Here is a 70,272-nt window from a genome sequence, read left to right as displayed (position 1 = left end):
GCTTTCGCTGATATCCGCAATGGAGCTGACGTCTTCAGATCAGGCCAAATGTAGAAGAAGTCCATAGTCAGGGAAATACGATCACTGGATCTGTGGAATTTAGGTACGGCTGGCAACGTTTGCCTTGAGGAAAATGAAAGGCTGTCCTCATGCACCACCTAGTGTTTTTTACTATGTCACTACACCTTTTGACTATATGTAACAACGGACGTGTGTTGGCTACAACCAGTATTAGGCATGAACATTACCAGTTTGTGACGGATTGGTTACACAACGTTATCTTCAATTTCCTCGTATTCATGTCAATTTTATTATAATTTTTTTTCCATGTTAATTTTACCGTTAAACTTTTGACTTGACTATGTTGTATTCCTGCAATTTCAAACTGTATTAAGTCCCACAGAACACTAGAGCGCACCATTGCATTGTAACATACTGATCTGCCCGGTCTCACTTCACACTAGTTTCCGTGGCAGATACTGCAATAAGGAGTGTTTTTGGGCTGTTGAGAAATTAACGCTATTATTTTTTTTTCTACATCTAGGCCTACTTTAAAATGTCCCACGGTAGACTTAAATTAGAATGTCTTGCAACTAACATCTAACTCCTGATCACTGCTTCGCACGTCAGTATGCGGTGCACTCCGAACGTTTAGCTGTTATTAAGAAAGAGCGCAGGATCTTGAGTAGCAGAGAGCATTGTTGCCGTGAAGGGCCGAGAGCCTATTGTAGAGTTCTCTTGTAGAGTGTATAAGTCTCTGATCTAGTTGGATAAGTATCTGTCCTAGTCTACTTGGACTTTGCTTCAAGTGATAAAAGCAAATAACGCTTCGTTGTTTCCAACAAGGACGGGGCGAGATATTTACAGGACAGTACAATATACGAGTCTACTAATGTCAGCCTTTCCATATCAAAGAACCGAATAGGGTGTAGTCGGCGTGCTGTTATTTATCTCATTTCTTTTTATTTATTTTTTTATTGCCTAAGAGTAGATCCACTCTCAAGATCTAAGCTACCAGCTGATGATATTTGTCTGTTTTAATGGATTCCACTGTTAGTTTTATATTAGTTTATAGTTTTAAACGGGAGCAAAACCATATAACGGCAGAATGACATCCTTGCTCTTGTAACACTGTTGTTCCTAACAATGGGTAGGCCTGTGTAATGATAAGATAGCGGTTAGCTGTATACTTCGTGTTTTTGATATTTTGGACATGCCACATATAAAACTTTCTTGTGAAAATCAGGAAATGGTACAGGCTGTGGTAGTCGTTCGCGTTTACAATACTTTACTTGGCCACCAGGAAGCGCGCGCACTGAAAAGTAAGCTACGTATGTTCTCCTCCGGGAGTGGTTGCTATTTCCACTCTAGATCAAGAGTTTCGGGTTCTTTAAAGATGGGGATATTATAAATGAGAAATATTCTATTTGCGTATGAGATCATTTTTTTTGCCATGCAGTGCAATTAATATCTAATAATGACACAGATAGAGAAATATAGAGTTATAAATAAAGTTATAAGCCAGCTTAGCTCTCCTCGCCATTAAATTGGGAATTTGAGTTCCATAATGTGAGACGGGAGTTAGGAATTACAGTTTCAGTTGATGCAAATGAAGAATCAGTGCTTCTGATGTCTCATAGATCATATTCCATGAAATACAAATCATGGATACTTTTAGCAATGTTTTACTTAATTTACTGTAAAACATTCGGAGCGTTTGGCAAAGCTAAGAATTTTCACGTGAATTAATAAATGTAACTGCCGAACTGTGCCAATTTCAAAATGGAGCACACGTATTTTTCTGAAATGTGCTTTTTGCACGGTATTTGTGGTGATTTTGTGGTAATTAAACCACTTTTGTTTGATAGTTTTAATTTATTTGGAGTATATCCTAACCTTTTGCTTTTGCTTAGATCCACACGCCTTTGTAAGAACAGTCGTTGAACGCTATCTGAAAACACTGCTTAAATTAATAAGCCCGGTGTGTGGTCGAATTCTTATTTTATGAAACTATTTCCCTTATTTCGCTTACAGTTTGCATCGACATTTTCACATAATATTAACCAGGGACTAAAGAAGGCTAATTTCCTTACAGAATTAGCGCAAATATTTACCGAAGAGCAAAACAAAGCTTTCTGTTATGACAGAATTCTGAACTAAGTCACCTCATTACATAATTATATCACATATAATTACAGCTTAATTACATATATCTAGCAAATATAATTATGTCTTGAAAGGCATTTCCGCCTCTGACTGGGTTTCATCCCCAAACTCTGAATGAAATAAGTAAAAGCTATCCACAACTTTTCGAAGTGTCAAGTCAGAAGAACTGAGGTATGTTCGGCTTTCCTTGCGTCTGCATTCTCCAGTTTTCAGATCATTTGCAAGCAACACGTTCAAAACATTTCATAAGATCGTTTTAAAAACAGTACACCGAATTTGTTAAGTGCGTCTTAGCGCACTCACAGAGCGGATCTTCAAGTACGTCTTCGACTTTTTTTTAGGGGAAAATGTCATAGATCGGACCTCTTACTATTAGTACGTTACCATCTTTACCATGCCTCATAAGCACCGGGTAGCAAGGTGACAGTTCGTCATTGCAAATTTATCGGAATTTCTAGAGCAACAGACCCGGCCTGCAAGAGGAGAAGGACTGTGCAGTACGATCAAAAGCATTGACATACGAATATTTTTTATACTTTATGTTAAAGTGACATTAGTAATTAATACTGTTTCCTCAAAATAGCTCATTGATTAAGCTCTTCACAATCATTGCCAGTTTTGAGTGTTACAGCGACGGCAATTTTACTTATTACAACAATTAAACAATTCGGTAGGGGGTCGTTTCTATATTAACATGGTGTCACTGCAGTATTACAAGTCTATCTCAGAAGAATTTATCCCCTGCAGCTATTCACGCACGGTTGAGTCGTTACGGCTCCTTTAAGAAGTCAGAGGTAGCCCCCCCCCGCCTCCTCACCCCCCTCCACCCATCCAACCACCACCTCGATCCTTAGATCTCATTGAGACCATGTTGCATTAAGAAAATGCAAGTCCAGTGATCAAAGACAGCGAGTGGTTTGTGTTTTGAAGTTAACTAATCTGTTTGCCAGCGTTTCGACCGGGAGTAAACATACAAAGTTATCTTCAATGTAGGATTTTCTTTAAACAGTATTGATTGACACTTGGAATAGCGTAAAAGACTGGGGCAGAGTTGGCAAGACGCATACGCAACATTGGTTTTCAGCTGAGAGATTTGTTGTATTCCCGATCAAGAACGCTTATTTTGGAGATAGCTAACGATCTGTCTCACTCTGTGGATCATAATGTCATTGTTTACCGACTGCACTTGATACAGATGGTCAAAAGACATCCCGTTTTGGGGAGTTATATTCTGGAGTTCCTCATGCAGTGTTTGGAACTGCGTTCTTGGTTTACTGTAGCCGTGGCCCTGTAGCAGAAAACTGGATTCATTTGAAGCAGCGACTGGGTTCCAAACTCATGGCACAACGGGTGCGTACCTAAACGGACTTGAATAGGGAATTTCACTGGAATTTAAAAAAAAAAAAGGGAGACCAAACTGGCAGATTCTTTTTGGATATTCTTTTTGTTCTACGTGAATTTGACAGCAATACAACACTAGGTTCTAATTCTTGGAAACCAGCTTTCTTATCTATAAGTTAATATTTCTGTTGGCTAGTTTACATGTTTGTATTTCATGCTCATTTAGCTACATGACGTGCCAAATAGCTTTGTTTGAAATGCTTAAAACAAACATCCGCACTCTTGGTCTCATAACGCACTGACCTTAGTTCTTTAATTGATAAGAATTAGAACAATTAAGTATCATGTTTTTGACAAAAAATAATAATAACTCACCACAATTGACGTACAAACCATGTCCAACTATACATAGTAAGCCTACAGTGATACAAGTATGTTCATTAGGAAATTATAATACCTGTAATAATGGGAGATATATTCGGGGGAAAGGGCGTGATAAACCTGCAGCAAGTTTTTGTTTACATGTTCCAGGGCACTTTGCTTTTTGTTGATTTAGTTTGCGCTTTAAACTTTTAGGAATAAATGTTTGAATGCAAAAATGTAATGAGTAAATGTCGATTCGGTTTTGGAGCGTGCATCAAAACATCAAAATGCTCCTCTGGTGCTGTTGTAGATAAACAGATAGCCTTAAATTAGATTTGATGTGAATTTTTATCTGCGTATTGGCATTTTAAATATACAATACAAATAAATTAATTGAAGTTGAACGAGATACACGGTTTCTAAATAATACTATGTGTTTATCCTACAATTTTTCAGAGGGTCCCCGGGCATTTTGAGATTCATTTCATCCTTAATATATCTCAATTCCTAAATAAAGCAAAAAGGACATTTAAAAGTTTGCAAAAGTAGCAAATCAGGTCCTCCCCGAGTCAAACTCGAGATAGTGGGCTATTCGGACTGAAATAAATATTGCTTTGATCACTCTCTTCTTAATAACATTTGTTTTGATGCCATAATCATAGTAATAATAATAACAATTCTTGATATGCTCTAATGGGATTCTAATGGCATCTGTGCCGATACATCAAACATCCCGTGTGCTTTTGTGTACATACAGTACGAAGATTTGGTCCATTACGGAATGGATGGGCTCGGAATTCCACCCTCGATGTACGGAGATCCTCACGCGGCCAGGAGCATGCAGGCGGTTCACATAAACCATGGCCCGGCGTTTCATGCGCATCAGTACCCGCATCCAGCTCCGGGTGTGGGCTCCCCGGTTAACGACACACTAAAACGCGATAAAGATGCCATTTACGGGTTGGTATTTTTTTTTCCCGCGAATTTCCTTTAACACAAAAATAACACGGTGGTTAGTTGTCCTACAAAACAACTCTTTTTTTTTCCAAAAATATTTTGCATGTCTTTGAAGAAAACGATTTTTTAAAATGTGGAATTACATAGATACCACTATGTTCGATTATTGGTTTTTATGGTCGTAAGTGTCAAAACATAACATGAGAAATCATTAATTAAAAATTAGAAATGCAACAGATAAGGCCTATAGGCTACGTTAGCTCCACACAAACGTTGCAGAACATAATAAAATGTTTATTATATCATCATGTAAATCAACTGGAAAACAAAACATAAACAGTGTATACATGACAGTAATACAATTAATTTAATATGTTCAGCACTAATCACTCTTTGCTGCATATACCGTTATTCACATTAGTCAGTAGGCCGTTACTGAACTGAATTCATTTCAAAACCTTAAAAATTCATTTAATTCCTTATTCCATATGATCCAGCAATGTTTTCCTTCGAAGTGAACATGAATCAAAAACGGTCTTTATCCTACACGCAGGAGGAAACATACTTTACCTTTATGTGCATTCATTTTTCTTGAACATTTGCAGGGCTAATATGTTGACTGAGTTTTTTTTTTCCCCCTGGTGTCCCATGGGCTTTGTGAAGCTTATTCATTTCTACAATTGTGCTTTCTCTTAGACACCCACTTTTCCCCCTGCTCGCGCTGGTTTTTGAGAAATGTGAGTTAGCAACTTGTACACCGAGGGAAAACGGATTTTCAGGCGGCGACGTGTGTTCGTCGCAATCTTTCAATGAAGACATAGCAGTTTTCTCAAAACAGGTCAGACAAAGGCCTCTTATAAATCCTGTACGAGGCAATATGTAAAACTGATTTTTTTTGGTGAAATTGATCCATGAAATGTTGTATTGTAGCTTGGTTAAGAGAATGACAATTTTTATTTCTCATATATGTGTTTAGAATGTTTCTTGAAAATTCGAAGACATTTCCGTTGTCCTTAAGGTTTTTCCTACTATTTCAGATAAGAACAGAAAAACCGTTATTTTCGTCAAATCCAGACTTGGATAGTTTGGTAAGCTATTGGGCCTTATAGCCTGTTGCTGTCCTAAGAATATATTTTGCGATTGCTGTAGCCTAATATAATGTCGGATATTTTCTCACCATATTGCCATTTTGTAAGGCATATAACTAACTTTTGAGCGCGGGTTAATCAACAGTCTGAATGATCACTGGTAAACTATAGCGTAACTTTGCACCGTTATATTGATCCAGTAAAATATTCCGTAAAACAGTTGTTTTCTGTACTTTATTTCAGATGATCCAAGCCATTCAAGTATTACGCTTTCACCTACTTGAATTGGAGAAGGTACCTACCATAAACTCATAATCTAGCTATTCATAGCCCAAGGTTAGCTGGGCAAAAAAGGCGTTACCATATTTTATCGAGTAATTGCGTAAGGTTACTGGCCATTATTATTATCATTTATTAATTTATTGCTTTTATTATCATTGTTGTTGTTGTCGTCAAATAATTAATATTGTGATATCTCAGGGGCTTATCTCAATATTATGGATAATTCAGAATAGGCCTTCATTGTGCTCTCTGTGACCTTATCATAATGTTTAATGTTTCTGTAGGTCCACGAGCTTTGTGATAATTTCTGCCATCGCTACATTAGCTGCTTGAAGGGTTCCATGCCCATTGACCTGGTTATCGACGACAGGGATGGAGGATCTAAGTCTGACAACGACGAATTCTCTCGAACGTCAGGAACTAACGATCAAGTGGGTCTAGAAATATTTTCCCAGGCCTTGTTTAAGGTCAAAAAACATTCTGACTTGAATGAAACTTTACAGCCATTAACTCTTGATTTTTTTTTTTTTTTTTTTTATGTTCTCTCATTCTGAAGATTGGGGTTTCGGCTCTTTCTAAGACAAGGGCTAACACTGTATCGACACTGAACTTGTCCTCCTGGTTTTTTTAGTCCTATTCAGCATGTAGAAAATCATATTTCTGTGTTCAGACACCTGTCATTGAATACTGTACTCTCACACCCCCGAGGAAATGATCTGTTACCTGCACCATTTAATACTCAATACAGTCTACCTTAGACTCCGACCAGAAGGATGTAAAATATCACTTAAAGGGCGTGTCTAGTGGAAGAGAAAAAGCTAGAACTTTCTCTGTCCTCCCCACAGCAACAGCTGGTGACTAGACGATGTTATGGTTAATTTGTAGAGCAAAATCTTAAAATGTAGCCTGTGCGCCATTCTTTTTCTGCTCATACCAACGAAGGCCAAGAAACTCCAAAATGGTGATGCTTAACTGTTTTTTTGTTTTTTTTTTTTCGCAGGACTCATCCTTTAGTGTTCAAAAGATTAGCCGCTTGGTTTCATGTATTGGAATGGGTGAAGTCCAAGCATGTTGATTAGTCGTACGGTGGTCTTAACGTGCGTCGGGCGATTAATTATTATGAATAGGCGGCACCTGAGGCTTGTTACTTGGCTATGTGTTTACCATGGCAACCGCCTGATTTACCCTGATGGCCAATTAACTCTGAACACGCAGCGATGTCACAGCTCTAGTGTTCTTTTTTTTTTTTTTTTTTTTCCTTTAATGACTGTTCCAGGATCAGCTCAGGACCCGGTTGGCATGTTCTTACAAGCAATGTAACAGTACTGCGTCTGCCCCATCTAATTAAGAATTCATCAGGGACCGAGATGTGATGTTTGGAAAAACATCCAGAACCTTTGTAAGACTAGGAGACACTGCAGCAGCTGGATTGTAGCTCAGGCTAGCTTTATAGCTTTATTCAAGGTGTAATGGCATTCTTTTTTTAAAAACAAAGCCTGCAAAACAAACTCCACCCCCGTGTGCACATGTGTTTGTATGTGTGTATGTGAATGCGCGCGCGTGTGTGTGTGTGTGCGTGCGTGCATGCATGTGTACATGCACGCATATGTCTGTGTGCATTAGTGTGTCTGTGCATGTGTGTACATGTGTGTTTGAATCTGTGTGTGTGTGGGTCAGTGGGTATGTTTGTGTGTGTGTGGGTCAGTGGGTATGTTTGTGTGTGTGTGTGTGTGTGTGTGTGTGCACACGTATCTGAGCATGTGTTCCACATTACCTCTTACAGCATTTGTTTGGTATGCATGCAGTATCCCTATGTAATAATCATATTCTACTACTCCGCAGTACTTTAGAAAAAAGAACTCCTGGACCTATTGGTACCCAGAGACTATAATTAATTTCCTTAATCTCTCTCTCTCTCTCTCTCTCTCTCTCTCTCCCTCTCTCCCTCTCCCCCCTCTACCCCTCCCTTTCTCTTTCTTCCTCTCTCTCCCTCTCCCTCTTTAGGTGTGTTGGAGTAAAGATCAAGATGACTGTGTGTCTATTCGCTCTGCTGGGACTCCAGGACCCTGCAGTGGAAGCCAACTCTCTCACAATGGAGACAACAGCAGTGAGCCAGGTAATACACACACACACACACACACACACACACACACTGGCTCACATATGTGAATAGTCCTCAGTGTGCCAAGAGAAACACAGTTGTAGTGATTTAGTCATCCTCTATGTATTTCTTTACACTGTAGCACCACTATAGGGAGTCCTCATCTGAAAACCGGCCAAAACCTAAATCCACGCTTGTCTGTGACTACGGCATACGAGCACGCTTTGGGCTGATTAGCCAAAAGCCTTGTATTTTCCTCTCTCTGGTCAGTAGGTCTGTAGGAGGTTTTAGCAGAATGCAGTAGATGGTAGATGTCGGGTAGAGGAGTAAAGAAAGCCTCTCTCCGCTCCTCAGGCATGTGCACCAAGGCTATGGCCAATAAAAACCAGAGCAAACACTTCTCTGAAGTATTGTACGTGTGCTCTCGAACAGCTGTGCGCTGAGGCTCTGACAGTATGACTTACAATAGCTGGTTGGAAAAGAAGGAGCGAAAAAGAAACGGGAGAGAGTGTTTGGAGAACGACGAAACAGAGAGAGAGAGAGAGAGAGAGAGAGAGAGAGAGAGAGACGGAAAGAGACAGAAAGACAGAGAGAGATGTGAATTTTACTTTCAGGCTTTTAAAAAGGAAACACACGCGTGCGCACACACACATGTGTGCTGCGTGCATGCATACGCGTGCACGTCCCGGCTCACACACACACACACACACACACACACACACACACACACACACACGTACGCACAACATCTAAATTTCATGAACCTCTGGAGATAGACAGGTCATAGATACAGTCACTTGAAGTCCGGCGACGTTCATTCGAAATGAGTTTCGGGTTCATAACTGCATCGGAAGGTTCTGGAATAAGACCTGTGGGAGAGAATCAGGAGGGCCAAAGTGAATGAGGTGTTTAGGGAGGCAGAATGAGTTTCCTTATGGAAAAAACGGGGATATTGGATCAGTTTCCCTCAGCAGTGCAGAAGGAAGCTGAGCAAACATATCTCGCTGCAAAAACAAGCAGCAGAACAAAACTGGGCTTTAAGGCAGAAAACTGGACCTGTGCAAAGCTAATGACACTACGCTAATTTATACAGTACCGAGAGAGCGTTCTGCTACCGAAGGAATTCGGCTGACCACATTCTTCTTCTTCTTCTTCTTTTTATTTTTTTCTTTTTTTTTTCTTGGAAGCGTGCAGTGGTAATAGATTGATTTGTCATATAGTGAGTCCGAAGAGCATTCTGAAGTCGTCGACGCTTTATACCTTCAGGGACAGGGAAGTACTTTTAGTGTTGGAATATGTTCTCCCAATACCCAATATTTCTCTGAGGTAAATCTTTGTCACCGTTTGCCTGAGATCACTTGAACGTTTTGTTGTGAATCGAGGTTATAATGTTTGACGATATTTTGGGTTTATTTTTTTGTTTTTGTGAATGGTGAGTGAGATGGTACAATGTAATTTATGAACCGGTTATTGTCATGACTCATAACGCACAGACGCTGAGGGGAAAAAAAACAAAAACCAAAAAACCAAAAATAGATCTGTCTTTGGTCTTGACAGGTGATGTTTTGGACAACAGCATTGCCTCTCCTAGCACAGGAGACGACGAGGATCCAGACAAGGAGAGACGGAACAGCAAAAAAAGAGGGATTTTCCCCAAAATGGCAACCAACATCATGAGAGCATGGCTCTTCCAGCATTTGACAGTAAGCCAGAGTTCTATTCTGCCGAAAAAAAACAAAAAAACACAGGCCATACTGCATTAGATACACTAAAAAGCTAATCAATTTACATCATATTGGGCGTTCACTATTCAAAACTTACAAATCACCAGTCAGTGCGTGAGTAATTATCTTTCTGAATAGTTTTGTTATTATATTTTCCATAAGGAAAAGCAGGCTTGGATGCAGTGATATGGTTGATTTAGTAATGGGACGGACTTATGATTTTACAGGCTAAACTGGCAAACCCGGTGAACTCTATCAATACCGTGTTTTAACATTTCTCTCACCTCTCACCAAACACAAGAAGCTCTCCATCTACAAAAAAAAAAATGGTTACTCTAACCAAAAATGTCTCTTTCTGCTCTAACCAAAGAGTTTCTTCACCATGTCTGCCCACCTGTAGAAAGGCATTCGGCATTAACAAGGTTACAGGGGTAACACGTGCATGAGTACGTGCACGCACACACACGCACGCACGCGCACACACACACACACACACACACACACACACACTCATACTCACAGGAGGGACGACAGTGTGAACGACTCCATAAAGTGGTGCTGCACCATTACAGTGTCAAATGAGTGCTATTATTAGGCAGTGTTGGCTCTGGTAGTTGTGTTGGTGGAGTGTGTGTTTGTGCTAACATGTCCAGATTATATTGAGTACAGTGGCAAATAAGTTCAAAGTACAAATAGCTACATACCACTCTCTCTCTCGCTCTCTCTCTCTCTCTCTCTCTCTCTCTCTCGTTCTCTCTCCCTCTCTCGCTCTCTCTTTCAGCCTGTTCTTTTTGTTGCTTCATGCAGACCCCCCCCCCCCCCATTTAGCGAGGCCACCTAATGAAAAGCTAATATCGCAGTAAAGCAATAGCATGGAACCCCAGGCAAGTTTCTAGATGGTTGTCATACTCATATTCCACGTTCCTGTGAGAGTTCACTGGGATTGGTTTAGCTCTTACCATGACAAAGTAGGTGGGCTCAGAGTTCCGTTCCTCCCTTTGTACAGCGAAAATATGTAACATCGCTATTATGGTGCTGCTCCTGGAATGGTTCTGTTGTCGTGAAGGTGTCTTGCTGGTGAGAGAGGAAGGAGGTGCTTTTTTTTAGGGGACATTCTAATATAAGGGTGTTGACAGACTTTTTTTTTTTTTTTTTTTACTGCATACTGTTTCTTAAGAGAGCTTCGAACATTTTTTTTCTGTAAATCGCGATAGAACGTCCGCGCCTTTAATGTAACTCAGCGTGCTTTACGCAGATTACACGAAGTTTAGTTTGGTGCATAAATTGGTTTGAAATACAAATACAAATGACATCGAACAATTGTAGAACACTGGGCTGGGATTTTCAAATTTATTTAAACGTAAAAGATGTAACAAGCCGCCTTTAACCTTGCTTGACGACTTGCCTGTGCATGACAGAGATGGTGCGTCAAATTAATTCTGGCGCATCGCGAAGAGCTGTTTAGTGTAGAAGGCTATTGAAAAACTAAAGAAAATTGTTTTAAAATACGTGCAGACAAAAATATGACTATGGTAACTTTTTAAAGACTTTCTACGTTGGCCCAGCTATATCTACTTTTTATATATAACTTCTATTTCATTTTCAATTCTTTATAACTGTTTTTTTGCTCTCGAGGCAATTATCTTTTAGCCACGGCAAATCGTTTCTAGTGGAAATACAACGTTATCATGGACTGTGAATGGATAAAGTCACAGGGCAAAATCTCTCTCTCTCTCTCTCTTTCTCTCTCTCTCTCTCTCTCTCTCTCTCTCTCCCCAAAACTCAGACATAACATAGCATAGAGTAAAACCCACTTAAAGGAATAAAGGGTGTCAACATATTTAGAGAGCAATTTACCACCCTTGTGTTAACGTATGTGCTTTAACTGTATGCTCAAAACCACAGTTCCTTGAAGTGCCTTTCCAAAAATCATGATCGAAAACAGGTGTGAGATTCTTTCTCAAAATGGTGCTCCAAATGTACATATATGTGACCGTTGAAGTTTGAACTCTCACCAAATATATGTATTCGATCACCTTTATCTGTTTTAGTACCCCGAGTGAAACATTTCAATTACTAAACTGCTTGGGATCTTTCAGGGTTCATGGCGGAGGGGGGGGGGGTTTAAAACAAACAAATTAACAATCAAACAAATCATTTTTGTTTGTTGTACACCCTTGATTTCAGTTGCGAATAGCAAACAAGTGTCACACCCCTCTGCCAAGATCATGGCGTCCTTCAGAACATTAAAAAACATTCGAACAGTTATCTTAGGCAGTCCCTTGATGTTATCAGGCGTGACATGTGAAAGAAAATCACCCGGAAAGTAAGCATATGACCCCGTCAAGTCCTTAAAATCTCCTTGGCCTTCCTCACAGTTCTTCTGTGTACTTTTTATATTCATATTGATGTTTGAAAATTGAATTTAGCCACCCTACGCTTACTGATTACTCCTTAATTCTGTCTCTGTAGCCCTCAGAATCATAGGCGCCATGGAAATTAACAGATTGAGAATATTACACATGATACTGAACTCTCGCCAGGGCTCTCATCTCAAAGCCATCAAGAGCTGGAAAAATAGACTTCTGTATTAATCCTCAGATGAATATTGCTCTTTGTCTGTTGCTATATTTACGTCTTAGTGGGGAAATCTCTTGTCGTTCTCTCTCTCTCTCTCTCTCTCTCTCTCTCTCTCTAGTGTGTGTCTCTTTCTCTGTCTGTCTCTTTGCTCTGGTCTATTTTTTATTCTTTGAAGTATGTGAGCATTTGGAAGTAATAAGCATATCACTATTAGTGTCAGTGGTAAAAATGAGAACTGGGGTTAGGGGTTACGGAGCTTTTAGTTGACCGGTGGGGCACATGCATTCATTTATGCGATCTGGAGGTATGTTGTGCAGGGAAGGATCTACTAGTGTCCCAACCCCCCCCCCCCCCCCCCCCCCCCCCGAATCTCCCTAGAGTCGGCCACCAAGTTAGAAAAACATCATCCATTACAAACCTGACAGCTCCGGAGGGGTCCGGGGCTCTGTTAACCCGTGGGGAACTTCTGCCACTACTGAAAAAAAAAAAAAAAACCCCAGAGGAGAAAAGCAAAAGAGAAAGAAAGAAAAAAAAAAAGTCGATTTATCATTACTAAGCTTTGGGTTTGACAGAGTGAATAGAGATTGTTAGGGTCATGGAGATAAAGGGGAGATGGAGCGGGTCCCTGGAATTATTCTCACTGGGAGAGAGACGGATCCATTTCAAACAACGATCACACGCGTATATACAATCAGGATATTTTAGATTTGGTGGAAATTAGTCTGAAATAAGATATGCTTTTTGTGTCTTTAACTCCGCGTTTGACTGATTTGAAACATTATGACGAGTAGGCTGTTGATGTATTTGACTCTAAAGTGTAGCTGGTTTGTGACTTTGTTACAGTTGATTTATAATGAAATGAGTCGCGTGTCTTTTAGCAGTCCTGTCCCGGTTTAGAGGGTCTCTAATCTCTGGAAACTAAAGCCATTGATTTCCCCAATAAGCAGGATGACGACCGACAGCCACACACCCCTTTTTTCACTTATAAGAACACACGACCACTTACACACACTCACCCATCTACCCCAGCACACACACACACACACACACACACACACACACACACACACACACACACACTGATAAAGTAACGGCTGCTCAATCATAAAAAAGTGAAATCTGTCCATCGCTTGCTCCAGCGGTGCCGTAATGCAACAGGTGCCGATTGACCAGAGATTGTTTACGGGGCATGAGGCGTTAACAGTGTCTGATATTTCTCAGCTCCGGGCCCTATTGAACGGCACGTTTGAGCTGATTCACATGTTCAGCTAATCACCAAGCCCTTAGTGGACTGATTCAGCAGCGTTGGTAGCACTGGGCTTAAAACAGTGTTACCTCAGGGCTCCACAAGGAGCGTGGAGTTTGTTGGTTTTTCGATCCCTGACCTCAGGCCAGCCGTGAAGACCAGGGATGTCATTATCGGGTCAGTTCTCCTGTGTCATTATGTCCATATATCCTCTGAGTTTATGGTTAGGGCTCTAAGGTGGTGAGAGGCGTTGCCCTTGGTTACAGATTATAACTTGTAATGAGTGGTCGGTCTGGGATTGAATATTCCCAAAGAGGAACTCTCAAATTAGGCCCGAGGTTTCCTGTAGTGCCATTTTTTTTCTCCCCTCTCATTCTCATTTTTGTGGATTTCTCGTTAACGGGTGTCGTCCGTTCGCTCAGCTGTTTCGTCTGAAGTTTGACACCGTTTGGTTATTTGTCGAGACGAGGTTACGATTTTTTCCCCGTCAACCAGCGTAAGATCAGAGTCACTGTGTATTAATGAATGCAGTCAGGCTGAATTGTTTTTATAGGAGGAAACTGTGTCTGGTAAAAAAAAAAACAACTGAAAATAGACTGTGAATTTCGTGTAAATAGAAAATATACTGCAGAAGATATAGCATGAATTTGCTGTAAATCCAGTTCCTAGCCACAGAAAGAGTATGAAAAGTACAGTTCACAACTCAGAATGTAAAGAGGTATGTATTTGAATATGTTTTAATTAAACGCCCTTTTCATTCTCATATCAGTCTCAAATCAGTCTCTTGGGAAAATTGTTCTCTTGAAGCTAAAATCCCCTTAATCACTGCTCACCTTCCGTTGCTAGGAAGCGGGTTTAGAATTCCCACATTCCTCATTATTCCTCTTTTTATGGACATTCCTCATTTTAACGATGTAAGGACTTCACCACCTAATCAGCCGGCGTTAATTAGCCAATTTACAACGCGATAAATAAAACGCCAGAACACACAAACTCTCATTTTTAGGCTAATTTACCGCGGGTTTCTTTAGGGTTAAGGCGGAGAAATGTTTATGTCTGACTCGTTATGTAGTAATAAACTCTGTTTGTTGATGCAGAATCATATTTTTTTGTTTTTGTTAGCACCCTTATCCGTCAGAGGAACAGAAGAAGCAGTTGGCACAGGATACGGGCCTCACCATTCTACAGGTGAACAACTGGTGAGTGACCGCAACTAACTAAGTCTGCTCTCCCACTCACGGCAAGTCTCTGTACGGTTTAAGGTATCTCAGTCCCAGTTTCCAGCAAGTCAGCGTGCGTAACTTGTGTCTGTGCATATAAGCACACGCAAGTTAGCCTATGGGACATCTTATATGTCAACATGTCTTATATTTCAATTGCACTCATCTGTTAAAGGAAACAGCACGTTTATTTTTGTTTAAAAAAAGAAAAAAAAAGATGACATGAATTGAGACTCATGAACGAACTCAGTGTTCGTCCTTGACAAGAAATGCATGATCTGCGATGATTAATCTTCATTACCCATCCATTTATATACTCCAGCTAATGTTGGCAGGACTTCCATCATGCAGCGTTGCCAGAGCATTTTAGGCTCAGCTATAGAAAGAAAGACAGGCTGAGGCAGATTTTAGACACCAGGGTAGCAACGGAGAACATGCACTCTATGTATTAATCAACATTAGAATGCTAAAAATGTTGTTCTTTCCAATTTATGACAGCGTAAGTACGCATGTAGTATTTGGCCTTGTTCCGACCTTGGAGAGATACATAAACACACAGACACAGAGACACACACACACACACACACATGAAACCAAACAAACACTCCCAGTCAATGCTCCAATATTGTAAAATGTGTCTCTGGGGAATAGTGATGTCATACAAGGAAAATCAAATAAAAAAGAAGAAAGTGATGTCATAAAGAGAAACTCTGGAACTTCGGCATGGGGAGCCAAACATTCTAACATTCTATCCGTCTTTGTTATCACTGGTATTACACGACCCGAAATGTGTTATCATGTCTCCAGGCTATTTTGAACCCGACCCCAACCACAAATGAACAACCAGCAAATTTTTAATTCGCTTTCCATTTGTCAATCAACCTGTAAACATACCAGCTGACTTCCCCTAAAAAGGCTGTCCTTTCTGTGTATGTGAGGGGGCTGTAGATGTTTTTGTGGATGTGTTAGAGAGAGAGAGAGAGAGAGAGAGAGAGAGAGGTTGTTCTTTCTGCTCCTACATTATGGGAGGGGGAACAGGTGAGGAGGGGGAGGAGGGGTGAAAATGAGGGGTTGTCAGGCTAAATGGAATTTTCACTGCCAGCAGCTGGACTGGTTTATTTAAACACACTCAGAGACAGAGCACATTGGCCTTACAGTGACACCAGCACTATGGTGAGGCCAGAGGGACATTTTACGATTCTGGACTGCAGACTTCGGAGTGTTGTAATGTGCGTGTGTGTGTGTGTTTGTGTGTGTGTGTGTGTGTGTAAGGCCATGTGATTGCACAAGGTCAGACCTGGGCCAAACATTCCATGCTTCCTCATATTCTTACAAACTGACATGAACAACATTTTTTTTTCCATCTGGTTGTTAATTTGTCTTTTTTTTTAATACATACAGTACTTTTTTTTTCAGCTTGCTATTCCAACGTTTAAACTCCATCCAATAATTTAAATCCAGAATCGAACGAACTTGTAAGGCAAAAAAATCCAAACGTCTCAACGGCTTGTTTGAACACACAACGTGTATCAGTAATTTAGTGTCGCTCCAGGACCCAGACTGAAAAGATGAGGCCCTACTTTTTTTTTTTTTTTTAATCATATTTCTTCACGTGCGAGATAAAAGCTCTTCGGCCTCTTGTATGGGTTTGGCCCAGATACGCTGAGAACAAGGAGTCTGTGGCAGGAGGCTCGTAAACACAGATTCATGGTGTGAGGAGGGGGTCACTGGGGGGTCAACTTTTAACTCCTTAAAATAAAAGGAGGGTGTGTGTGTGTGTGTGTGTGGGGGGGGGGGGGGTTCCACCCCATGCCACATGGCTCGCTTCTCTTCTCTCTGGTTGGTCGTTTAGCTGGCGGAGTCGGGAGAAGTTGCGGTGCCTGAACGCAAGAAGAAGAAGAAAAAAAAAAAAAAGAGGGGGGAAAAAAAATCGGACAGTTATTTCTTTTTTTTTCTTTTATCACACCTGGCTTTTGTCTCTCTTTCGTGCTCTTTATTTTTTTACTCTAACCCCCCCAACCCCCGACGGCTCCCCACAGCCACCCCCACCCCCACCCCACCCCCCCCACTCCCGTTTTTCCTTTCACCATTAACTCTTCTTGGCTCATGCTTTTTAAATCAACATAGGCAACATCGCGCACGCGGCTCTAAATGACCGTTTCAACAGTCCTTTTCCCATTTTTCTGTCTGCTGTCTCTCCTCTCACGAACCTTCTTTTTCATTTCATGTTACAACTTCTCTCTCCTCTCTGGTGTGTGTGTGTGTGCGTGTGTGTTTTTTTTTCTTTAGTTCTTTCTTGCTCTGGAATGGAGGAGTGTAGCTTTTGTTTCCTGCAAAGGAAACCTGGTCCTCCTTTTTTTTTTTTTTTACTTTTTTTTTTTTTTCAAAGATGAAATGGAACTATTCTGCCCGGGGTGAAACGTGGGGGACATAAATCAAGCCAGGACCAACGTGTTGGCACTCCCATGGGTCACTAGAGGTCACAGGGGAGGTTTTAGGCTGAGCTATACCAGAACCGCACCTCTGGTGCGGGTGCGAGGTCAAAGGGTTACAGGGTCAAAAGGTCAAAGGCCAGGCATACCACAAGAATGAATGCTGAAAGCACTAATAGGCTCTGAGGTGTGTGTATATATATACACAGTGAGGACCTGGGTCAGTGTATATAGGACAGAGTGTGCTCTGAATCCAAACTGGTAGCAGCGGAGCCCCAGGGTCGCTAACAGGCAGCAAGAAAAGTCACTTTCCCTCCCTCTCTCTCTCTCTCTCTCTCTCTCTCTCTCTCTCTCTCTCTCCCTCCTTTGTCTCAGACTGGGTGAAACACTTCTATGTCTTGCTTTTTTTGCTCTTTCTGTCCTCTCTTCCCTCTTTAACATTGTCCGTCTCATTTCAGGTTTATCAACGCCAGAAGAAGAATCGTGCAGCCCATGATCGATCAGTCCAACCGTGCAGGCAAGTCCTGTCAGCGCCGGCGCTGCGCTCTGACTAAAACACGGGAACGAGACACGGGTGAAGAGACTGTTACTGTAGCCAGAGCCCGTGCAGAAGAACACTTTTCAAAACCATCAGAACCAATGCTCTCATATTTTACCTCCTAAACTTTCTCTTTCTTTCTTTCTTTCTTTCTTTCTTTCTTTCTTTCTTTCTTTCTTTCTTTCTTTTTCTCTTTCTCTCTATCACTCCCTGACTCTCTCTCTCTCTCTCCCTCCTGCTCAGCCTGTCTCTGAGTCCGTGGCTTGTTGCAGAAGGAACTGCTGTTAAATTTATGGCCTGTGATGGGGTGGAGGGGTCAGGCATGAACTCTAAGGGAGTCCTGCTTAAGCTCAAAGACGTGGGGCTGAGCCTGAACTGTTGCCCTCGCTCAAATAACCACAGTCTGCTTAGACCCTATGGCTGGCTTAGTTTTAATGGGGTACTGCGGGGGTGATGGTGGAGGGGAGGGGAGGATGGGGGGGGTGGTTGCATGGGGGCGGGGGGGGGCAGACAGAAAACAGAACGGCATCATAATTCTCTCTCTCTAATGATGCCGAGCGTTTTCGTCAGTTACTGCCTTTGCATTCCAACACACCTTGATATTTAGACATATTTAGACACTCTCTGTGGCTGCCAGGGTTATGCCTGATAGGACGAAAACAGGTCAGGGAAATCCTTGTTCTCAGTAATAATAATAATAATAATAATAATAATAACAACAACGATGATGACAACAATAATAATAATGATAATACTGGTAGTAAATAATAATAATAATAATGATAATAGTTATTATTATCATTGTTATTGGCCGTTGATGTTGTTACTATTATTAGTAGTAATAGTAGTAGTAGTAGTAGTATTATTACTGTTATTGGTAGTAGTAGTAGTATTATCACACATGTTGGTTTTGTGCTCCGTTTCTGTAAGTGTTTTGAACTGTTTGCTTTATCAGTACGATTTCATCAACCTGAATTACAGCTGGGTTTTTTTGTTTTTCTTTTTCTTTTTCCTTGCAGTGAATTATTGAATTAGATATCAAAACAAATGTGCATTTGCGTGACGCTCTGATTTGTCCTGTCTGCACCAGGTCATGCAGGGCCGTATCCTCCAGACGGTCACGGTATGGGTGGCTTTGTTATGGATGGGCAGACTCATCTGGTAATCAGAGGACCCGGTAAGGGCCACCTGCCTGTCTCCTATCCTTCATTCAGCAGTAAGAGTATGTGTCAGGAGATGTTTACAACTGCTTTACATGAAACCAGAGAAGCCCCGTCTTTATGCGGCTACATAATTCATTAGAAAAATAACCAACGAGCCAGTCATCTGAGACTTTCCACCAGAACATGGAGGCAACCTAATTACCACGTTAGGCCACAGCTGTGTATATTTATATGGCTAATAACTGAAAAACGCGACGGTAACAACTAGATGTAGAAAAAATAAGATATTGCCGACTTTTATACCGGCTATCAAAACTATGGCGTTTTCAAACGGGTCTAAAGTTGCAGAAGCTGCAGTTTATGTTAATGAAATAAGTTTATCTTAATGAGGGTGCGGTATTTTTTTTTTCTCTCTCTCTAATCCACTCCCCCAACACCCCCCCACCCCCCACCCCCCACTCGGCTTTTCTCTCAGGTCCACTGGGTGGTATGGGAATGAATATGGGAGTGGAAGGGCAGTGGCACTACATGTAAACACACTGTATTAACGCTGCATTACACAGCCCCAGTGGGAAAGGTAAGCACCACTCCGAGGCGGGGAGGGGTGAGTTTTTGGTTTCAGGGGAGAAGCGGTGGTGATGTGTCCATGGTAACAGTCATCCACGCCTGACGCTCCCTCTCTTGCTTAATGTGATAGAGGATTTCTGTATGCTAGTCAGATCCAAATTATAACTTAAAAAAGAAAACACATTAATTACCGTTAACATTTTTTCATATGTGTTTTTTTTTTTTTTTACTTTATTATGAGGACGGAATATGGGCATGCATGAGAGTTTTGTTGGTGTGAGACAGGGATTGAGAGAAAGAGAGATAGAAAGAAAGAAAGAAAGAAAGACTGTTAAAGAAGTGTGAAGGGACAAAAGAGCACGATGAAGAAGAAGGAGGAGAAGAACATGAAGCAAGAGGAGAGGGAGAGAGAGAGAGAGAGAGAAAAAGAGAGAGAGAGAGAGAGAGAGGTCTTTAAAGTGTAAAGGGATTAACGAGAGAGAGAAAGAGGAAGAAGAAGAAGACAGAGAGCGGGGAGTGGGAGAGAGAGTTTTCTTAAGCGGTCATTGGGCAGCGTTAATCTGACCCCGGAGCTTATGAAATCCTCCACAGGAGTTGTGCTGTGCCGTGCTCTCAGTGTGATGAAAGAGATTAGGCATCTTAAGGAACAAAACCGCTGTCACCTTCCATAAACGCCACCGCCATTCATGCAGAAAACTCCCATTCTGTTGGCACGGAAATGGCTAAGTCATCCTCGCTTAACCTTGGTTCTCTCTTTTCTGTGCAATAAGCAACATTAGCTAATTTGAGTGATTTTTTTCTCTCTCTTAATTCCTAGACAAGGGCGTTAACAGACTTTGTGAGAGAATTTGGAGTCACAGAACGTCACGTGTGCTGTCAGGCCGTTTAGTATATCTAAAGAAGAACGATTAGCTTAATGGTGCTACAACTTAATCATCAGCAAGATACCTATGTAACTATAGCTCATATAATGATTAATTATTTCATTTAAAATGAATGTATTGTGAGTGAATGTAGTCCTAAGACAACATGCTTAGTGGGGAGAGATAAGTTCATATTAGTGTAACATGATGATTTAATAAAATTTTCGTTTTTGTGCGTTTTTTGTTTTTTTTTTTCCCCCCTCCACAGTGTCAGTTGGTTTAGGATAAGGAGTCTCTCAGCACATCCGTGCTTCCTACAGATACAGATTTTTAGGACGGACCACGGGAGTACCGCTGATACAAACTCTACCAGTATGACAAGCCCTGACTGTATTTACCTCATCACACACTGCGGGACGCTCTGAAACACGCACGCACACCCCCGGTCGACCGCGAGGAGCAGATCTTTACCCCCTCTGACCCCTTGAGAACTTAAAGGTTAAAATGTACAGAAGAAAGACAGAAACAGTATCGATACGCGGCCCGATTTCAACGATTTTCGTCCGCCTCTCGTGACTCTGGAGACGTTTTAAAAATGCTGAATAAAAACGGATGGATTCTTCCGCACTTGCCTTAAACAAACAAACAAACAAACAAACAAACAAAAAAGTTGAGAGAGACAATTTCTTTTTTCCCTTCCTGCAGATGGAATGACTCTATCAGTGACTAGACTGAAGGACAGAAAGGCTTCATGTTCTCACTGATGAATGTTTTTCTGTCTGGTTTTTTTTTTTTTTTTTGATCAGACTAGAGCATGTATTTCTTTAACTGTCAAGGCATTCTGTTGAGTGAGGTGCAGATTTTTTGCTGTTCTTTTTGTTTTTTGGAAATGTTGATATAATGGTCGTATTTCCTTTTTGGGTGATGATTTGTGGGCGTCGGACGCTCACCAGTCTCTGATAACAAATTAAAGTTCTCTCTTTGTGATGGAGGGCATAATCTGTTGGCATTTTATAAATATGTGTAAAGCTTTAAGAAACTGTTTGATGAAACCATTGAATAAGTTTACAAGCACTCCGTTATTTTCCTATAAATATACCTGAAATGAGGTATAACCATTATCGGCCTGTGTGCGTGTGTGTATGTGAGTGGGTGAGAGTGTACTGACTGAGGGATATTGTGAACTTGGGCTTCTGAGAAATTGGAGGAAGAAGATGGCTAATTGTAAGTGCTATTTTTTTTTTTTGTTTTGGAATCTCTTGCTGTGACTCTCAAAGGACTTGAGACACTTATATTTCCACACTGTGTGTGTTGATGTATGTCAGTCTCATAAAACTTTATATCTCCTCATTCAACTGACGCAAAAGTTTATTGTCTGTGGGGCCTATTTTGTTTGGGGAATGTTGAGTCTCCTTAGTTGAAACTGAAACAGACTGCCCCCTTCAGGTTGTGCGGGGAACTGCGTGGAAGGAGATTCTTGCGCTGTCTGTTGGGCTCCATTGTGTTTGTTTTCATATATGCCCTCAACATATGTGTTTTAAAACCTGGAGTAAGGAAAGAGAGAGAGAACGAGAGAGAGAGACGGAGACAGACAGACAGACAGACAGACAGACAAAGAAGAATTTCTCCTTGCTTGTATGTTTTGGAATTTTCAGAGTTAAAAAAATATTCAGGTTTCGCCACTGTGTAATGAGGGGTGAAATGAGCCTTCTAGATGAATACACTGTGAGTCCAGTTACATGTGACACACAAAGGATGCTTAATACTTACAATGAATATAAGGCATACACGGTTAACTAGAGGAGGAAGTCAATCTATTTGATGGTAAACAGTCTGGCAAAACAGTAAGTCTTGGATCAGTAATACCTGTGTGTGTGAGTGTGTGTGTGTGTGTGAGAGAGAGAGAGACAGAGTCTGTGAGGACAGAGATTATGATTACTCAGTGACGTATTGGAGTTGGCAGCAAGTTGCCCTTATTTGAGAAGTAATTCACGTTATTTAACCAAGAAACGAAAACAAGTCAAGGACGACAGTTTAACTCAACAGCTGGAGACTAGGGACACACTAAGTGAGGGACAGGACACATTTGTTGTGAAGGAAATAACCACAGCACAGTCCTGTACAGTACAGTGTGTTCCACTGAAACACACCGGTGTGCTGTCTCCCATGTAATGTACCATTGCTTTCTTCATGACATCACTGTCCTCTCTCTCATCTATCATTGCCCAGTCTGACCAAACAGTTCTCAGAGAGATGGGAGTTTACATTAAGGCCTTCATACTCATAAGCAGTCCCTTGTGGACACACACACACACACACACACATCATCTGCAGAATTGTACCTTTCAAAAAAAAAAAAAAAGTCCTTGACATCCGTAACAGAAGTCTTTTGGTAAGACAGAAAACCAAGGAGATCCATAACAAATCAAGGTTAGAGGGTTTTTTTTATGTCCCAAATGGTACTAATTAGCATTCCCAGTCACCGCCATTCCTCCTAGTTAATGATTCCCGTTCTGTTTGCTCATCCGACTGGACTTGGGTCTTTATTTGCACATTGTCGGTACATCTGATGATAAAGAGTGATTGGTAATCGATAGATGACAGGTTAATTGCTTGTGCGGAGACAGATATGTGTGTCTGTGTGTCTGGACATGGGTGTCGATGGCGACGCTAATCAAACCAGGGAAGAGGGAGTGAACCCAACAGAGGACAAGAGGCCATAATATGAACCACGCACGGTACACAATGAAGATCTGCCTAAAGAGATGAATTACGTCCATTATTAATAACAATAAAACACAGGTCTATGCCCACTACACGACAGAGCTGAAACCAACATGACTGATGACATCATGGCGCAATAGAACTTAGATCATGGAACTGAAGGACCGGTGGCTCGTACAAGGGGGAGAGTAAATTAAAGCTACAGCTATATTTTTTGCCTGTTTAACAGTCGTTTCGTCATGGGACGGGGAGGAGGGAGGGTCGCCATAGTGACCGGGGATCCGTCTGTGCCAAGCAGAGACATAAACAATAATAATAAGCTGAAGTAGGACTAGTTTAGCAGGCAGGACAAGGTTGCAATATGACCTCTGTGTCTATATGTCAACCAGACAGCTAACCCAGTTCAACTCAAGATTTATTGGCCACGGGTCAGTGTAAGTAATACGTCTTAAAACATAGGCTGATTAAAACTGACTGCCATGTTAACTGGACAAAAGAGCTGTTAGTGGGAGTATGGACTTAGGTTACTTTAATACAGCTACAGTTACGTTTTGGCTTAGTATGAGAGGAAGGATGACATAACCCAAACTGTCTTGGGCTGAGAGAGACTCAACAGAGACAGAATGATAAAAATTATGCTTTTTTTCTTTTTTTTTTTGCCCTCTTAGGAACTGACTGCACAAAAGCATGACAATAAATGACAGTTATGGTTAAACAGTCTATGATTTATGAGAACGTGCACTTAAAAGATATATTGGAGGCAATGACACAGTTGCTTGCGTTATTCGTTCACTTTGAGTAAAAGCCACATGGACTGTTAAAAGATGATATCTTGTGTGTGGCAACTATAAAATGGTATTTCTCTGCCTGGGAGACAAATATGAATATGCTAATCGTCTAGGTCTCGAGCCAGCGCGTGAAATTTAGCCATCCACACAGAACACAAAACACATTTCTTTCAGTTAAAACGCTCTTCGCTGGTTGAAAAAAAGACAATAACTTCAGAAGTGTTTTGTTCCATAATTTTAGATCAAAGGCTCAGACCAATAGAGTGAAACCTAAATCATCTAGCCTAATGAAGAAAACACTGTCATTTTTAAATGAAGAAGTCTTTATTCACAATGGATGACACATTTCTGGCTAAAAGTTTCTTCTTAAATATTACCAGACGTCAGACCGCAGACATTAGACGCAAACTGTAAAAAACAGAATGCAACATTTCTGCGCACTGTGGAATCCCTTGAACATACAATCAAACTGGCTCATGGGACATTCTTTGGCGGAAAGCTTGAACTGTGAAAACAGAACATGGCTGTCAAGCATCTACATTTTGGGTATATCACCTGCAAAACTGTAACTTTTAAGTTACTTCGCTAGAAAAAATGCACAGAGCACATATGTACTCAGCAAGTGATGAGACTGATCGACAAACCTGTGTTGATTCGCCGCTTGGAGTCTGTGGACAAAGTAAAATGTTACAACCCACTCAAAGCAAACCGAAAATAAACAGACTGAAAAGAAGCCCGAGATCAACACAACAACAACGAGTTAATGATTCTTCAAAAACCGTTACGGAAGGTATAAGAAAAGTTTAATATTATTACCGGCTTGTGGATTTGCTTGCAGATTTTAAGCGCAAGATCCCTAGTAGCTTGCTACTGTTTCGTTAGCAAATGGCTAGTGATGTAACCAAGTTTTAGACTGAGCTGAATTGCTATAATGGAGGTTTCGTTAGCCCTAAAGTGATGACATTTAAACGCTAAAACTGTTTTTGTCTGAACAGTTTTTAAAACACCCACGCGACCCACCAAACCCAGGTTCAAAAGTTGTATGCCTGACCAATCTCCCAGTAACGATTATGAATTCCAGCAAGATATCGTCTGGGACCCTGCTACGCCTTCCCCTATTCGCCGTGGTAAGTATTTGCTTTACTGTCCGGAGAAATAAAGAATTACATAGAATACAAGTCCAGATAAAATTAATAAGTGCGTAAACACATAAATAAAACTAAGCGATTATTTTTCCAGGCAGAGGACGCAGAAAAACACCCAATATTGGAACGATGGACATATCTGATATTGTTAAACGGATCGCTCCGAAGGTTGTAATCTTTGATGACATATAAAACCTTTGTGACGTGCCAAATGTGTTATCTGGATTGCTAATGGTGGGTTTTTGTGTCCTCTGCAGAATGGGAGACCTGAGAGGTCAGAGTCGTCCTTGCTACAGTGGATTGGAGACAGTGCCATTCCTTGCACTCCAGAGGCATCACAGCCCAGGAGAAAGACTAAACCAACCCGGTATGCCTTTCAGTAAAAACTTAGCTGGCCATGAAAGTCTGCTGTACTCAACCACCCTTAGCAGTTTCATTCTGTACATCTGAGGGGAAATGTCTCTCTTATTTAAGTCATTTGCTAAATACCTATGGACTTGGTGACTGACAATAGTGTTACAAACTGAATTGTTTTTTTTGTTTTTTTTAAATTGATGCCTGTCATAGGAGCCTGCTGAAATCCCAAAAGTGCCTTCTGAAAATGTAGCTTTTCTGGTTGCAAGTCTTTGAAAATAGTATCGATTAAGCAGTGTTAATTGAAACCTTAACTTTTTTTTGGCATTGTTACAGACAGAACACTGTGGATGACCTTTTGAAGTTGGCGAAGCAGTTTGACTTTAACATGATTCGACAGGATGAATTACGGGACCCGGAGACTGATAGGGGGATTTCAGTAGAGGCCTCAGATGAAGAGCCAGAACTGTTTGATGATGAGAATCAGTGTCCGCCTCCGTTGACTAATACAAACCCTAAAAATGCATCTCTTGATTTGAAACATGTACAAGTTAATGATGATCAGCGTCGGGGGAGTCCTCTTCGAGAGGTCAACGATGACTTGGAGTTTCTCTTTGACAGGTCAACCCAGCAAATCAGTGGTCGTCTTAGCCAGGCCTCATCTGTGGGCATTTCTCAGGATGCTCCCAAAGCCGCACCGGTTCCTCCCAACTCTAGCGCCATCCCCAATGGAAAAAGCTGTGATTCGAAACCACCGAGTCATGCCTCCTCCATCACGACTGCACCCAGCAACAGTCGTCAAGCAAACATCGAGTTTACAGATGCCGACTGGAACAGCGACGATCTGATGGATGACTCGCTGGTTTTTGAGTTGACTCAAAATCCGGACCTCTTTGCACCCCCACAGCATTCCTCCACCCAGAAGCCCTTTTATGGAACCCAAATGAGCAGCTTTAGCAATAACATGTCCAACAATGCAACAGTAAACAAACACACAAAACAGGCCCGTGAGAACAAATTTAGCCCAGTTCGAGGACAAAATCAGACAGTCAAAAACAGGCAGACGTTTCAGCTGGAAGCACCTTCAGGTAACCAGGTTACTGGAAAGCCCTCTAGATGTTTTTCAGGAGATGTGACGAACGCACTGCAGAGTCAGTCGAAGAGCATTGCCCCACTATGCACGATTTCAGTAGTACCTTCAAGCCCCAGAGTCCACTCAAATCAGGATCATCAATATCCACACCTTCAAATGGATGCTAAGTCTTTAATGGCACATCCAGGGCAAAATTCAGCAAAATCTTCCAACCTTTCTTCCAATGGCTGTTTCCAGACCAATGTCAAACCTTCACTGTCCTCTGCATTACCCTCCAATAGCACTTACGCAGCAAAGCGTGTCGAGTCCAAAACATCTGGTTTCTGCCACATTGTAAACGCTGTTGAGAATGAAGCAAGAAGCGAAGTTCCAGAAGCGTTCAAGGATGGTTTTAGCGACATTCCAGATGAGGAGCTGGACTCCATCTTCGCGTCGGATGACATTTGGGAAGACGGGGCGGATGACGACGATCTTTTTCGCGAAGCTTGTGAGAATTTGGACGAGATTGTCTCCACCACGACCTCCGGCACGAAGCACGCATCTTTGACTACCGCAGCCCAAAATAATCCAGTGACTTCAACCATGACGAGAGGCCAAAACACCATGATTAGACAGAACGGTCTTAGAGAGGACCCTGTATTTGCACAGCCTCATCCTCCAAGCTTTTTGCCTCACAACAAAACTACACCAAACAATGCCCCTGCTTTTACTAAAAACACTCACATGCACCCTCCCAATCAAAGGCCAAAGACAGAGCTTTGTGGTCCTAATTCACTTAACTGTAATCTGCTAAATGGAAGTGGCATGCTCAACCATACAGTTAAAACCACCAGCACCTCATATAAAGGGCAGTTTAGATTCACGCAGTTAAAAAGCAGCTCTCTGTTGGGGAGCGCAACACATACTGCTTCTGCTAGCCAGCAGGTTTGTGAGAGAGCTATACTGACTTCCCTTCAACCAAGCCAGAAGGTTCCGGAAAGCCGAAGACCGTATGGCTTTGCGTCGAACTCAGCGGCTTTTGGTGGGAAAGGTGAAGCTCTAAATGTTTTAAGAACTCTCTTAAGAACTCTTATAACTCTCTCCGATGATATTGTTTGCTGGAAATCTGCGAAACTCTACTTTTCGCTCTTTGAATAATGGTGCATTGTGGCTAAGTGAAAAATTTTAGACTTCCACACTCCAGTCACACGCGTGAAATAACGCTATGTCGTGTCCTTTTCCTGTTCCACAGATTATGTTGCTAACTCCACAGTGACGGTGAGATGCAGCGAGGCGGAGATTGAGAGGAAAAAACAAGAGGCTATGGAGAGGAGGAGACTCAGAATGTTGGCCAGTCAGAACCTCAGGGGTCCTGTCTGAGTTCCACTACCATGGCAACGAAAGAGCCGAGCGGTGGAATTCCGGAGGCACACGCTCGTCCTGTAGGTGACAGATTGGCTGACTGGAATTCCGAGTTGTCCTGCTGTAAGACTCTGTTTGACTCGGATGCATAAATTCGGAAAATCCACCGATCCCCCCCCCCCCCCCCCCCCCCCCCCCCCCTTGTCGTTTAGATAGGGTCTCATTTCTTACTTGGGAAGCAGGTTTGTGTATTTTTGAGTCGAGTTCTAGTGGTCGGAATAAAGTGAAAAATAGCAGTACATCTGAACTTGAGGGCTAGGTTTAGGAGCCTCATTTTACAAGCTGACAGAATAGGTTTGCTGGCTGCTTAGACCCTCCAGCTGAAGACTTTGTTTATGTGACTGTACCTGAGTTCCCATGGTAACAGCATGGTTGCGCTCATATAAGTTACATTTGGTCGTGAAACTGCAGCTTCCATATATAGTTGTGGGTCATTATACAAGGACCCGAGAAACAGCATTCCATCTCTTTTCAGAAGAAAAGAAGAAACTTTGTGGAAAAAATGGCAGGTTGTGCCATTGATTAAGGCTCTTGATCTGTCATTGAGTGAACTGTGCTTACTCAAAAAATGTTCGTTCCTAACGAAGAAGAAAAGTAACAAGTAACAAAAAAGTAACATATATAACATTATGCTGTACCATTAAGGCCGCGCTTGCACCGTAAAAACGGTAGTTTGAAATGATGATAAATCAGATTATAATCCCTACTATCAGTGGAAGCATAATATGGTTTTATCATTCATCACTGTCCCCCCCCCCCCCCACCTTTTTTTAAGTGTTCAACTTTGCTTTGTTGGATTTTTCATAATAATAATAATAATAATAATAATAATAATAAATAAAAAACAGGTGCAAAAATAGGTTTCGGGGGACCTCTTCATTGGTACCCACATTACAATTTCATTTAGTTGTACTGTAAAATCTCTACGGTGGTTTTGTTTCCAAAAATAAGCCTGTCCCTGGAGAAGACTCTGCATTCATGAGAACATTTTCTGCGTTTGTTTATTGTGTTTCAAACTGTTTGTGTCTAAGTGTTGTTCTGTAGCATTTGGTGATATATTTATTTAATTTGAATTATTGCTCTTTTATTGAATGTTTTATAATTAAAAAAAAACAAAAACAAAACTCAAACGTGATGTCAGTGCCTGCCTTTTCTATTTTACAAGCATCACACTAACCTCTAGTGTGAGATACAGTGTCTCTTATCATGGTCCTGTGGAGTCAACAATGCTGCAAAATACAAATGGATTGTGAAAGATTCTGATATTTAGCTCTGTTCTCCCAAAGGAAATTTCAACACAGTCATTGTTGCAAACCAACCACAGAGAATTACCAACATAGATATTTAGACCATGACAATGACAGTGAACAGCGATAGCCTATGACTTGGGTGAGTTACTCAGATGAAGTAGCTATGCCTGCCAATACAAGCTGCTGTCTAAACACCTGGTATTAGACAGAGAAGACATAGAGGGCTAGTGTGTGTGTGTGCCTGCACGCGTGTGTGTTCCACATGCTTCCTTGGTCCCGGCTGGCCAATCTCCCCTCATTAAGGTTCTGACCCCCTGTCTGATTTGGAGATAGCTGGCTCGCCCAGTGGTGCACTTGAGCACACCTGAAAGGTGAGTCTCGTTATCAGCGGACAGGTGTGTAACCGGAGCCAGCACGCATAGCTGCGCCCCCCCCCCCCCACCCCCCGCCCCTGCTCCGGGCCTCAGGTGGTGTTTCACAACCATTACCTCAGACAGGAGCGCATAGTCAGTACAGTTATGCAAGCTAGTGTGTTGTCGCTACCGAAGGCTGGAACAATGGCTGTAGAACGTTTATATTCTTGAAGTACGAGTGTAGAACACACTCCGAGACCATGCGTTGCAGCCTGGATTCCAGATTTTTGGGTGTTTATTGTAGTTCTACTACATAATACAGCTTGAGGGAAGTAGAACCATCTGGAACACAATACCCAAGCTAATTACATGTCAAAACAGCCCAGATTAAACGGGAAACTGGGATTCAATGGTAACCTGTCAGTAGTGAGCGGTCGAAGACTCGACATCCTTTTTTTCTCCCTTCCCCCAAACTTCATTAGAGGAGTGACAGTTAAGTGAGAGCAGAGACAGATTTGCGCCACTTAAAAAAGTCGGAGAGTCTGAAAGTGTTGCCATGTATTCGATTTCCTTTTCGACGCAGATTACGATCGTTATCCGTCGCTTGTGTGGTAAAACGAAGTCACCTGAGAATCCTTGTGAACTTCGAGTGAACCTCCCGTCCCTTCCGACTTCGACCATCTGATTCACCGACTTTCATTAATTATTCTTTTACCAATCAGACGGGACCCTGATACCGATCACTATCGTATACTGTACCACACACCAAGCCAAAACCTGGCCCATTTAAACCAAGCGGTTTCCCCTGCCAGAGTAAGGATTTTTGGAGAAGGAACACACGCTCTCAATATCCTGTACCCAGGATGTCTGTCAAGAGAAGTTCCAATTTGTCTTTTGTTACTGCTCTGATACTGACTGATAGTACCTCATCTTGTTTCTACTGAGCGGAGGAAGAGATCCTATGCAAAGCTACTATGTCTGCCAAGACACATAAGATGTGTGTGTCACAGCATCTGTTAACCCTTCTCTGTTCACACGACAAAGCTTGGCGTTACTTCAGAATGAATCTGTACTCTTTAATGTTGTGCGAGAGTATGTTTTTACGCTGTGTTTTGTGATTTTTCTTTCTTTCTGTCTTTTTCATTTTTGCTGGATATTTTACATCGGTTTGTTTTTTTCAAATTAATATCGTATTTGAGGTCAAGTCAGAGGAAATACAGGTCTGGAATGTTCTTAGGACACCTCACAGCACACTGAGAGCCACGTGAAAACATTAGGGTATTCTGGGTTTCTTTCACTTTGGTCTATAGGTGGTTCTGGAACCCATTAGAACAGCTGTTCTTTGTTGGAAAGATTCTGTGTCCCCATTCTGTAACTCTAGAAAGTTCCATAGAACAAGATTACCCGTTGAACGCTTCTTTCACTGTAAACGGCCTATGTTCACATTCGCCTCGAAAGTACTGAAATTAATTTAAACTCATAAAAAAATCTGGAGAATACTTGAGACAGCCGGTCTTTCTTTCATTAAGATCAACACATCATAATTTACCTCACCAATATATTTACCTAACTTAACCCAACCATGGCCTATTCAACTAAAAAAGTTCCCTAACCACAACCCAACCAAGCATTTTAGTGCACTCAATTTTTTGACCATACCTTTTTTTGAATTCACTGATAATATTTTAAAAAAGACATTAGTCTGAGTATTTTTGCTATCAGCAAAACAGTTATTTTTGAGGTCTTCTTCCGAGAGCTGTTGAGTTATGAGGGATCTGTACAGCTCTTTAAATCGCGACCAGATGAAGTCGGTCCTGTGAAAATCGCCCTCCCTGGAGGTCCATGTGTTACTGCCCGGGATACAAATGGGGTCTTTAATTTTCAGTGACAGGTCCAAAAGACCACACTCTGCATGACTTCAATTAAGAGAATTCCGGAAACACTGACAGATTATCCAGGGAAAGAAGTCTTGGTACAGTGTATGTGTATAGGACATGTGGATGCTTGAAGTTGAAATGTGGTCTCCATGCAAGAAAACTGAGTATTGGATTACAGTACAATAGCTGAACTTTTCTTTGAACTGTTTAATGATAAATCTCCTTTCACATAGCTACAGGATGTTTAATTTGTTTATTTTTCCGTTGTCTTAATTTCAGTGAGTAAAATGAGATCATAGTTAATCAAACTGCCACTATTAAAAAAAAAAAAAACAAAACTTAAAAAGAAAAATAATATAATTGCTCCCTTTTTCATCACAGTATTGTCTGTTAGTTGTAACACAATAGGCTTTACAGATTCTTTACTGTACTCATTCTCTCCACTTTGTAACAACCATACTTTAAGACTTATTTGCTCCAGTGTGAAGGATCTGGTTTTGGCAATAGCGGAATTACCCTCTCCACATTGCGGTACTGACCCCTGTCCCCTGTTGTTCTGCAGATTGTGAGTGGCTTTCTCATAAAAACTGTTCTCTGGTGTAGATAATTCAAAATTGTTTAGCACATATAAAAATATCTTTTCTTAGACATCATGTGGCTGAGATAGCCACAGCCAACGGACAAAACCGTGACACAAAATCATCTACAGACACAAAAATATCTATATAAAATCTTTAACCATTTCTTTCAAAGCCACAAATACATTTCATTGGTTTTGACTCGCATGGAAATTCTTTATTCTATTTTGTCTTCGTTTCCTAGGACTACGGAGCAGCTATTTTAATAACGTTATATTTTCAGTAGATGGCGATTACTCTGATACTCACTGACACCTAGTGTTCAAATGTGGACATCACACAAGGCTTTGTCCAAGGTTAATAGCAACCCTGACCATCTTAGAATCCATCGTGACAAAAACACAGCTAAAGCTTTACAAGTTTCAAATTGTTTATTTTCATTTTCATGTATGACATTTTAATGGTTCTCACGGCATATGACTCAGCATGCAGAGATGACGAAAAAAAGAAAGAAAGAGAGAAAGAAAGAAACAAAGAACGAAAAAGTAAAACCTAAGACTGAAACCGCTTCTTATTTTGGCCCAGACCCACCTCCCTCTCACAAATAGCACACCTTAGCTAGAGATTACAGTCGAAACCCCAGAAACTGAGGAAATAACATATCATTGACCAACATAACCGACAGGAGGGAGAACTAGTATACTACACTAGTATACTAACAAACAGTCTGTACAAAAATGTTAACCAAATCATTAACATAACGAAAAGGAAAAAAAAAACTTTCACCCTCTGACAACAGCTGGTGTTGACAGGGGTTGACGTTAAGCTTCTGTTGAAAATTAAGTGACACGGATCCAGAATATTATATTTATAATTATAAGAAATATGGATACATGTAGTGGAGCAACTTTTTAAATCATTTCCATATTTTAACATTTACCAAAAGTTTGGCAACATCCATATATTTAAATGTAACTGTCATTCATATTATATTAACATTACGATTCATATGTAAACAAGAGGAGCCTTTTTTTCTCTCCAAAAATCAGATCTACATGCACTAAGAAAAAAGGGAGAGAGACACCCGTCCGTATCATGCAAGCACATCACAAGACCCCGCGCAGGTCTTTCGGAAAGACAGAAAACAGAGTCACCGTCGTGCAGCACTCGTTTAGAAGACACAGCTGGTGTGTGCGGTGGCGTGCGCCAGAGGCGGGAAATCTAAGAGCAGAGCGTCCGCCCCTGCGTTCGAATGTTCGAGCAACCGTTAAAAGGACTGGGGCGAAAAGCAGAGCGACTAAACAGCAGTTTACGTGTTTCTTCAGTCGTTTATTTAAAACACTTAGTTTCACCTCTCTGTTCCCCTAGCTACTGCCTTACGACCGAAGTTTTCATACACATTTTAAATGGTCGCACCGTCCTAGCGTGAATTCTCATGAACGAGACGAAATCGGTTGTAGAAGAAAAGAAAGGGGTGAGTAAGCTGATAATCTTTTTCTTTTCGAATCAACAAAGAATCATCAAAAACTTTCACATCACTCTCTAATGGCCCAGCGTAATGTGGCCTGACCGACTAAAACCTTGCTAAAGCTAACCTTTCAACGTTAAATGTGCTCACGTTTCGATGCTGAATCCCTCTTGTTCCTCAATCTCGAATCCCTCATGCTTCTAATATACAAATACGAGTCATTATCATCTTTATAATGCTGCCTGCAGTCAAGTTGGAAAATAAAGCTGATAGATAATTTACCAAACAAAATATTTTAATCATAATTGTGGACTGACATTTTGCATTGTCATATACTGACTGGAAAAAGAACATCTAAATATTTACTTTAGTCTAATGTCAAAAAAGTAATAAATGCAAAATACACCAAAAAAACAAAAACAAAAAACAAAACTGTTACTGATGGCACTATTCCATCCTAGAACATTGCATGTGGTGATTTAATTAGTGAGGACCATTCATAAAAAGCGGCCAATCGAATCCAAGACCATGTCATGCCAGTAAACCATTAGTCTGTGAATGTGCACAAATTCAAATCAACCTGCATTTATTTTTTGCTCTATGTACATCGGAAAGCAAGACTCTATATATGATCTCCCTGACAATACAAACACAGCACACAAATCCCCCTCGTTACAAAATATTAATGGACTATATATATATATATATTTATATATATGGTTTTGTTACGTGATTCTAAATCAAAATCTGTCAATTCTGCCTATCAAAAGTGAGATATGGATGGGAAAAAAAGAGCTTGAATGAATGAAATTTGTGTGGTGTTGTCAGATGAAGCAGATCTCCCAAGAAATTTCAAACAAATAACAAATCAAATATTTTCAGCTATTTTTTTCCTCATGTGTATATGTTTGGATTGGCACATCATGCTCTATGTGTGTGATGCTGTGAATCAAGTACATCAAGTAACCTCCTAAAACTCAACAACACATATTCCCTGGAGATATACTTCCTCTTTTAAAAAAGACAAGATCAAAATAAATATAAAAAATCCCCCCCTTCAAAACAACAACAAAAAAGAAGAAAACAAAACAAAAAACAACCCAACAAGAAACACGCACGCACATACACACACACACACACACTAACACATACACATACACATACACACACACACTAACCCTCTCCTCCTTTTCCTCCTCCACCAAACTGAAATGCTCACTCAGCGATTAATTATCTGTCCCTCCAACTGTCGTTAAACACCACCGTTATTGATTACTGATAGAACACGTCGCGATCAGTAACACTTAGCAGAGCTGGCGTCACGAGGCTCACAGAGGGTGAGGGGGGGTGGGGGTGGGGGGACAGAGACGTGACAGGAAAAAAAAAAATTCTTGTAAAAAAAACACACACAGAGAGAGAGATAGAGAGAGAATATGAGAGAGAGAAGAGAAGAGAGAAAAAAGCGATTGCCGGACATCTTGAGCTGATCTTCAGAAATGGAGAAGAAAGCAGAGAGAAAAAGGAGTTTGGTGAGGGGGGGCCACTGGAGTCTATCACACATCCACAACCATCTTTTTGTGAATGTCTAAGCCGCCAACCACCTACAGGAGCCAAACACAGTAACAGACAGACAAAAAAAAAAAATCATTAGTATTTAAACAGCGAATCGTTCACAATCTGTTCCTGTTTTAGGCCACACGGGTAACGTCAGCATGCCAAGTGAGGATTCACGACTACAAATGTCAAATATCATCTTTGGTCTGACAGCTACATTACACAATGACTTAAAACCTCTTATCTTTCAGAACCCTTTTCTCCAAAACATCAGTACTGACATTGCAATAACTGTTGTAATTGCACAAAATTCCTGATACAGGCATTATTTTTTGTCATGTAAACCCCCCCCTCCCCCTTTTTTTTTTTATATAAAAAGGCGATTCTTAATGACTGTCTACAGCCTCTATTTCACTGTTTCTATTTAGTGCTTTGCTGAACCAGTCCCATGTGGGGTTTAGAAATAGACCAGAACTTTCATTCTTTCATTCTCTGGCCTGGAAAAAAAAAAAAACGAAAAACGTTCCCATGTGGATATTTGGGTCAAAGTCAAAAAAGTAAAAAGTAAAGATTTTCGTCAAAACTCACCGCACAGAACTCCTCAAAAGATATCCTCCCGTCTCCGTCCTTGTCTGCGTTGATGATGGTTTTGTCAACGATTTGCTGAAGCTGCGTGTCTTTCAGGTTATTCCCCACCATCATCTTCAGGACCTGGAACAGCTCCCCGTTGGATATGTAGCCATCCTTATCCATGTCGTAGATACGGAAAGCGACTTCGGGGGGTGACCCAAAAAAAAAAAAAAAAAGCAAGAAAAAAGAAAATGATTGTTAGAGGAGAAGCCCATTTAAAGATGTTCTTTTTCTTGTGGCGACCAAGTGACGTGATGAGACGTTTAGTGAACACGATGGCATTCTTGAGAGATTGTGACAATTCAGGTAGCGCGTGTTAATTAAGAAGATTTACAGAGCAGGAATTCTAGAACATTCCAGCGATGGAATTAGTAAAGAAAGGGTTCAGAATTAGAAGGTTGGACTGAATTGGCTGTTTGTCCTCAGAACAGGACTGATTATGGTGACGTGTGACTCAAGACTCACTGTTTAACACACAGGACTGAGAAAATCAAATGTGCTCACTCTTTAATCAGTCACCAAAGAAAAAATAATTCACAATATTTTACTCACAGCGTAGTTTCTGTTCCTTGTCTCCCTTAACACTAAACTGAGAGACTCCTTCAATGAATTCTGGGAAGAAAAAAGGAAAGGGAAAAAAAAAATAGAGTTGTGAAATCAGAATATAGAAATAAACTTAATCTTGTTTTAATACATTTTGAACTTCATACTACATGCTGTCGAAGAGAACATACTTTAGTGTTTTGTCTGCAAGTCAGGGGCTAATAGTGTTTTATTCTCCTTCAATACAATGTGCATGCTACAGTCTTTCTAAGAGTTATCAAAAAGACTAGAGATCAAGGGCAGTTTACCCAGGAAATCTTTGGTCATTTAACATCTCATAATAGGAATAACATGACATCTAACATTTTAATTCAACATCAAAAACCAAAGAATATTCAGAGTCGAACAGTGTTTTACACTACAGGAAACTGAACTCAAACAAAGGTAATAAACAGGTGCACGTACTATCCACAAATGGATCACAACTCTGAATACGCCAATCAACCAGATCCCCTGACGAATAGAGAAGGCCCCCCAAAAAGGGCAAATTTCCAGCTTACCTTTAAAGTCCACCTCTCCATTTCCATCCGTGTCGAATATATCAATAACTCGCTGTACCAGTGGATTCTGCTGTAACTCTGGCAAGGACATAAACTCTTCCACGCTAAGAGAGCCAGAGTTATCCAGGTCGAGTTTCTTAAATCTTTTCCCTAGTCTCTTAATCTCATCAGCATCAACTGAAACAGATAGATAGATAGATAGATAGATAGATAGATAGATAGATAGATAGATAGATAGATGGATAGATAGAAAAAGCGAGAGAGTGAGAAAGAGAGAGAGAGCGAGAGAGAGATAAAGAGGTTAGACAAGAGTAATTCTCAGGCAGCGAACTGATGTTACTCTTCTCCCTCCAGGGTTTGCTATGGCTACCATGCACGGCTAGCTCTCGCCAAACACCTTCTAAGACAACTTTAGCGAGCCCTGTCAGGTCGCAAAACAAAGAAGTCTGACTTTTTCAAGCTGGTTTCTTACGACAACTCAGGAGTCTCTCAACCAGTATATGAAGAGTGCTACGCGACCCAAACATAGGCTTACCAGCTTTCTTGTGCCTGGTTGCCATAGCCATCTCCCAGCTGGTTGGCAGAGGACTAATGCAGTGCTGGAGGTGAGCCCTGGAGCTACAGGGTTGCCCAGTCACCCATGGGGGGGTTTTAAAGCTAAGCTTATTCCCACGACCACGTGACACCTCAAGTCTGTCCCACACAGTGTTAATCACCAAGCAAATTAACCACGCTTAACTGTAACAAGGATCTATTCAGGAAGATGGGACTTGTGTGAAAATAACGGTTGAGTGTGTGTGCCTCAGTGAGGTAGGACTCAGTAGTCAGTCAGAGAGACTATTTCAGCCAAAAGATCCCTCTGAAAATTTTTTTTACAGTGCTTTAGATTTGTAAGATCTACAAACTGAGAGGTGCTACTTGACACCAAGAAGGAAAAGATAAATATCTCCTAAGCAGTTCAATTTTATTCATAAGAGAACTGGACAGCTACGTGTTTCTCTTTTTCTACAAATTTATAAATACAACCTTGGTTTAAAAAAAAAAAAAAAAAAAAAAAAAAAGGCTTAAGCACCTTCTTGCTATAGCACAAAGTGACCACTAGATGGACCAATGACCAAAACATTTAAAAACATCACGGCTCTTTTTTGTGTACCTCTGTACGGTGTGTGCGCTGGCGTGTGCGTGTCAGTGGTGCGTGTGCGTGAGCTGGTGAGCTCACCTCTTCACGACATCAAGTGCGTATCCATTCTCTTGTGAAGTGGACGTCTGTGGCGTACATGTGAGCGTGTGAATTCACACTCGCTCACGCCTGTGCTGTTAACACAGCCAGTAAACACATTCCCCATTCTCCTTCCCCCTCGCCCCCCCCCCCCCCCCCCCCCCGTTCCTCACACACGGCACGCTACAGACTGAGCTCATTCTCTGTCAAGACCCCTTACATCCAACATCCTCCTCCACCATAGAGCCATCAGCTGGGTCAACGCTACCGATAAAGCCAGCGCGGTTAAAGCCGGGCGGGCCGGCGTGAGAACTCTTTTTATCTTAATGACTACTAATCACGGTTAGATCTCTTTGTATAATTACGTCAACGTTGTGAGTGAGATGAAAAGTAAACTATCATTTTACAACAAGATAAATGTTTGAGAATTACCGAGACATTGCACAGCGCATCATCCAGTGGGTAACTTTCAAATAAGGAAATTCTTCAAAGAGACTTTACCTTAAACAAATCAGTTCTCTCACCAGTTCTAAGAAGGAGCATTATGATAATGGTTAGATTACTCTGGGGAACATGATGTAACCCTTTATTCTCACTTTTTATTAATATACATGGGAATAACCCATGAGATAGTCAGGCTTATGTATACTGTAAAAACAGGAAACTGAAACTTTCACCTGCCATTTTGGATCTACGCTCCACTGACTCAGCAGGTGCGCACAGTTACAGTACAGTATGCCAAATGCCATCTGAAACCAAGTGTTAAATAGATGTGACTATCTCATTTCTACGTTCTCTTTTAACTGAGCTTTGGACTTGCCAAAGATAGTGAAGTGCTCTTATATTGTACAAGACAAAGGGTTTCTCATTGCTAATGCTCTGGCTTTTACCACTCTTTACTAGTCACTGAACAATGGAGAACATGGAGTCTGGAAGCCTGTATCGTTGCACAAAGTGTGATTGACTTCTAATTACTCAAGTTAAATGCAATAGTCCAGTGAGAGATTCTGTTTGGCCCACTACATCAGGGATAACAGACCTGCATAACAATCAGACTAAATATGAGAGAGAGAGAGAGAGAGAGAGAGAAGTAGGTAGTATTAATAGAAACAAGGCAGACACTCAAATCTGCTCTCTCTCCCTATCTCTCTCTTACACAAACACACGCACATGAACGCATGCACACACACACACACACACACACACACACACACACAGAGTTCACAGGCTAGTGCTTGTCCCTTGGGGATACCCCTTCGTAACACGGAAATGCAGAGAAGACATCCGTAGGAGTTTGAGGAAGAGGAGATGGTTCTGAGAGCCTTTTCGTGATGTGCAGGGCTTTCCAACAGATGCTTCTTTCACAGGTTTCATTTCCGCTCATCTGTTTATCTTCCTCTCCCCCAAATAACAGGGCCTTATTCTGTCCCCTGCTGTCATTTCAATTCAGACAAAAGCTATCACAGGGGCATTAACAAAGCCTCTCGACAAACAATAATACGATACAGCAATTACTCTAATATCTCAAAGATGACAACAGGCTCCGCAATTTCCTATTAAAACGTGCACTGAATATGCACAAAGGCAATCTTAACAGAGGATAAACTACTCTTTTAACAAACAAATACTGTTTTGCTCAAACTTCCACAACTTACTATAACAACTCATTCTGAGAGCTCACCTAACACTATAATATGAGATACTTCACACATGCTTCGGATTCTTAAATAACCCATTCAGACACTAATTTGTGTGCTTAATCTAAATGTGGAACTGAACTGACCCTGCTTTGGTCACACTGATACACTATAGCTCAGTGCCATCAGCATTCTTAATGAACGCATGACATCTCTCAGGCAGCCAGGATGATGTCAGAATCAGATTCTATTACCACGGTTGCTAATTGGGTGGGTGGGGGAAGGGATTATGATGTCATCACTGTTGCTAAGCACGCTGCAGACAAACAGGTGTCAGTGTTTCACACTGTTATGGTCATAATCACCTGATTAGAGCTAATAGTGACTTAATTGCTTTTGGCTGGCATGGAAAAGTCAGCAGAATGCTGAATACTAAGCTGGTTTTTATCCCTGGTAAAGCCCACTGAACAAAACTGGATCGAATTACTTGTTGACAACTTTGTCTTCGTTTCAAATCATTCTTGCGAGCGAGTCAATCTAATTAAGCTATTTTAAGTATAACATCTGATTACACATGAAAATCCAAATGCAAAAATACGACAGGAAATTTCATGACCCAGAGTCTGTTGCTACGGACTACTCCCATCTTCAGCCTTTCCCCATCCTTTCATTCTCTCTCGATCCACATCTCTCTGTCCTGCCTTTTCTCTTTGCTTTTCCCTATTCCTCGTTCTCTGTCTCTCTAATTTACTGCTGCAGAAACACAACACCTCCCACATGTTGGGCTGGTTGCTGTGTGCGCGCGTGTGTGCTTGTGTGTGTGTGTGTGTGTGTTGGCTGGAAAAGGCAGTAGCAGTATTACACAAGCACATCAAAGCAGAGCTCATCTCCCAAACGCACATATACTAACGCCCATGCCTCACTCTCCTGATCCTCAAACCATTTTCTTTCCCCGAGTAACCACTGCATTTACCAGCGCAACTCAGCACAAACCAGACCACTGATAGGAATCCATATTTAGGCACATCTTCAGTGTGCAAGCAAGGTGTGTGTGTGTGTGTGTATGTGTGTGTAAAAAGAGTTAACATGGTAATGGTCAGTCACATGTTTGATTATGTGTCTGTGTGGGTGTGTATTATTAGTGTGTGCTGACTTTTAAGCACTAATGCTCTCCTACATAAGCATCCCACAGTCATCCCTGTGAAATTGTGTGTATGTGTGCGTGTGACCATGTGTAGTGGCAGCCCCGCCGTATCACGCAGCACAAAACCACGCTCGACTGAAACTCCACACGACACGAACAGAGCATAATTTTAAATCTCTAATGCTCTGAAGTGTTTTCCATAGATTCGCAAGACCATACGAGTCACGCCCACACAGATAATTCCAGAACATTTGGACACAGAGGTGAAGTTTTGTATTTAGCTGAATTAATGTGGGGAAAGCAGTCGTCCAATCACGTAATCACATGAGGGTGTGCCTTAATGATGCCCATTATTCAAAATCAAGCAACTTTGTCTGCCAATCCTTGTCAACTTCAGAAGACTGTAGATGGTTCAGTCGTGTTCTGTCAATAGTTACACTTGCTTGGGCTGCAAATGCATGTTAATAGACAGGATCTACAGTGGCATGCCTACTTTTGGCTCTTGCACAGAGAGAACCTAATCAGTTCAGTGCAGTAGTATGATTTATGGGAGCTGTGTCATTTAAGCTGGAGACCTTTTCTGCAGGAATCCCCAGAGAGGCTGAACGAGAACAGCATCGCACAGCAGTGGATATAAAATCAGAGCTGTTGCCTTGAGCTAACACTGTACTTTCAGGAGGTTAAGTGACAGCTGAGTTGCCATGACGATGGAAACAGAGCAGGGCAGAGGACATCTAGTTAACAGAGTCCTACATTGCTTAGGGAGCGATTCCAAAATACTTCCCCACGAAGGGGGAAGTCCCAAAAGTGGCACAGCACGGAAAGAAACTGAGAGAGAGAGAGAGAGAGAGGGAGGGAGCGAGGGAGGGAGGGAGGGAGGGAGGGAGGGAGGGAGGGAGGTAGAGAGAGAGGGAGGGAGGGAGGGAGAGAGAGAGAGATGTCTACGCACTGTTGTCTGATAGTTCTGCAGGTGTCTATAAGTGACAGATCTGTATAGGTTTAGGAGAATTTGGTGTTCACACCCAAATGGTCCAATCAAGATCAAAAAACAAACTGAATTTCATGGAATACAAACACTATGGTCCTTACTGCCTAAAACTCTGACCAGTCCACCGGTTTGTCATGTCTTAAAGCAGTTTCAGATATATTAACAATAATATGAATCTCTAATATAAGGCCCAGAAAAGACCACCGTGGTCCCAAAAGACACAAGGTTAAAAGCACTGAGTGTGCTACACTAATAAGGCTAGATTTCCTGCTAGACTTACTGCCAGTCTGTCAATGTGAGTAGGTGGGTTACAGGTACGAGGGAATCTGAGAAGTGTTTGTGTGTGTGTGTGTGTGTGTTTTCATAAGATCACAGTGATGGATGTTGTTCCGTTCTGCTGCGTTTAACTGTGATTCTGAGATCTACACAATTTTCGCTCAAACATACACGCTAACATATACACACACATAGCACACCCATGCATTTAAACACCTCCAGAAATATCACACCAACATATTATACACATAAATAAACAATGCATTTTCACTAAACAAACCTTCAGCCACAAGACACTCAAAACGTTTGATTTAACACACACATATGTTACTATCTATACTTGTAACCATATGACACAATGTTCTCTTACAAATCACACAAAGCCATCAAAACAGGAACAACTAATAACAAATCAGAATCGACCTACAGTAGGGCCATTATGACCTCATAATTAGAGAGGACTTCAGTGTTCAAAAAGTCTAGATCAGTTATGACACATCGAGGCAAGACTCCGGACCAGTTCAAAATGGAATATCCTTTCTTCGCCTTCTAAAAATAAACCAGGCTCCCCCTGCAGCCCTGACGCTGACCTTTCAGAGACAGAAGGGGGAGGGGGGGGGGGTTAGCTCCCCCCCGTCTCCCTGTCAACGCTCCTATGTGTGCCAGGGGAGAGTCTACACTTCAGCTTCAGTGACTGTCTGTAGGTCTTGAATCAGCTATCCAAATACCCAGTGTAGTTCTTGCTTTGTATATTTCGCGTAAAGGGCAGTATTTGTGCTCTTGTACTGCTTGTCTGAAAAAGACATTTTGCCTATCAATTTTTAGTTTCTCACGACTGCCATTCTAACCCACCTGCACAGTCGCTGCTGTGGCCGACCTGGATTAGAGCATCCTCTAAATGAATGAACATTAATCCATTCCCTAAGGTCAGCTGTCACCCATTTAAAAAGTAAATAAATAAATAAAACTAAAATTTAAAAACAATTATTAAAACAAAAAAATAACCTCTGTCCCTGAACTGGGCCACAGTGAACATTTGAAGTGTTGTCTCTTCTGTGGGGAGGGGCCAAGGCTGCCCCTGCATGCATGAGATATGTTACTCCATCAATGTGCCGGTGTACATTACACATGCTCCCCCCATGGTCTGAGGCCGTACCCCACCGAGATGTGTTTACTCTACTTTAAACCGTCATGGTCTAGGTAAGTACTGGGCTCTGCTCTGGAGCCTCTCTGACGACACGACCGGATGACCGGTCGGCTCTTTCAGTGTCGGACTAAATGTTGAATACATTTGAGCAGAGATTGGAGATAAACACCTGGGTTCGAAACTGAGAAGTTAGAAAGCTGGGGTGGTTATTTGAAAGTTAGAGAAGTGGTTTACCTCTTGCTAACAACACTGAGCAAACAAACTAACCAGTGGTCCTTCACTTACAACCAAATACCAGATGGGTCAACTTCAGAGACACCTCTGATCTAAGCACTGCACATGGGAGTGTCTAACTTGCACCAGTGCTAATGCCAGTTTTAACCCTCTAAAGTTACGTTTGACCTAAAAAAAAAAAAATAAAGCCAGTCATTTCAAGAAAATCTTACTGTTCTTAAGCCCTGATTCAACGAGCAATCACACAAAAAGCTAATTACATTTTGTCCTTCATGTGATGAATGGTTATTGCGTTTTACTGTCAGAGGGATATTATAATGTTCCAGTGCTCATTTCGTTCTTTTCAATGATTTAGAATCATTCATTTTTTATGAGTTTAATATTGGCCAAACCAAATGGGAGGATACTCAATCACACACACAGACACAAAATGAGCGCTGGAGGTTTGATAAAGAGAAGGGGGGGGGGGGGGGGGGGGGGAAGAAGAGAGATGAAGAAGAGGTGATGAATCAGCATGTAGAATGTACATATTTATTCTAAGTTAAACAGAACAGACAGGAAGCCCGAGTCTCTATACAGACGCTACTGGTGAGCTACACAAAACACTATTCACATAGAGGCTGCTTGTGATGTGATGGGAGCTTGGATACTTACAGTGCGAGCACATTTCCAGCGGATAGCTTGCTTCATTTCCCTAAAGAAGGAGAGAGAGAGAGAGAGGGAAAAAAAAAACATTCAGGTCCAGATTAGTCATAGGTCATGTCTATGAAAAAGACAAACAAACCGGGCTTTCATCTTTGTCCTCACAAAAGGACAAACTAAGGGGGGGAAAAAAGTTTACTGTGTGGAAAAAAAAACAAACAAACTATACTCTGTCAAAACACGACTGTATAGCCAAGTGGTATACATGATTACATAAAGCACTTGGACTAATTGCCCTAGTGTACTCCACACCCCTTTTCCCCCTCTAATGCCAGCATCAAAGGTAACATTCTTATATTTGGGAACAAAAATCTTATCTGTCATGAGATTGGGGGTATAATATGTGGAGCAACACAGTCTAAGATCCTCCAGGAAGTTGCCGTAGCAATGGGAGACCATGCTTGGCTTAATTCAAATGAGGCTGAACGCTGTAACTGCCTTCCAGGTGAGGTTCCATTCCTCCTATTATGACATCACAGGCTGTGTGATCACTGTATTCTCACAGTCACGAGGCAGGAAGTCCCTATGTCCTACCAATACAGCACCTTATGTGCCTTGGCTGACTGGCTAATCAGATTTAATGGAGTACTATTCACGGCTTCTGGAAGGAGAGGGGACATCACATGGTGTCTATAAACACATGACGCTGTTTTACAACAAATTATCAGCGACTGTAAAAGGCAATGTTAGATTCCAGTGTGGCATAAGCAATATTCGTTCGTGATTACAGCCCTTATCTTCATCAAATGCTATGACAGACTTAGACAGACTGAAGTTGTGATGAAAAGGAGAGAGTTTAGTCCAAATGAATTTTCTCTCAATTAAATGTTAAAACATATTTGTCAACCTGTCAGCTACCCAATGGACAACTTAGATCATTTCTGACGTCGCTGTCGACATAATAACGGATCGTTTCTAAACGAGGGGGAAAAAAAGTGAGGAAATGATGACAACCATAATCCAATAATTTAATGAATAAAAATGAGATGTCATTCTTATGTTTCTCAAAGTGACAGGATGGTAGGATCAGAAAAGCGTTTCTTCCTCCCTGTTGTCGTGGAAGCGTGTGTTTGTGCAAAGAAGTGGCGTCCTTCATTATGCATGAGACTAACAGAAAGAACCGGATTCTACCAGAGAGCAGAATTAGGACAAGCCGTTGCCTCACAGCATCTCTCTGGGACATGCAGGAATTGGAAAAGACAGAGAGAGAGAGAGAGAGAGAGAGAGAGAGAGAGAGGAGGTGGGGACTGAAGTAGGGAGAAGAAAGAGAAAAAAAAGATACAAAGAAAAGAAAAAAAAAGAATGGAGAAAAACACAAAGAGATCTCTCACATTCTTCCCCTGTTTTAAGAGAGCTGCTACTAGACTCTGATGTAGCGAAATGACAGGGAGCACGGACTGGCTTAGCTGCACTCTGGATAACCCACATTAATACAAGTCCTTTACAGTGGCTCCATCTCTTCAATCCAGTATTGTGTTTGGATTCGTCCTGTCTATTCTTTCCCCTTATTATACAGTCACTTATCTGGCTTCATCTCCTTCTCTCTCAACAGTCTCTCTTTTGACAAAAACACACACACACACACACACTCTCTCTCTCTCTCACACACACACACACACACACTCTCTCTCTCTCACACACACGCGCACACACACACACACACTACCCTCTCCCTGTCTGAACTCTCTCTGGCATGTTCAAAGCTCTCATGACCTCTGTTAACAGATGCCACCTTCATTCTCCTGCTTCACCTTTGACCTCCACCTCTGCTACAGTTAAGTTTCCAACAGTGTGAACAGAGAAAAAAGGGGGGGGGGGGGACCCAGACCAGACAGGGTGCAAATCAGCATTACAACTGAGTATCCTCATACAAAACTTTACTGACCAATAGCTGAAAATAAACACTGATTCCAATTCCATCAGCGATTGGTGTAAACGAAAAAGCGAATTCCGCCCCTCGAATTTGACTAACAGGGTGGTGAGCGTTAATTATTCATGAGCCTGCTTCATTATTGCCACGCCTGAATGGAACGTGTTGACAGGACACTGCAATAAGATAAAGGAAATTAGGCCTAGGTGATAACTGTACCTTGGAAGGACAGTACCAGTGCCTTACACGTAACTAATTAAGCCACACGTATGCATTGCTTTAAGCCTGTGCAGGTATCTGGGAAGCTACGCTGATGATACTATCGCCTGTTAAACACTCATCCCAGTGGAAAGTGGGAAGCTATCAACTCCAAAATTTCCACATTCACAGTGGAGACATCTAATCTGTGATAAATGAAAGCTTTGAACATAGATCTATGAATATCTTCCTATTGGGATGGGGGGAAGAAAAAAAAACCACTCTAAGTATCCTCCACAGGGAAATAATCAAATCTGTTTGCGTGAATTTACAACAAATACTTCTAGAAAATACATTTGGTTTTCTCCCTCTAGGGAGACAAAAAAAAAAGGCTTTCAAGGCTCAGGCTTTCAGATCATCGAATCTGTTTTAGATGAAAGATAAGTAACACCAGTTTGCTGTGGATAACCCCCCCCTCCCGCCCCCCTCCCTCGTTTTGATTGAATACAATAGACTGTGAAGAACACAGGGGACTTGTCCCGACCTGCTGTAAAGTGAGTTGTTACAGCCCAGGAGTTCATTTTTAAAACTGGGACACTGCGTATGGCACGGAGGCTTCCGGAATCTGTCACCGAGAGCTGTCATATGAATATCGACCAAGCTTCAAGTTCTGGCAGAGACTGGAAACCCTCCCTTATGACCAATATTTTTATTTTTTTTTGTGCATGTGTGTGCGCGCGTGTGTCTAAAATTGCAGGAACTCTAATTTTGGAATGAAAAGAATTAGCCGTGCATAGGAAAAAAAAAAACATGCATGAACATAAAAACTGTTTTTTTTTAATCTTGTTTCTAATCAGGAGACCGTGCACCATGCAGGCAGACATTTCATTTTTCTGATTGTTATGTAGTAATTAAGTTGATAGTAATGCTAAATAATGTTTCAACTCACTGGATTGACTTTCAGGGGCGGTATTTGCAAGTAGATTTAAGAGGAATTACACCTGTCATAATTTGGGACTACCGTCACTTCAGACACATAATCCAGAAAAAATACAAGACAAATATATTGTATCGGGTTAGAGGAAAGCTATTTTCTCTTTTTTTTTTTCCTAACTACGACCTTTTGGCATTTCAGGGTTTTTTTTTTTTTTTGGCACTGTATATACAAGAAGAGCATACAGCAGCAGAGCTAACAGCCAAGTGCCTTGTGCTATTTTGACTTTAAGTTATACAGACGGCGAATTAACGTAAAGTGGCTTGGGGGGGGTTTAGGATTACTGGATCTAGACATAAGGTCACGTCACGGCGCAGACCAGCAAAGTGACACTCAAACACCGCCCATTCTACAAAAGAAAAACATCCTGATGCATGTGTTACCGTCCACCGAGCTCGTTTAGGAGATACAACAGTTATTTTTATTTTTTTCAAATCCAAAAAAAGAGAACCGCGTACCGCTGTATCTGAGGGCAGGCCGCGGCCTAAATGGACTGGCTAATGTTCTAAGAGATGTGAGCGTTAAGGTTGAATACTCATCAGCTAACAACATACACGACGCTAAATACTTCATCACAATGACATACTTGTCCTTTTTTTGTTTACAAACAATGTGATGATATGATCCCTTGCAAAACACACAGCTATATATATATATATCTATATCTGGCTTGTTGCTAGTCTGTTCCTTGCTAATTTCAGACTGAGTAAAATTTAGCACCCTCTCGAATACATCACGTCTTTTCTTTGACAAACCATCCCTCATTACTACAATGTAATGTAGTACTGGAATAGGAAATACTAATGACACTGCACAAGGAGTTAATGCATGCATATTGACTATATGCATATGCAAATTACCCAGCTATGACCCCCCCCTCTCCCCATCACAACAAGAGATAATGCCTGATCTATGGTCTCCATGGAGATCACTCTCAGAATCAGAGCACGAGCTTTCAGTTCCATGTAAATAGCTCTCAAAGCCTGTGGGTTCTTAGGTTAAAAGATTCCTGCTTGACCTATCAGGGTAGGGCTATTGCATACAGCCTATGAGAGTTAGCTCTACATGAACCAATAGTTAAAAAATAAATAAATAAAGGGGAGAGGTGTTGGCGTTGTGGCTTAAATTCAGCGCTGCAGATGCATGCATCACTTGAAGACCCAGAGCACGAGAAAACAAACAAACACTCTTTCTTTACTTGGAAGAATTACACAACTGGCATCCTATTGAGTAAACACAATTCAGCGCAGAGATCATTTTTGTGGTCTTAGTCCGGTCAGACACTGGAATAGATCACTAAATGAGTATTCTCATTTGAAATTCACTACATCACCTTTCCTGAATCCCAAAACCCACTTAAAACTCTCCTTACTTAACACAGTGGTCGGAAATGAAAGATGGGTGACCATTCCCTGCTATACCATCATCTACTTTACAAAAGCAGAGAGAATGACAATGTTTCACATCAGTGTGGTTGTAATTTCAGTCCATATGCACCTAATCTAACATTCTGGACGCAAACATAACTGCCTATTGTATGAAACAGTAAAAGGTGCAGGTCACGATGCGTAACACTTCTGGTCGGTATTCTAATGACCAGCAGCGGAGAATCCTCTGACAGTTCTATAATCCCTTAGAGGCTTAAGAGGGTAAAACCAATATTTTACGAGCAAGAACCAAAGGGTCAGGCTGAGATATGAAACCTTAAGACTCTAGTCTTTATAGCTGTGGTACATTCGTCGCTTTTAACAGAGCCACGTAAACACAGAACTGTTGTTTTTCACAATAGAAGTACTAGTTTGGCCATTTCTACTCTCCTTTACCGCAACGCGCCAAGAAGTTAAAAGAATAAAGGCTATTTACAGCGAGACGGTTTCGTCCTAAGCAGGATTCGGTCAATATAGCTTGTCAAGAACGTGAAATTTAAACGCAAATTGGCTCTCAGGTAGTCTTGACAGCACATCGATAGCTAATGGTACAACGGAGACCACTAGCACTAAGCTAACCATACAGTGTCACTTTTCCTCTTTCTAGTCCCCGCCAACACACAACGCATGGTTGATATTATTGTAAACCGCAGACCTAGTTTGTCATGAAGAGTAGTGGCTATAAATTGCCGATACCTTCTCTAAAATGTATACGCATATGTAGGTTATATATACATACATACGAGCATTGCTTACTCGGGCAAGTCGTCATTAGCGTGGGCCACACTGACATGTCATGGTTGTGTTTAATCAACATGGGCTTGAACACGACATGAATGTGAGCGCGACAACAAGGTTTTCCTGCCATTCTTTACAACTAACACCCTGTCTAAATGAGAGGTAAAAGAGATAAAATGTTAAATAAGACCATGTACGGTGGTTCATTTGGTTTGACACAAGCACGGCAAAAGACTGGCGATGGCTATTTCCAATCCTTACCATTTTGTCGGTTTGGCTGTCTTCGTCTTCGGCGAAATATTACTGAAATATATCGTGGCGACGTCGTACAGTAGACGCAGAGTGTATGCAGGCCGATATTGTGGATCGTAATATAGTATTACTGGACTTGGTGTAGGTCTTTCTGTCGACGGATGACGGATTCGCTGCAGTGGCTTCGGTAGATCCGCAGCGAGGTGGGGAAGAGGCAAAGTGGGTTGTGTTGGTGGAGAACGAGAGAGGGGGAGCGAGAGAGAAAGAGAGAGAGAGAGAGAGAGAGAGCGAGCGAGCGAGCGAGCGAGAGAGAGAGGTTGAAAGGCGAGTAGGGGGAGGTGCATCAGTACAGTACATCCGGGTATTTCTTCCTTATGTTTTTCTCGTTTAGCGCTAGCCTGTGGAATACAATAGGCCTACACAATATGATTGGGTTTAATTTGCACTTAAAAAAAAAAAAAATTAATTATGTTGTATTTTATTTTCAAATATCACTATACATAGACCACAAGTCAGCCTGATAAAGAGTTCAGATTTGAAAAGCCTGCATTTCTGTTCAGTAATATTTAAAAACGTATTTGGTGAACATCCTTTCCTCATTATATATGCATGATAAAGTCTTTGTTTTGCCCGTTTTTGCTTTTAACCAGAATAGACAATAGTACACAGTGAACCGGGATTTCAGAGTTAGCAGGAGGACATAAAGTGAAAAGGCAAAATGGTTTATGAAGGGAAGTGGTAGCAACATTACTATTTAATTTTGCAACAAAGATCTAGCCTACAAAAGTAGCCACAGCTTCCAAAATGTTCGTATTTCACGGCACAGAATTGCATTTTTTGTCATCATTACTCTAAGACTAATAGCAGTACTGTGCACTATAACTGAGCAATGTGTTGTACATGGTTTGTTGTGTTAATGCATAATAAGAAGAGTCATTACCAGGCAATGTGTTATTTTATATTTTTACAAAACAAATCAATATTTTGGCTCAAAGTCACTCTGTGATTGATAAAATACAAAAAAATAAATAAATAAAACAAGTCAGAAAACGTTCACGCGACCAAAGAAACCATCACATAAGTAAACAGATACGTTAATGCATAAAAGCATACAGTTAAACAATATGATATAACCAGAGATTTTTAAGTCCAGTTTTCCAATACTTCGATGAACAAATCTGAATTTGTGCTATGAGGAAGTAGGCAAATTAGATGGGGCGATCAAGCCGAAAAACAGGGTAAAATGTATACCAGGAAGAATTTTTAAATATCCATTCACACAATATTTAAATACTCACATCAAAGTATATTATTCATTTATCATCAATGCTGGTCCCAGAAGACCATAAAATAGGCAGATCTTCATTGTATTACTTTAACATGTTAACTGAGAATGTATAATAATTAGTATTCAGCACCCATAAGCATCGTAGAGTACTGCCCTCTTCTAATACAGTAGATAGCAGGGATAAATGTGTGCCTACAGTAAGGCTTCAGCACTGAACCATTGCTAAAGAGAGGTTCTTTCTTACTGTAACAATTACAGGGCTGTATATGTGAGGGGGAACCAATTTGTTGAGAGCAGTCAATTAGATAAACACAACATACGACAACACGAAGGCAAGAATAAACAGAGAATACTGTCACTAATAACCAGGTAATGGATGAACAGACAGTGCTGCTTGGAGAGTTGTGGTCCTTATTTATGTCACTCGTATATATGTTAAATCTGTATTTACCAGGAAAAAAGTAATTGCACAGGGAAACTGGGGACTACTTCTGAGAATGGCATGCTACAACAACCTGCTATGACCCCTCCACAACAGAGCTGTAGATCTGCTTAATGGTTCATAAGTCAAAGGTCATGTCAGTCCTCTCCACTGCTTCTTTAACACACAAAACATCAGAGCAGTGGTCAGTCCACTGTCAATAGAGTCAGTTCAGGCAACAGCCGTAAAATCCAACTCATCAGGTTCCCATATTCGGTCACTAGGAATCATGCGATTCGTCTGACTAAACTGACTAAGCTGAAAATGAAAATGAGACCAACTCGGAAAAGCACCCGTCTAACACATATAAGCCCTGTGATATTTGCAGTATGTTCAGTGACTCTCCTGTGCTTGGTTTTTTTCGTATTGCATGGCTGGGCAGGACTCCTCACAGGAAGACCTCTTTATTAATCCACATGAGGCTACGGGTCTCATTGGGCTTTGCCTCATACTCGATGCAGTTGAAGTTGTTCCCAAACTGGCAGTGCTCCCTCTTGTAGTAATTGTAGTACTTCACTTGCCATACTGTCTCAAAGACGCCAGCATCCTTGAACTGAAAAGAAAGAAAGAAAGAAAGGAAGAAAGAAAGAAAGAAAGAAAGAAAGAATTAAGAAAAAGATGTATTTTTCAATATTAAATTATTGTAAGGAAAGGACAACGTGTGAACGATTCCAGTTTCTGCCACAAGTTACCCCTCTTTCTGACACTGAAGAATGTAAAACTGCCCAATTCCAGAGCAACTTCATCGACTGAACTGTGTCACACGCAGCTTTACCTCACCTGTATGGAGACTTGCACGGGTTGTCTCTCCCCGCTCTTGGTGTGCGGCACGCCTTCGGTGTCATAGTTGCCCACATACACAACTGATTCATCGTCCTTGGATTGCTGCTCCAGAGGAAAGTTCACACTGCCTATGCCCATTGTGCTAGAAATCCCATTAAACATATACATACAATCAGATAATGTCTTTAAGAGACGGGAGGTCTGACTCCACCCAAAACAAGCTCACGATACCATTTTAGAGAAATAAGCTACTGTAATTTCAAAATTGGGGGGAAAAAAAGGTAGAAAAATTGCAGGTGTAACCCGATTCAGCAGACAGAGAGGCAGCCTGTTATTCTACACCCAGTTACATGAACAATACATACGTATACGGATAAAACGTGCTTCTTTTAGGGTATTTCCCCCCCACGCATATATTCTATGCTTTTGCGCTATGGGCTAGCGTATGACATCCTAAACGCAGTGGTGAGACTGAATGTATACCGACTGTATGAAAATGGAGGGACACGCCTATGCTAGACCGATATAACTGACGGAAAAAAGAAAGCCGAACACGACCCAAAATATTTCGTTAATCCAAAAAATAACGTATAATCACCAAGAAGTCTCAGGTGCATCTCACTGCGCGGTACCAGAATGACACAAATTGGCCTGAACGTGCATAGCGGGGAGCGCAGAACGTTATCAAAGAATCGGATTTTACCCACTGCATTTTTTCTTCATATATTCATAAATGAATTGCAAAATAGCCCAGTTACTTACGTGGCCTCCGCATTCCCTGGTTTGATGATAACCTCTATTTTATATTTCGACCCTGTTAGCAATTTGATTGTTCTGCTCTGACCGAACCTTGTCCCATCAACTTTGAAAAATACTGGACCATCGTTCGGTTGGATCTTTAGAGAAACGCTAATGGTTATGACTGGTGGAACGTCGGCCATAATTCAATAATGTTTTACTTCGCCTTTTTTCTAGGTTCCCCGTAATTAAAGGGATAGCCAAAGGTCCACGGCTGCTGTGGTGAAGCTCCCGTGACAGCCTACCAGTGGCTAAGGATGCTGTGACGTGTTCACGCGGAGAAAACCGTTTCCTGATACACTACGCACCCCTACATTGTCACTGAGGCAAATATAATCTCTTAACCCCATCGAATGTAATCCACTGAATCCTCTCATTCGGAGCCCTTGATAAAGTGAGTAAACATTGTATTCAAGAAAAGGCAACGGCCCTCACAAAGTGGCACTTTCACGATGTTATACGCAGAAGCTGACAAAATTAATACATTTATTTTAATTTGAATACAGGTCATCCGTAAATTCAGCACCAAAGATATTACTTCGGTGTATGCTCGGTTTTGAAAAGATGAGTTCAAGCGAACCGTTTCGACAAATTTCATGCTCTGTCCATAGTGCTGAATGTCAGAACACATTTCCTCTGCTGAACGTCGTTGAACCGAGGTCTTCAAATACGTTCAGCAAATGAAAGATGTAAGACAGGCCAAAGGTGTCCGTCCAAAGCGGGCGTGACATCCCAGTCACATTAAAGCTCTTTATCTGCAATATCAGAATTTATTTTATATCACAGAAAAAAGAAAAATGACACGTCAACTCACATGAGCACAAATGATCTTTTGTTTAATGCTTTTCTATTGATTGAACAATTTTAAGAGAAATGTTTGCAGCATTGTTTTATATAAAAGAAACTAAAATAATATGATGAGAAAAGTCTTAGCTTATGGGTGTTACTTTGCAAAGTGGTATATTCCTGCAAGCCTGCAGGATTAAAAAAAAAAAAAAAAACACGATAAAGAGAAATTGCAAATAAATTTGTATGGACCTCAACCCTCAGGCAGTTTTGGCGTTAGTAATCAATACTAGATTGATAATCACATCATAACTTTCTGTCAGTATAAAACAGGTGACGTGTGAGACAATTTTCATTGAAAAATAATGATAATAACCATTCTAAAAATGTTAAATTCAGAATAAAAAAAAAAAACTGTTCAGGCACAGTATCATCCCAGATGTCCTGACCCTCACTCTACTTTGATCAGTTCGTTCATAATTCCGAAACCACAAACACATAAAATATTTACACAATCACTCCGTCATTGGAAATCAACTAAAATTGTCCTTGTCCACACGACACACGATATCAGCAAGTGCTTTGGGCATGACTGAATTCAGTTTTAAGACCCTCGTATATTTTCATTCATTCCACATGATCGCAGCTGTCTTTTTTTTTTTTTTCTTTTTTTGTGCTATCTTTCCAGCTCCGCTTCCAGGATCTCCCCCCAGGTCTCTACATCCAGTGGACACATGCTGTTGGCTGGAAGCTCTTCCGCCGCGTGGATATTGCTGTAACGTCCCTTTAGCCAGTTCCTCTTCACGCGGCCCTTCCTGTAGTTACGCACTAGTGTGACCTGACAGACAAGAAAACACATTCAAACAACCGTAGTAATCACGCAAAGCAAAACACAAAGCATTATGTGTATTTGAACTGTTCTGATTTCACCCTAAGACAGAGTGACTGCAGTTTCTTTTGAAATTTTTGGGTAGAAAATGAGTGTGACACAAGTATTCATACATACATACTAAATACATACCGGCATATATATAAATACATATTTGCACAAACATATCCAGGCTATAGTTTTAGTTTTGCATTCATGTTGGAACAGCTCATCTGCATTGTGAGGCACACAGAGACTTGATTAAGACCCTCACACACACAGCTACATATTACAGAGGGATCATCATAGCACCAGTGACACACTGGATCCCTGCTACATTTAGCATTGTGTAAATGAATCTGAATTTGAGCTGATGATGTCTGACATCACACATACACACTTCTTAGATTTCTACAAACTAGGACAAAGCAAACATACAGACTAACTCATAGACTTACGGGATCTGTAGGCCTGTGTCACGTGATGTCAAACACATCGTACATATATATATTACAGGGGCACTGTACGTGCAGAAATATACCTTCCATGAGTACCCGTTTTGTCTGTCCCCGTTGACCTCTCTGTGACACACTGCCATCATAGACTGGCAGTGGCTCCTCCACAAGTGGTCACTCTTCTCAATGATGTCATTCCACTGTTTACACGTCAGCGACGCGCTGCACAGGCTTCTGACATCCAGCTCGCTGAAGATTTTTAAACTCATTTCTGTGGGCAGTGCCTCGGCAAAGTTTTGCTTGGAAGCGTCGTCAGCAAAAATCAGGGACAGGGAAGGTCTTCCCTGGTAGATCTGACAAGTGCAGGTGTCTCTTTTCCAGTCATACTGCATAGCTCTGTGACCCTGCTGCTTCAGGTCAGCAGGGGGCCTTCATAAAATGAGACTAAATTTAGGCAATAATGCGAGGCATAAATAGTTAAGGCCGCATATGCAAGATAGAACTGAATACAGCCGTGGTATGAGTGAACCTTCAATACAGAGCAAACTCCCGTCTCTGGTAATTTATCTAGTAACGATCAAATTTCTTTTTTTTTTTTTTTCGGAAGTATTTATCTGTATATTTTGAGGTTTCAGATATTCAGTCACAGAAATAGTTGATATTCCTAATTTAATCGGCCAACTAGAATTAAGACTGTTACTTAATTGAGTCTGCTAGCTATAACATGTCTCCTTTTTACGTTTCTGCGATAATTAAAGAAGAAAATGTGATAGTCAGGGGATCAGAAAAATGTGAAGTGTCAATAATTGTAAATTTACTGGACACTCTCAAGATGTGGGACAAAAGAAAAATAGGGAACTGTCAGAATGTATATGTTGCCTCATAAACTGTCAATATTTACGCCCCATATGTTTCGTCATCTCTGTCACTGGCCACTATCATGTTGCCAATCATAACCTCCCTCATTCAGATTGCGAAATCTCTCTGCACCCACACGCAACAAAAAAAAAAAAAAAAAAAAGAAGAAGAAGAACGTGAATGCTATCTTTTAAAGGGAAACGAGTTGCTGAAAAATTGCAAATGAGATAAATTCGTTCACTTGTAGCTGAGCCAAGTATGTGTCTAATCTATTTGGTATTGTTAACAGAATGGCGTAAAGCAGTTTTCGAGGGTTCGCTGACGTTGCACTAGTCTCACATTTTTGCCATCAAGTTTCGAACAACGTTCCTATAAAACATTTCTTACTGTAAGAATCACGTTATAACGTTCAGTGTGGTTTAAATAAAGTATCAAAAGGCTTATTACCCCCGAAAAACGATCCTCTTCTCAACCTGACAGCTGACGGTTTAAATGCCCAGTTCAAATGTTGTTTATTTACGATAATGACGTCCTTACAACGCCTAGCATAGCTGCGCATGCGCAAATATAAATAGCGTGCTCAATGGCAGTTTCGAAATCAACAAATCATAGGTTGATAGACAAATACTAGAATTTTTTTCTAAAGACATATTTTATGTCCATGTAATGCTGGATAATAGAGTTGTGCACGAACAATCAAAGAGAAAACGCACTGTTTATCTTCACGCATGCTCAGACCACTCCCCGGAAGTTCTTCATGCGAAATGTGAAACTGACCCGTGATACCAAAATATGATATATTTTTAAAGTTTATGCCTCATGCACTCAAGCCACCACGAAGGTGCATACACTACATTATGAAATGGGCAAAATCTTTCACATGTAAACAAGGGAAAGCTGCATGCTGACCGGGGATCAGTGTAAAGGTAAATAATGTGAAATGCTGTAGTAATGCTAAATTGCTATAGTTGCAAATTTATAAACGTGCACGAGAGCCAACAGTTTTGTGGCTAGCGACCAGAGTTAGTGTTTTTGTCGCCTTGTTCAGAACAACCAAAAAAGACAAGGGTTCTCTCAGCATCACACTAAATGTAATAGTACAGAAATTAATTCCATTTAGTAAGGTAGTATCTGGTGAAGTCTGGGTTATTTGCATGTAAGTGTAAACGTCATAACACAATAAAACAAAAACTCTAGAACCCGCCCCCCCCCCCCCTCCCTTTTTTTTCTCACAGATGCCGGAGTTTAAGTTAGAGCCAGTGGACGGCGGAAATCATATAGACCTACCGCTTGGAGAGACTGTTTTGGGGAGAGGACCATTTCTCGGCGTGAGTCCTCTAATGCTGTATCTCTTTACAGGATATCTCTACATTTGTGCATTGTTGACCAGGGCACTGACACACATTTTTAAGGTCTTTTACTCCAGTTTGCATACAGATTCGGCTGAGGTAATTGCTAAATCACTCCTCCAGATGTCAGCCTAGTACAGCCTAACTGAATTCAGAATAGCTCTGAATTCAGAACAGTAGAACAGTAGCTCTGCAGTTCGTAGCCTTTTGAAAGGTAAATATTACTGACTTTTTGTTGACATTTTTGTGTATAATAGAGTTTTTCCAATTATTGCATCAACAATCCAGGGATGATTCCTAGAACAACAGAAAACCGTAACATATGAGACAGATCCTGTTAAAAAACAAACAAACAAACAAAACAAACAATGGACCCTCAGTATTTTAAAATCATCAAAGGCATCAGAATATAGCAAGAAAAAACATCTCTCCTACTCGTTGTCATCGTTCAAGTAACAGTTTATTTGGGTCATGGAAATGATTTGTCCTTTTATTCCTGTTTTAGGTGAATGACAAAAGGGTTTCAAGACACCATGGCATCCTGGAAAACTTGAATGGACAGCTGCATCTCAAACCTGTATGTTTACCTTTCAAAGTGTCATTTTCCATTGTGTCTTTTCAAACCTGTGATTGTTATTCTGTCGGTTTTGTGTGTCCGCCGCTTTGCTCCTTACACAGAGGAAGTGCTCTCTGAAGTCAAAACATCGGTGGGTTTTGAATTTCGCGAGACCATCTGGTCGTTCTTGTTTCAAGAGTTGTAATAGCCTCTTAGCCGTGTTCTCGCTATGCTGTTGATTGCCGTCGAGCATTTTTTGGGAAGGGTCATTGATCGTGGCTTCTCAAAATCATGACATTCATGGTACTTTAAAAAAAAAAAAAAAAATCATCATCATTTTGGTTCTCCTTTGTACGACGGAGTACGCAGTTTCTCGAAATTGTTGAATCTGATCGAATTTGGACCCAGCGTTATGACTTTGGATTGATTGCGGTTTAAAGACTCAGTCTGCGGTTTTCAAATGTTGTGAGTTAAAGCTCTAGGTGCGTCTTCATTCATATCATTCTGAAGGTGCCACTGAAGAATAACACTTAAAGCTCTTCTGCGTTCAACTTACACTAAAAGCATCAATGTTCCTAGTCATCAGTTACCTCTTTTTAGCCCTATGGTGAGAGCTATGTCCCTTTGCTACAGGATGATGACTGTCGTGTAATAGTTGTCTTTTTTTTGACTTGTCCTTCATAGATACACCTGAACCCCTGCTTTAGTCTGGCATCTGTGGAGGACTCACCTCAGCCCCTGCCGAAAGATCAGTGGCACCAACTCCAGCCAGGGGACATATTCTCCCTCCTCCCCGGGAAGTACATCTACAGAGTCGTTGCCAATGACGACGAAGGAACCCAAAGGTGACTGCTCATTATGTCAAGTCACTAATAAACTCAGTCAAGCCTCTTAATGTTTGTTAAAGTAATTCACAAAGAGATCTGCTGAATAAATGATTTAGCTTGGGGCAAGAAAACCAATTTCATCCCACGTTTGAATTAGAAATAGTGTTGGTATGCTAGAGTGAATTGTGAGGTTAGGTGAACCACCCCCCTCCCAAAAAAAAGGTGTTGAATGACATTGAAAGGTGTTATCGATAATTTACTATCGAGCACTAACTTTCCCTGCCTCATCGTTATCAGAGCAGTAAAAAAGTCATTGTGCTTTGAGATCTCATTCACAGTTGACGGAGTCCAGTACCACTTTCTAGATGGTACAGTCAGTGTTAATCATCATAAAGATAGGTTTCTGACTCCATACTGCGCCAGAATACTGCAATAACGCACGCAGGCAGTTGGGAGAGAGAGATAAAGCCTGCTAAGTGGAGCTTTGCTAGGTCGTGACTAATTGATTTGGAAAGCGCTCATTTGCATCCATTTAAAAGTCAAGGCTTTCATCTGTGAAATGCAAGAATTAAGTGCTGCTTTCATTAAGTACCTCAGGGTCCAAGCCCGTGAATGATGCGTCGAGACGCGCTGGTCAGCGTCTCTGGAGGTTTAAATGTGGCCAAGCTACTGTTTTTACAGTCGATTTAAGAGGGTCAGCCGTCGTGTTTGAACTGTGCCATCTCTTACTGAAGTTTGGATTTGTAAAAGTTGTTCTCAAACCCATCCAAAGAAGCCGCGGTTCAGTGCATGAGTAAAGGTTCTATCAGAGAATGTTGATCATGCAGTTGAAAGGAAGTTGAACGTGATCCCATAATACTCAGTGACGTCATAGAACGTTCCAGGCTAAGACTGCTCTGGTCCCTGTTCTGTGCTATCTTTGATCCGAACAGAAACAGTCAAAACCTTGAGGTTCTGGAAGACTGTTCTACGCCAGCAGCCTCCAACCCCCAGGTCAAGACACCCATTTTGGCCTCTCAGGGCTCGACCCTTAGAGCTAGCACTGAAGAGAGAGAGAAAGATGAACAAATTCACACTCCTGCTTCAACAAACCAGGTATGAGTCAACATGTGTTTATTTTAGTTCATCCAGTCTTTATTGATTTCTAGTGTTTCCTGACTGGTGTAAAACAACAATCAATGCTCCGAGACAATAATTATAATTATCCAAATAATTTGAGTTTAAATATAATAATTTAGATTTAATTGAAATGATACTTGTTACACAATAGAGGTTTTACAATAATATTGCTAATATTGCAGAGCTGAAAGATTTTTCAGGACTGGCATTATTGCTGTTACCGTTAAGGTAAACATCTCTGCCTCCGACATTTAGATTGACAGCGAGACGCCTTCGTCGAGAAAAAGTGAAGAAAAGGCATCGCCGCAACAGAGAAGAAAAAGAGAACTGCCCGCATGGATGATTGGATCTGCCCCTTGTGTCCAAAGCCCATCAACTGCAAAGGGTGTGTTTCCATGGCAACAGAACCCCCTCACTCCCAACTGTCACTTCGAGTTGGTTATCACAGAAACATCTTGGTCCTTCTGGCCCTGGCCAGAGATTCAGCCCAAGTGGCAGAGTTTAAGCTTATCTTGCATGATTTGACCTTACGAGCTTAACACGTTGACCTTTTTTTCCCAGACGTTATTCCGTTCTAGAACTGAACTGAACTAATTCATCTTTTCATTTATACTGGCTCTCTTTGCATAGGTTGGACCTGGGAATGAATCTAAGGTTTTGTCTGTGTCTACCTGCTCGGCGTTGTGTGACACAGTTAGCGACGGTAATCATAGGAATTGCATTCATAATAGCGGCCATGACAACAGCAACAACGACAGCAACAATGCTAAACAATGTCGGTTATATAAGAAAGCTTTAATGCAAATGTCTCAGCCTGATCGCCTTCACAGATAAAGTAGCGTTTGAGACGGTTCATTTAAAATGGTTATGAAATGTGGACGAAGGAACACTCTTGATAATAACGTGACAAAAAGCGTTTGTGAATCAGAGACAGAAAAAAGGCAATAAAACGCGTCAATATCAGAGTGAAAACTGAGACTCAGATAAAAAAAACGAAGTCTCGGAGAAAGTCTTATCGACGACGCACAATACGTTTCTGTAGTGCACTGAACTGTGTGCTACACACAGCTTTAAGGCACGTGATTGCCGGTCCTTCCCCACAGTTTGTGGCAGTATTGATATTGATTTATCTGGCGGTGAATCTGCACCCGCCCCCCCGAACAACCCCGTGGTTTTATGTCAGCTTCAGAACAGCTTTTCAGCTTTTCTCCCGCCTAAAAGGTACAGCGGCATAGCAACGGCTTCGAACCAGAGGGATATCATGAGACGTAGAGCTATTGTCAATCAGCAACTTTAATTTGAAAGGGGGGGAAGGGGGGAACAAACAATAATTACAAGTTAGGTTGTTGCTATGGTAACGGCATTCCGAAGAAGAGCACCGTCGTATGGGTGAAAGCGCACAAAAGACGCAGATGTGGTGTCGGATACCGTATCTGAAAGGAATTTTTGTTTCCCGTATCTGACGTCGCTCGTAGTCCTTTTTTTTGCATGAAAGAGTCGGAAGAGTGCTAAAACAAACAAACAAACAAACAAACAAGCAAACAAAAACAGTTCTTATTATTTATCATTTAAGACGGCTGACACGTAGCTGTTAATTAGTGGTAGTGAATCATTTATAAATGCTTCGTATGTGCTTAATTAATCTTTTCTGTATGTTCCGTGTAGCTGCATCGTGTATATCAAGAGTGGACATAAACTAATATGTGAACACTTTTGTCACTGAGGCGAAATTTTACAAGAATTTGCTCGAGCGAATGCGTTTTTGTCTGTATAGTTTTCATTTGCCAGCGTGACCTTTCGCGAAGTGATTTTGTTTCACTAGTCCGACGGCCCGCCCTCTTTCGCCTAAAGTCGGCCATAAATGCGCCGCAAATGGAAACAGCTGTAGTGATTTTACAGGTAGATAAAATCTGAGCCTCTCAAATATCCATTTTCCTCTGTCAGTCTCTCCTGTGCTCTCTACCAGGAAGAGAGGCCTATGTTTTCTTCTTCTTCTTCTTCTTTTTTTAAAGGTTATCTCTGCGTAATTGAACCGTCTGATTGCTTGTCACTGTAATTTCACAGCCACCTCAACTCAATTTTCCACTCATCTCTTGGACTAACGCCACAGTGCATTATGGGTAAGGGTTTTTACGGGGCGACCTAATGCAATGAAGTCGCTGAACTCGGTGCTTGGGTTTTGTCTGGAGTAGCCTGAAGAAAAGGGAGAGAGGCTAGTTTTGTGCTACCCAGTCTTTCCTACCCAGACTTCTTTTCTCTCTTTCTATCTTTTTTTTTTTTTTTTTTTTTTTTTTAAACTCCAGCAAACTCAGCTTACGTGAGCCTGGATGTGCGTCCGTCAGATGAGGGCTTGTCATTTTTGTGTGTACGAGAGTGTTTGGGGGGGGGGTGAACACGTTGTCTGCAGATGTTGTGGGATAGCTGGGCTTTGGGACGCAGGAAAGAGACAGGAAGGGGTTGAGGGAGTAAACTTTAAGGAATAAATCAACTGACAGGATTGGGGAGCTCCTCACCTCATTTTTTTTTTTTTCAAAACCACCCACGTACCCTTTGAACAAGACAGTAACGTCTCAACTAAGTGCTTTTTTTCCCCTGTTTCTGTCACGTACGTGCCGAGCGAGTTGAAGCGGCTGGGTTTGTGTGGGTATTCATTTTTAACCTCGTTCACGTTCAAGTGGTTTGTTTTTTTGGGATTTTTGGGATTGTAATTTTGTGATTGTGGTCGTGGGTTACTTTCTGTTTGGCTGTCTTTGATGTGCGTGCATGAGTGCATCCTTGTAGACGTTAAAGAGGCAATTTTGTGCTGAATGTCAGTGTGTGATGTGAGTGTGTGATGTGAGTGGGGGGGGGGGGGGGGGGGGGGGGGGGGGGGGGGGGGGGGGGGGGGGGGGGGGGGGGCTTACTCTAGTTGATAAGGTTTTTGGAATCAGCGGTCCACCTGTGGTTGTCGTTACCTATAGCGAGTCACGACCCGTGTGTCTGAGAAGAAGCACTGGCTCGCGCCCCCCCCCCCCCCCCCCCCCCCCCCGTTGTTTCTCTGGAAAGCTATGTAAGGCTGGCTGTGAGTGAATGGATCTGGCAAGCTGTTCCTTTTGTTTTTTTTTTTGTTTTTTTTTTCTTTTCTTTCCTAATGCTTTCGTGCGCCTCTTCAGAGGAACATTAATCTCTGCGTCTCTCCACGTTTAAGCTCACTGGGACGAAAGTACTCTTCTTACAGTCTCTCGGTTCTTCAGTGGTGCCCGTTATGCTGAAACTAAAACTGGTGTTCTGTGTTTGATATGATTAAGCAGATTTATGCAGCAGTGAAGGAGTGGAATAATTGTGAAATGATGGGCAAAAAAAAAACCCTTCTTGTTTTTCTTTTTTCCCCCCTTTTCTTTTGAAAAGCAAAGACTGAACATCTGACCTACATTTTCAGTTCAGCAGCGTTAAAAGACCAGAAGAGCAGAAAAGATACTCCAATAAAAAATAAAGTGAAAGGTTTTTTTTTTGTTTGTTTTTTTTTTGTTTAGGCCTAGCTTTTAGTGTCGAGGCATTGAGCGTTCCTAGCGTAGAATAAATTTGGGTCACTCTGATAAAATGCTAAATTGAAAGCTCCCTTCCAAGTGCCATTACAGAAGCTCATAAACTGACTCAGTCCCTGATTTAAAACTCTCCAGGAGGTGGAAAGAAGGCTCCAGCGCGACCTAACCCTGCGAAGGCCAAGCAAGACGGCCCCAAACGATCCAGGGCCGGGGTCCGGGTGTCTGATGAAGAGGCGTCAGAACACAGTGACGTGGAGAAGGCGCCCAGGAAGAGGGTGAGGAGAATTAAGAGTGACACAGAAGAGGAGTCGCAGAGACAGGTAGGGCTCACGGTAACTGATCTGGGTACAGTAGAGCTACTGACGATCGGGGCGTAGCGCAGTACGCTTTCAGATCTCGTGTTAACTGGCAAAGTATGGTTTATAATAACTGATCTGGGTACAGTAGCAGTCGTAGTAGTTATATACAACCGGTAGTTATTATGTAGGTGTCAAAACTTTTTTTTAATCCGGCTTTATGAAGACTGTAATGAGCTGTAATTGTAATTGTAATGTAATGTTAGTAATTGACTGGTGACAGTGGGCCAAGGCAGAGTAACTAACCAGGCAGTAGATTTACAGCAAACTCTTCACTTTTGAAAAAACCTATGTAATGCCACGAGCAATGCTTAGAGAACTGAAGCTCTTTGACTGAAATCGATCCAAGTCTGAGAAGAACTGCACACTGGCCGCTTTGATTGTGTTGCTTTATAGTTGGCTATCGAACTTTTTCATCCTTACCTTTAAAGCAAAGTTTCTCTTTAGCTGGAAGCAGTGGGAGTTTGGTTTGCTGGTGTCTTGAGCCCATCTGTAGAGCTGTTTTAAAGTGATAATGGGATGGAAGTATAGGTGAACCAGTCTTTTGTTTGGCCGTTTCAAGGTCAATGAGCCTTTGCCGAGTTGCGGAACAAGGGCGTTTGAAGACGAGATGAGCGATGAGTCTGACGGCGGCGACGCGGTCAGAGAAAAGCAAAGAAAGGAGGCGGAGAAAGAGATGGAAGGTGAAAGGCAAACGAAGAAGACAGCGGGCCGAACGAATCCCAAAGCCGGACGTTCGGAGAACGGATCGGAGGCAACGGGAGACTCGGAAAGCAATGAAAGAGCCTCGCAGAACGGGCAGAGGAATTCGAGGGTGAAGCAGTCAGAGGGCGCGTCAGGCAGCGCTGGTGTCAAAGGTCAGCAGAGGACGCCCTGTCCCTACGGCAGTTCCTGTTACAGGTACGTGACCATGACGACCACGCAACGAAAAGAATGACGGCATCGCATTCTTTTTTTCTTTTTTCTTTTTGATGTCCATCTGAACCAAAGAAAACCCTCTCGCTCAAACGTAAGTGCGTTCAACCAAATGCACAATCGAAGAGGGGTGGGGGGTATGGGGGGGCGGGGGGTGAGATTCCACGGGGCTGTAATTCAGTTTAAGGTCTGTGTTTGATCTCTTGTGTTTCATGTTGTTCATTTTCTTTGAAGATTAGATAAACCGTTTTTAGGCAGTATTTCTGATCGGATTCAGAAAGAGAGAGAAAAAAAATCTTTGTTCTTTATGTGGAACGTCATATAAATTTGACTTTGGTTCAAATTGGTTCCATGGCATTTATTGAATATCAAAGAGAAGAACAGATGCATTATGGCTTTTACCCAGGGCTTTAATGTCTCTTATTTTATTTTGTCAGACCGTAGCCAGAGGTTAATGGTCTTCACATGCACCGGAGACTGGGGTGAACTGGAGTGAACTGGGGTGCTCTCAAAACATTTGACATTGGGAAACTGTAATTACTGTCAAGTTAAGCACTGCGGAGTATTAAGACATTTTAGAGACCAATTTTCTGTGATGCCTCTAGCAGTGAACCATCAGTCTTACTGACTGACTGACTAAGCCTCCCTGACAATCCAGTGATATTAGAGTCTGGACACATGGTTGATTATAATATATTTTTTCCTCAAAAGGCTGTTTATTTATTGTGACAGCTCAGAAGGAGGAGGAGGGAGGGGGGGGGTTGCATTTTCTTTCTAAGGCGCAATATCAATTTACATGAAATAGGACAGAGCTTTTAGAAAGTTTGTCACTGCCTCCGTAATTGCTTTTGACATTCTGAGGATATGGGTTTTTTCTCCCATACATGCTTCTCCATTCTTGGAAAGGACCATTTTCATTGTTTTTCTCTCTCTCTCTGTCTCTCTCTCTCTGTCTCTCTCTCTCTCTCTCTCTCTCTCTCTCTTTCTCTCTCTCTTTCTCTCTGTCTCTCTCTCTCTCTCTCTCTCTCTCTCACATGCACACACTGCTCCTTCTTTATTTGAACTCTGTGTGATTTTCATATGTAGTTTTTTTTTCATATATGTTCTGACTTTAGGAAAAACCCAGTTCACTTTCAGGAGTGTAGTCACCCCGGTGATGATGACTACGAGGAAGAGCAGGCTGAGGATGATGAGGATGACGACAGACCTGAATGCCCCTATGGCACTGACTGCTACAGGTAAGACTCATGACATTGTATTTCAAGACTCAGCTTTACAGTTTTACCCAATTTTACACTCGTGGGTTTTTTTGTAGCCTTTAAATTATTCTCAGTGTTTTGATATATTTCAACCCAGTTATCAATTATGTACATTCGTATGTCAGATGTTTTACGCGATCAATCTGGCATGTCCCGTATTTATGCATATTTGTGCATATTCATGTGCTTGGATTAAGATAAAAGTGAATGTGAGTGAGTGTTTTTGAGACATGAAGAGCGTGTGTTGTATTATTTGTAACAGATACTACATATATTCTTTTTAACTTACAGGAAGAATCCACTACACAAGAAAGAGTACAAACACACCAAGCCACCAGGTTTGTGTGTGATATTACCATTTCTAAATATTGGGGGTTTTTTTTAAAATACTAGTCTTATTATGAAAATCAAGATAGGATTCATGCACATAGTTAAACTCAAGTTGGTCAGCGCGTTTTTTTTTTTTAAAACGACGGTGCGACCAGACGATCGCCCGCGTCTTATTTTTGGACTTCGCTCCGTGAAACGAAAAACAATCCGGGGATTGAATCGACTAAACAGAGGAATACGAGAGAACAAGAAGAATAAATACCACCTCATTTCTTCCCTCTCTCCTCAGTACTGTAACCAATTAAGAGCATATTGTCCCGGAGACAATAAACTGATGACAGCGTGTTACCGCGGGAGCCTGTCTCGCACGGCTGTAATTAAAATCACTTCTGTGATTAATGCCTCCTTTTTGGCTGCGTACGGTCTGGTCAAAGGGCAGAAATGTCGTTCCATGGCTGATGTTCCAGACTGTGTGTTGAGAGGCTTTGGCGTGCCGATTCAGACGCTGTCGTGATGAATGCGCCACAGACAGAGTGGGTCGTATCGAAGCCTAAGTCTTTAACAAACCTGTTCACCTGTTCTTTCTTTCTTTCTTTCTTTCTTTCTTTCTTTCTTTCTTTCTTTCTTTCTTTCTTTCTTTCAGTTGGCTTTCTGTTTGAATGTTGTTTTATGGCCAGGTCGACCTGTTTAATAGGAAAAAAAAAAATAGGTATAGAAAGTGCTTTTTCTGTGTGTCAGTTGTTGAATTGAACTCTATTCTGAGCCTGAACAATGGTGCAGAATAGAGCAAACGCTGAGATTCAGGCATTTGATTTGTCAGTGGAGTCTACCACCCAAAACATTGTCTGTCCTCTGCTCCCTATTCAGTGTTAACTATCCCCCTTCTCAGGGAAAGTGTTTGGCCTTATTCCTGTGATATTCTTTCTCTCTCTCTCTCTCGCTCTCTCTCTCTCTCTTCCCCCCTTCTCTCTGACCATCTGAAGTGTCAGACTCGGTGAGACGGCGTTTCTCTCTCTGCCAGGGGTTTTCTCTCCCAGGCAGTGAGATGAAATGAGAGGACATGAGCATTGGTTTGATGTCAGCTCTAATCCATTATTAACTCATTTACCACATACCCAAGCCAATGACCACGAAAGCTTTCCTGTCCCTGCCAAAGCAGGTCACTCAAAACATCCCCAGCATGGGTGATCTGTCCTGGTCACACACACGCACACACACACACACACACACACACACACACACACACACACACACACACACATATTCATAAATACTCATAAAGATGTAACCCACATACATTTGCGTACATTTATTTACTTGTTCACTTACCATACGAAAGAAGAAAACAGCCGACAGTATCAGCGGTTCATATTTGAGATGTTTGAGTGGTCAGTTTTATGCATATGTATAAGCAGCTCTAGCGAACTGAAGCGAGAGGAAGGAGTCGAGAACGGAATGGAAATTAGGATTCATGGCGAATCGGTTAGTTCCCTTTGAGCGAGCGACACGTTTGTGTAATTAAACACGTTCAAAAATCCTCCACGCCACACAGCGCCCCGACGAGTTTAAGAAGACCAGCGTTTTCCATGAATGAATGAAACAAGCATCATTAAAGTACAAGATAGCCACGCGCTTTCGACGACTTTAACCGAAAATTCTCAGTAAACGTCTTCAATGACAAAGTATCCACCACCTGTTTTCAGGGATCACGCTGTAACGCACAGTGAGACGGCTCAATCACGATCCATCTTAACTCAACCGCCGGTTTATTCTTGTTATGTGGAAACCGCTTTAATTCACTATCAAATGTGGGTCGCGGTTTGGTCCCTCAAATATTGGGGCTAAAATTTAGCGATGTTTTCTTGGCTTTGGAAGAGCGAGTTCCTGCATTAGAATCACACTCTGCTTTGGGCAGCGATTAGATGCGATGCTAGCCTAATTAATGTGGTTAGGAAAGGATTTTCTGCTTTTGTAAACTTTTGAATCTTTTACGGCGCCTCTGCCGATTTTTTAAAAAAAAAAAACGGCTGCAAATCTGAGCTGTTGTGTTTGAAAAATTAATTAAAAGAAAGTGCAAAAAAAAGGCCCACATCATGGCATGGAATATTTATAATTTCATGATGTCATTAATCATAAATTTGCAGTTCTACCGTTCCTGTGCCAACCTTTTTTTTTTTTTTAGTGTCACATTGTAATGGTCTAATCAAGAAAGATCACAGTGGCTATATTCAGAAAATCTTTTTTTGTTACTTCTGCAGCAAAGAGGTCTGTACCAAGTGAAGATGATGAAGAGGATGGTAATTACGATGACAGCTTCATCAACGATGACAGTGAGGAGGTTGATGAGGACTCTGATTACGTTCCTGACCAATCAGATGATAGCGAGAAGGAGGACATCAAACGGCTTCAGAAGGAGGCTGCTGCTTTTGTCAAGAGGAAGAGAAAGTGACGTCAGCAGTTCCTAACAGACGGAGAATTTTTCAGGGAGGTTTTGAGAGGCTTTACCGAAGCTGCCCCCCCCCCTTCCCTGCCTGGCCCCGAACGAAACCAATCAGAAACAAGCTCAGGTCCAACAAGACTGTCAACACCTGTCAAAAATTCTGCTTCCAAAAACTGATCAAAATGTTTTTCTGCTTTCTGCGTCTTTTTTTTTTTGTAATAAATGTAATCTGGTTTTATTATCGTGTACGACCGGTAATACCTTGTACCTTAAAAGGAAATGGACATTGTGCCAGATACTAACTTCCTCTGCACACAAGGTTAGTGATTACAGTGCTTCCAACTAGACAAGGTTCTTTTGCGTATGATAAGCCTCACAGACACTCCAGAGTCTGAAAGTAAACATCCTTTCATATCCCTTATATGTCCCCTTATACCCGTTGGATCAGTGGTAGTTAGACCGTTTACAGCATGACACTGGACGGATATCCTCCTAGTGTAGTCTGATTGTAGATTTGGAATAGGTCTTAGGACAGTCTGTTGGGTGTGGTTCGATGGTACCAAACACTGTTTGAAGTTTTAAAAAATAAACGTGAACCGCGGAACGGCTTTAGAACAGATGGGTGGACCAGAGGCTCTCAAACGGACGAAACGTCGGATCCCCTGGTTCGCCGCTGCATCGGGGCACTCTCGGGCGTTTTTCTGAACGGAGAGCGGCAAGGGCACGTCCTTTGACCGTCTGGAGCACGGAGGGGCCCTGGGCTGTGGTGGGAGAGACCAGTGGGTTAACCTTGTGCTGCCCCCCCCCCCAATCTCTTTTCAATGGTTTCTTCTCATAGAAAAAAAAAAAAAAAAGATATTTTTACAGTGATTTTTTTTTATGTTTTTGTGTTGATAATAAGATTTCATTAAACACAATATTCAGGGTCTGTCTTTGATGCTTGAGTTAAATGACTAGTCAGTGCTTTTTCTTACTCTCCTTCGACCCAAAATCCTTACTGGAAAATGTATTTACTTCAATAATTTGTAATTCACATTTTTTTTCTCCTCTGATTGTAACCGTTAGGTCTAATTCAGTGCACTGACTAGCTGAAGATGACATATCACACAGGACTGAACAGACTGTAATTGTCTTTGTGGCTGTGAAAACTTCAGCTTGATTGAACGTGAAAATTGCTGAAGGTGTATAACGTCGAATAACGTGTGTAATCACTGGAGTCTTTTATCTCTTGCTAATGGCAGAGATACTACTGCACGGAACAAATCAAACACTAACTGCAATAGCAATATTGTCAGTCAAGCATCAGTTCAAACTGATGTCAGAGGGGTTTTCGGACCTGTGAGGAGTTCGTTATAAATGTTTTCATTCTTAGAGTTATGCTGTTTACTGCAGTAAAGTCTCTTAAAGGTGACAGTCTTTACAAAGACTGTTGAAAAACACCAGGAAACAAGCATGAAAACAGCCGCAGGAATGTTTGCAAGAAAGAATATTATTTAAATATTGGG

General features: G+C 41.4%; 6 protein-coding genes across 7 annotated transcripts; 3 read left to right on the top strand and 3 right to left on the bottom strand.

The window, feature by feature from the left end:
* The first annotated feature begins 3,504 nt into the window (after positions 1-3,504).
* Positions 3,505-19,735, top strand: meis1a (Meis homeobox 1 a). Its single transcript, XM_030779960.1, has 12 exons — positions 3,505-3,516; positions 4,628-4,830; positions 5,524-5,665; positions 5,865-5,915; positions 6,159-6,209; positions 6,482-6,628; positions 8,202-8,313; positions 9,856-10,001; positions 14,971-15,047; positions 17,959-18,026; positions 19,138-19,215; positions 19,677-19,735. The coding sequence occupies exons 1-12, from the start codon at positions 3,505-3,507 to the stop codon at positions 19,733-19,735; spliced, it is 1,146 nt and encodes a 381-aa protein (XP_030635820.1).
* A 5,092-nt stretch (positions 19,736-24,827) lies between these two features.
* On the top strand, positions 24,828-28,094 carry etaa1a (ETAA1 activator of ATR kinase a). The gene is made up of 6 exons (XM_030778947.1): positions 24,828-24,933; positions 25,139-25,270; positions 25,383-25,456; positions 25,546-25,655; positions 25,979-27,261; positions 27,967-28,094. The coding sequence occupies exons 1-6, from the start codon at positions 24,828-24,830 to the stop codon at positions 28,092-28,094; spliced, it is 1,833 nt and encodes a 610-aa protein (XP_030634807.1).
* Positions 28,095-34,809: 6,715 nt separating this feature from the next.
* On the bottom strand, positions 34,810-49,991 carry ppp3r1b (protein phosphatase 3 (formerly 2B), regulatory s1ubunit B, alpha isoform, b). Its single transcript, XM_030780155.1, has 6 exons — positions 49,785-49,991; positions 44,249-44,288; positions 36,950-37,126; positions 36,399-36,458; positions 35,805-35,989; positions 34,810-35,263 (listed from the first exon to the last, which is right to left on the bottom strand). The coding sequence occupies exons 1-6, from the start codon at positions 49,785-49,787 to the stop codon at positions 35,216-35,218; spliced, it is 513 nt and encodes a 170-aa protein (XP_030636015.1). The 5' UTR covers positions 49,788-49,991; the 3' UTR covers positions 34,810-35,215.
* A 1,941-nt stretch (positions 49,992-51,932) lies between these two features.
* On the bottom strand, positions 51,933-53,268 carry cnrip1a (cannabinoid receptor interacting protein 1a). The gene is made up of 3 exons (XM_030780868.1): positions 53,090-53,268; positions 52,325-52,469; positions 51,933-52,097 (listed from the first exon to the last, which is right to left on the bottom strand). Exons 1-3 carry the CDS (start codon positions 53,266-53,268, stop codon positions 51,933-51,935), a joined length of 489 nt encoding a protein of 162 aa, XP_030636728.1.
* A 674-nt stretch (positions 53,269-53,942) lies between these two features.
* Positions 53,943-56,610, bottom strand: fbxo48 (F-box protein 48). 2 transcript variants are annotated; one of them, XM_030779945.1, is made up of 3 exons: positions 56,540-56,610; positions 55,321-55,663; positions 53,943-54,749 (listed from the first exon to the last, which is right to left on the bottom strand). In XM_030779945.1, the coding sequence occupies exons 2-3, from the start codon at positions 55,624-55,626 to the stop codon at positions 54,588-54,590; spliced, it is 468 nt and encodes a 155-aa protein (XP_030635805.1). In that variant the 5' UTR covers positions 55,627-55,663; positions 56,540-56,610; the 3' UTR covers positions 53,943-54,587. The 2 variants fall into 2 exon arrangements, with proteins under 2 accessions (XP_030635805.1, XP_030635806.1); XM_030779946.1 differs by lacking the exon at positions 56,540-56,610 and having other exon boundaries at positions 55,321-55,817.
* Positions 56,611-57,327: 717 nt separating this feature from the next.
* Positions 57,328-68,776, top strand: aplf (aprataxin and PNKP like factor). Its single transcript, XM_030778945.1, has 10 exons — positions 57,328-57,420; positions 57,947-58,018; positions 58,682-58,842; positions 59,757-59,919; positions 60,199-60,328; positions 63,603-63,787; positions 64,386-64,723; positions 65,854-65,976; positions 66,289-66,335; positions 68,586-68,776. Exons 1-10 carry the CDS (start codon positions 57,328-57,330, stop codon positions 68,774-68,776), a joined length of 1,503 nt encoding a protein of 500 aa, XP_030634805.1.
* The last annotated feature ends 1,496 nt before the right edge of the window (positions 68,777-70,272 follow it).

Source organism: Chanos chanos, chromosome 7 (assembly GCF_902362185.1).
Source record: "Chanos chanos chromosome 7, fChaCha1.1, whole genome shotgun sequence".
Taxonomy (NCBI): Eukaryota; Metazoa; Chordata; class Actinopteri; order Gonorynchiformes; family Chanidae; genus Chanos; species Chanos chanos.
This window is presented reverse-complemented; position numbering and strand designations above follow the sequence as displayed.

Excerpts from the sequence above, each read along its gene's own strand:
- meis1a (XM_030779960.1), top strand. Across the intron at positions 8,314-9,855 it reads AGACAACAGCAGTGAGCCAG|GTGATGTTTTGGACAACAGC; the intron begins GTAATACACACA and ends TGGTCTTGACAG. Across the intron at positions 18,027-19,137 it reads CAACCGTGCAGGCAAGTCCT|GGCCGTATCCTCCAGACGGT; the intron begins GTCAGCGCCGGC and ends CAGGTCATGCAG.
- etaa1a (XM_030778947.1), top strand. The coding sequence starts at position 24,828 with ATGTTACAACCCACTCAAAGCAAACCGAAAATAAACAGACTGAAAAGA. Across the intron at positions 25,457-25,545 it reads TTAAACGGATCGCTCCGAAG|AATGGGAGACCTGAGAGGTC; the intron begins GTTGTAATCTTT and ends TGTCCTCTGCAG. Across the intron at positions 27,262-27,966 it reads TGTCTCCACCACGACCTCCG|ATTATGTTGCTAACTCCACA; the intron begins GCACGAAGCACG and ends CCTGTTCCACAG.
- ppp3r1b (XM_030780155.1), bottom strand. Across the intron at positions 36,459-36,949 it reads TGGAGAGGTGGACTTTAAAG|AATTCATTGAAGGAGTCTCT; the intron begins GTAAGCTGGAAA and ends TTTTCTTCCCAG. Across the intron at positions 35,264-35,804 it reads CTTTTGAGGAGTTCTGTGCG|GTGGTTGGCGGCTTAGACAT; the intron begins GTGAGTTTTGAC and ends TGGCTCCTGTAG.
- cnrip1a (XM_030780868.1), bottom strand. The coding sequence starts at position 53,268 with ATGGCCGACGTTCCACCAGTCATAACCATTAGCGTTTCTCTAAAGATC. Across the intron at positions 52,470-53,089 it reads CCAGGGAATGCGGAGGCCAC|CACAATGGGCATAGGCAGTG; the intron begins GTAAGTAACTGG and ends TGGGATTTCTAG. Across the intron at positions 52,098-52,324 it reads CCGTGCAAGTCTCCATACAG|TTCAAGGATGCTGGCGTCTT; the intron begins GTGAGGTAAAGC and ends CTTTCTTTTCAG.
- fbxo48 (XM_030779945.1), bottom strand. The coding sequence starts at position 55,626 with ATGCAGTATGACTGGAAAAGAGACACCTGCACTTGTCAGATCTACCAG. Across the intron at positions 54,750-55,320 it reads AAAACGGGTACTCATGGAAG|GTCACACTAGTGCGTAACTA; the intron begins GTATATTTCTGC and ends CTTGTCTGTCAG.
- aplf (XM_030778945.1), top strand. The coding sequence starts at position 57,328 with ATGCCGGAGTTTAAGTTAGAGCCAGTGGACGGCGGAAATCATATAGAC. Across the intron at positions 58,019-58,681 it reads GACAGCTGCATCTCAAACCT|ATACACCTGAACCCCTGCTT; the intron begins GTATGTTTACCT and ends TGTCCTTCATAG. Across the intron at positions 59,920-60,198 it reads CTCCTGCTTCAACAAACCAG|ATTGACAGCGAGACGCCTTC; the intron begins GTATGAGTCAAC and ends TCCGACATTTAG.